General features: G+C 54.6%; 3 protein-coding genes across 4 annotated transcripts; all 3 read right to left on the bottom strand.

Moving 5' to 3' along the window:
- Window positions 1-192: 192 nt before the first annotated feature.
- Tbx1 (T-box transcription factor 1) lies at window positions 193-7,369 on the bottom strand. Its single transcript, XM_042666314.1, has 8 exons — window positions 7,186-7,369; window positions 5,589-5,958; window positions 3,650-3,751; window positions 2,652-2,823; window positions 1,967-2,122; window positions 1,262-1,329; window positions 1,081-1,181; window positions 193-680 (listed from the first exon to the last, which is right to left on the bottom strand). The coding sequence occupies exons 1-8, from the start codon at window positions 7,367-7,369 to the stop codon at window positions 193-195; spliced, it is 1,641 nt and encodes a 546-aa protein (XP_042522248.1).
- A 38,604-nt stretch (window positions 7,370-45,973) lies between these two features.
- Window positions 45,974-47,236, bottom strand: Gp1bb (glycoprotein Ib platelet subunit beta). The gene is made up of 2 exons (XM_042666339.1): window positions 47,083-47,236; window positions 45,974-46,847 (listed from the first exon to the last, which is right to left on the bottom strand). The coding sequence occupies exons 1-2, from the start codon at window positions 47,090-47,092 to the stop codon at window positions 46,210-46,212; spliced, it is 648 nt and encodes a 215-aa protein (XP_042522273.1). The 5' UTR covers window positions 47,093-47,236; the 3' UTR covers window positions 45,974-46,209.
- Window positions 47,237-47,337: 101 nt separating this feature from the next.
- Window positions 47,338-56,164, bottom strand: Septin5 (septin 5). 2 transcript variants are annotated; one of them, XM_042666338.1, is made up of 12 exons: window positions 56,022-56,164; window positions 55,856-55,866; window positions 51,075-51,171; window positions 50,881-50,967; window positions 50,288-50,411; window positions 50,046-50,180; window positions 49,826-49,943; window positions 49,629-49,730; window positions 48,813-48,909; window positions 48,594-48,729; window positions 48,351-48,453; window positions 47,338-48,258 (listed from the first exon to the last, which is right to left on the bottom strand). In XM_042666338.1, the coding sequence occupies exons 1-12, from the start codon at window positions 56,062-56,064 to the stop codon at window positions 48,202-48,204; spliced, it is 1,110 nt and encodes a 369-aa protein (XP_042522272.1). In that variant the 5' UTR covers window positions 56,065-56,164; the 3' UTR covers window positions 47,338-48,201. The 2 variants fall into 2 exon arrangements, with proteins under 2 accessions (XP_042522272.1, XP_042522271.1); XM_042666337.1 differs by lacking the exons at window positions 55,856-55,866; window positions 56,022-56,164 and adding an exon at window positions 52,171-52,272.
- Window positions 56,165-68,951: the final 12,787 nt, after the last annotated feature.

Raw genomic sequence — 68,951 nt, 5'->3', positions numbered from 1 at the left:
GTAGTCCTGGGGGGCTGGTGGGACCCCAATGGCTTCGAGGCTGGGGAAGGGGAGACCCGCGGTGGCCCCCGGGGTTGGGAGCAGGAGTCTTCTGATGGCCCTTGGGGCCGGGTGGACGGGGGCCCCGCCGGCCCTCGGGGCTGCGCGGGGCGCCGGGGGCCCGGGCGGCGAGCGCGGCGGCGGCGGCGCGCGTTATCTGGGGCAGTAGTCGTAGGAGCCGGGCGGCGCGGCCCCGGCCGACGAGTACATGTTGGCGGCGGCGGCGGCGGCGGCAGCGGCGGCGGCGGCGGCCGCAGCCGGGCTCACGGCGGGGTGGTGATGGTGCGGGTGCGCGTGCGCGTGGGGGTGGTAGCCGTGGCCCCGCAGGCCGGGCAACGGGTAGGGCGCCGGCCGGCTCTTGGCCCCGAGGTAGTGGTCGTAGGCGGCGGCGGCCGGGTACTTGTAGGGGTGATGATGCAGGGGCTCCGAGGCTCCGGGCGCCTCCAGGCGCAGCTCGGGGTGCGGGGGACTGGGCCGGCCTCCGGATGCGCTGGGCAGCGGAACGAGCCCACCGGCGCCGCCTGCCCCAGGCAGCGCGGGGCTCAGCACTCGCGCTAGCAGCTGCGGCGGATGCGCGGGGTCGCTCAGCATGGCCGGCCCTCCCGCCTCGCGTTCGAATTCTCGCCGGGCTTCCGCCGCGTCTGCGGGGGAGAGCCGGGGAGTGAGCGCGGTCCGCCTGCACCGCCGAGATCCCTCGAAGAAGGACTCTAGCTAGGAGGCGCGAGGCCGCGTTCAGGGGTCCCGCCGCCACTACTTGGCGAGCCTGCTGAGCCCCTCACCGCCGGAGCCCCGAGCCCGTCCCGGGGACCCGCGCCCCTCCGCCGGCGGCAGCGGCGGGCGGGGCGCACAGGCGGGGTGCAGCCGTCGGGCGGGCGAGTGCGCGCTTGCCCGCCGCCAGGTCGTTGTGCAACCGGCGCGAAGGCTGCGAGCGCCCCGGGGGTGCAGGCGAGGCCGGGCGCGGCCGTCGGCCCAGGACGGGAGCGTGCGCGCGCGCGCGCTCGCGCGGGGATACTGGTCTGGATCCCAGGACCAAGATCCTACCTTTCTCCCCGCCGTTGGGCTGCGTGGGAGAGGCCACGGGGTTCCGCGAGCGCGCAAAGGCACTCATTAGCGGCAGCGCGCCGGGCCGGTGGTTCCGGGGCCTACGGGAGGGGAGGTAGATTAGGACGATGTCCTCAACGGGCGCCCGGCTGGGCACTCGCGCTCTCCAGAGGTCACTCACCAGTCCTCAGGATCGCAGTCCCTGAAGCCTTTGGCGAAGGGGTTGCTGGCAATTTTGAGCTGCGTGATCTGCAGGGGAAGGAGCGTGAGAAAGAAGCTGGGACCCTGCAGCCCGCGGCCACCCGACCTGGCGGTGGCCAGCCGGGGAGTGTCAAGAGACACCCGGCCAGGGCGCACCTCTTTGCGCTGCCAAGACCAGAATCGGGCCCCAGCTGTTCCCTGCCCCACGGACACTGTGTTTCCTTCTTTCAGTAGGGGGTCAGGGAGCCTTCTCTCACTAGAAGAGCCTCTCTTTGCCACCCCAAATAAATGGGGGTAAGGACCTCGTGCCCCTGACTGGGATGGGAATGTGGTCCCTTCCGCCCCCCACAGCTCAGTGGGGGAAACTGTGCGGAGCCCTAGGAATCTGGGTAAACCTCAGATCAGGCCCCAGATGGGAAGTTTCCGGAATGGTTTGGAAAACAAACTTTCAGGCTGCAGTGACAGTCCCCGCACAGAGGTCAAACTGATAGGAGGCTGGGGCAGCCTGCTCAGAGGGAGGGGGGCAGCTTAAGGTCTGGAGGGGAGAGGAGGGAGGGCAGTTGGATTGTGCTCTACCAGGATCCACAGCCTGCCATCCCTGCTGTGGCGGCCAGTAAATGTTGCACCATTTCCCAAAATGTTGAATGTAACCAATCCTCCTGGAGACCTCCAGGCAGGCTCTCACCCGGTGGTTCTGGTAGGCAGTGACAGCGGTGAATCGTGTCTCCTCGAATACAAACGTTTTGAAGTTCTCTTCTGCATATTTCTCGCTATCTTTTCGAGGGTCCACATAGACGACATGGAAGCGGGGCTGGTATCTGTGCATGGAGTTGAGAATAATCTGGAAGACAGGGTGGGGATCAGCTCCAGTAGTGAGGCTGGATGGCAGATCCCAGGTGGAGAAGGGACACAGGCAGAGGAATTGGGGGGGGGGGGATGGATTTCCTCGGGTGATTGGGCAAAACCCTTGGTTACTTAAACTAGGCCGGGCTGTGTGACCCATTTGGGGTGTCCAGGAAAAAAAAATTCCAAGTGGCAAACAATCAATGTAGATTTTCTTAGATCCTGAACATTTGCCAAGGGGGCCTTCAAGGGGAAGAGGTCAGTCCAGCCAGAAGGCAGCCTCACTGGCCTCGATTCTATGAGCTTCCTTCCAGCCTCACACATAGTCCTCCATCTTTTCCAATTAAAAAAGTCTCCAACATAAACTTAGGAGTGGGGTGAGAGCTAAGTGTCCCTCCCTGGTCCCTGGTCTACAAGTCCCTTCCTGGAGGCCTGTCCCACTGCCAGTCTAGCTCTGGCTCTGGCTCGTGAGGACTCCAGAGGGCTTGCAGGAGGGACTTTCCTGAAGTTGAGAAGGGGTTGCTCACATGGCCATTGTCGTCCAACAGGTTGTTGGTCAGCTTGAGTTTGTCGAAGGACACGATTTGCTTCATCCACTGTGCACCCTTGGCTGGCGAGTCAGGATGGTAGTGCACGCGGCCAGGAGTGGCAGGGTCTGCCTTGCCTGCCACCAGCCAAGAGGAGCTGTGAAAGGCATACCTATGGGGTGGGGGGTGGGGTTATGCTACATTGAGGTAAACTAGAAGGGCGCTGCCTAATATGCACAGTGAACCCCAAAAGTGAATAAAGAGTTTCCTCACCAGGGAGCTCAAACCCTCCAAAGTCATAGGGACTGCAAGCTTTTAATAATATGATTGTGGAAAACAGGAAATCTACACCAGCCCCCTTACCCCAAACAAGCTGGGAACCAAGCTCTACTGGAACACCAAAAGAGGGGGCCTTGCTCCCCTCCTCTCCTCATTTCGATGCATACGGGTCTGCCCACCTCAATACAACATGGCTGACCAGATGGCGTCAGGCACGGGGCAGTGCTCATTCACTTTTATTAATTGCTGTTAATTGTCCTAGCAGCCAAGGCCCGCCCTGCATAATCTCTCCTGGCCACCCCACCTTTCCGGCCAAGCTCTGGGACTGAGGGTTCCCTGGAGATGGGGGAAGGGGACTAAGCACACAGGCTTGCCTCTTGGGAGAGGGAGACAGGAGGAAACCAAGGACCGTGTGCTTGGCCCACCCACTTCAGGCCACTCTGGGCCCCCCACCCACCTTAAGGGTGTCAGAGTTGCTTTGGGCCTAAAGCTGTGACTTCCCAAGGCAGGCTTTGGAGAAGGGATGTGGTGGAGTTCTGGGGTTCACTGGGAAGGGGAGGATGCAGATCGAGATAAAAGGGGCAAGTCAGCAAAGGCACCTGAGAACTTCATGCTATAGATGACACTTGGAGTCAGTCACCTGCAGATCTAGTGCTTCCTAGAGTACCTTCCCAGGTCCCAAGTACACATAATCCAAGTGGCTGAAAGGGGCTGCTCACCGGTAGCGCTTGTCATCCACCGGCACGAAGTCCATGAGCAGCATGTAGTCAGCCATGGGGTCCATGCCGAACAGCTTCACTTGGAACGTGGGGAACATTCGCCTGAGGGTATTGGGACCTCAGGTCACCTCAGTGGGGGAGGACAGGGCTGCCACGCCTTGACTTCCCCAGGGAACTGGCAGCCCTTCACTAGTAGACCCCTCTGGTCTCCCTCCCGGCTGCCTGCCGTTTTCTACCCAACCTTTTAGTCGCCATTCTGTCTCAGCGAACTACACAATCACCGGCAAGTGAGCGAGCGGCAGGCCAGGCCTCAGATCCAAGGCCTTGGAGCCCCAAGCTTCTTCTGCCACCTTTGCCCGTATATGCACAGCTTTTCCCTGTGTGTGGCTTCCTTAGCTTCCTGAACTTAGCCTTGGAATCAGGGTCCCTAAAACACAGGTTCCCCTAACACCAGCTTCTCCTCCCGCCACAGAACCTCCCTAGCTTGATCTAAGCAGCTCCCGGCTCCAACAAAGCGAAACTGAGTACGGGTACATTCGCAAGAATCTCCATTGCCCTTTCTGTGGGGTCTGCGGCTGTTCCCCACTGTCTGCCGCGAGGCATGGCTGACACTTCAGATCCCCAACTCTTCAGGCCTAGCCCAATGTTGGAGTGTCCCCCACCTTCTGCAGGACACAGGCAAATTCCTGCTTCCCTCAGGACGCAGAACCCCAAGATGCAGCCTCCCAGGCAGAACTTGGCTTATATCGAATCTCCTCCAGACCCCAACTCCGTAACCCACCAGGGATCTAGAAAGGACATTCTGACAATAGGCCAGCCCTCACTGGCAGTGCTACCGAAGCAGTCCCTGGGCCTGGGGAACAACACAAGCCTTGGCCTCCTTTTCCTCTCCCGCTGCCTCCCCTCAAAAGCAACTTGCTGCAGACAGTAGACAAAACACATACTAGGACTCTGACAGGCGTCCTGCCACCCCGACCCAGCCTCTGCGAGCTGCCGGGGTGTTGCCGAATACCGGCCCCTAGAGTAAAGCTGGCTGCAGACAGGATCCAGGTTGGGCTGGGTTGGACCCCACGGGTCCTGCCGCTGTTGAGGAGGTCCATGTACCCACGACCAGCAAAAGAAGCCTGGAGAAAACCCACACAGCAGGATCGCAGGACAGGCCTCAAGTTCCCCCAGGAAGACTGCGCAGCAGGGAAACAGAAACCACCAGAAGGTTTTGCAAACAGACTCTGAGATAGATCCCCTTGGCTGCGCGGACACCGAGCTGGTGTGTACATTAGACACAGCCCAGCACCCGCCTTTGTCTTCTGGTCAATCGGGAGCATCTGCAAAACTTGTTCCCCTTCTCTCTTAGCCCTTAAAACAAATACAGGCCGATTGGAAGGCAGACGCCCGGCTTGTGCAGAGCTGGGCCCACAACCACCTGAGGAAACGGGGGTGGCGAAATTTCCACCGAATTGAGCGCACTCTTTTTTAGAGGGTCTTCATTCTCTTAAAAATCATCCAGGCAAATTGCTTGCTTTCTACTCTTTATCTTGCCGTCATAGACTCAACTCAGGAACCCAAACTGAAATTTCCTTTGAGGTAGAACCCACTGGGAACCATCTGGCCGGCCAGGCCCCTCGGTGGAGGATCCCCCTCCTCCAGCCGCTGCTCCCCCCGCCCCGGAGCGTCCTGGGGGGGCTGCGAATGTCGAGACCTCTTTCCGCCTCCTGCCTCCTGCGCGCCCGTACGGGCGGCTGTCGCCGGAGCCGGGACCGCAGAGAGCGAAGAGTGAAGAAGGCGGCAAGGCCCGGAGGAGCCCGCAGGTGTTTGGGCCGCGCCCCCCACCCCCCCACCCGGCTTCTCGGCCCCCCTCGAGCGCATCGGTCCTCGGCGCGCAGCCAGAGCGTGGCAGCACGTGGGGAGGGTCGCGGCGCGCGGGGAGGGGCGCCCTGACCTGCCGGCCTTGGTGACGATCATCTCGGTGCCCAGCTGATTGAACTCGTCCCACAGCGCCTTCATCTCCAGCTGCACGCTCACGCTGGCCACCTTCGCGTTCTTCTTCACCGGCGCCTTGGCGGCGGCCGCACAGCTGACCCCGGGGCCCTCGGGCTCGGCGGCGGAGCTGGTGGCGGCCCCCGCGGCCGGCGCGAACGGATAGGCGTGCGGCGGCGGGCCCGGAGCGCCGGGGGTGGTGGCGGCGGCGGCGCACGGATCGTAGCGTGGCGGCTGGGGCTCGCGCGGGCCGAACGGGTCGGTGCCCGGCGACGCGGCGCCCGGGAAGCCCCCCGCGGCCCCCAGGCTGCTCAGGCTGCTGGCCGTGAAGGCTGCAACGTCGCAGAAGTGCGAAAGCTGCGTGAGCCACGGACTGGACACGGCGGAGATCATGACCCGAGGGCCCCCGCCGCTGCCGCCGCCCCCGCTGCCGCCGAGGTGAGCGCTGTCCCGCGCCGCGGGCCGAGTGGCGGGCGCTGCGCAGCACGCGCCCCGAGCCGCGCCGCCCCACACCGCGGGCCGGCCCCGAGGAGGCGCCCCGCCCCGCCCCGCCCCGCGCCCCCCCCTCCCGCGCCGAGACAATGGCTTCGCTCCCCTCCCCCGTCCCTCGCCCCTCCCCCTCCTTTCCCCCCCTTCCCGGCCCCCAGCCCGCCCGCCGCGGCTCGCTGGGCCCGGGCCCCCCGACCGCCCGGACCGGCTCCCCGGAGCGGCGGGCCCGTCCGCGGCCCCTGCTCTGCCGCCCTCCCGCGTTGGAGTTTTCTTTTCCCAATTTATTTCTTTACCTTTGTCTTCCCCACTTAAAAACTGTTCCTCCTATCCATCTTTGCCTTTCCCAATATCTCTAGCTTCTTATTTGTTTTACTTTCCATTTTTTTTTACAATGTCCTTCCACTTTAGGCTTTTCTTCACTCTTTGTCTTTTCCATCTACCTCCTCCCCCCATTTCTATATGTCCTGTTACTCATGTTTTCCTTTCTTTAAAAAAATAAAACCTGGAGTCTTTCTCTTGTTCTTTATTTTTAATGAGTTTATTGTCTGTGTTCACATGTTTTCTTCACGTTCTCTCTTCTTTTTCGTTCTTGCCTTTATTTCTTTTTTTTTCTCCTGTCTTTTCCTCTCCTACGTCCTTATCGTGCTTTCTCTCCTTTTCTCAATGCCTTTTCCTCTTGGCTGCCTTCATCGTTTCTGTTGTTTTGTTTGTGGTTTTTTTTCTCCTTTTTCTGTGTTCCCTGACCCTCTTGCAGTCTCTTTACCGTCTCTGCCTCGTCTCGCCTCTCCAAGCTTACAGTCCCTCTTCTTCCCGCTTCCAATCCCCTCCTACAGGCCTCCAACTAGCCTAGCTGCGTGCCAGTCCCCGAGGCTGGGGCCCCAGGCTACTGTGTGCATAGGCTTCGGGGAGGGGGGATGCCCACCCCTCCTCTTGGCGCCAGAGTCCCAGCCTTAACGCTAGAGCCTACTCCTCCAGGAGCACCCTCTACTTTTTAGGGGCAAGACCTCAGGGGACCCGAGCGAGGCAGGGGGCTGGCGGGCGGCCGCTGCAGACGCGGCCAAGAAGCTCACCTTCCATGTCCCTGGTGACTGTGCTGAAGTGCATCCCGGCCGGGGATCCTGGTTGCAGGCGAAGTTTCGCCCGATCGCTGGGGCCGGGGGCCCGGTGGGCGGCGCCCTCCGAGGCCTCGGCTGCAACGAGAGAGGCGATGCTGAACGCGCTGGCCCGGGGAGACAGCGGGCTCCGCGCGTCCATAGGCGCCCAGCGGCCTGGCCGGCGCCGCCTCCGACTGCGTGCGCCCAGCCGCACCGCGCCCAGCCCAGCCCGGGGGCGGGAGCCTATGGTGCCACTCACAGCCGCCGGCCCCAGGCCCAAGGGATTATGGCGTCATGGGCCCCCCATTTGGAGCCAATATCGGCCTAGGAGCCCGAACGGGTTCAGGGCCCTCTTGCTTTCCAAGCTCTTTGCCCCTCGCCTCTGGTCTCAGAGCCCTCGGTGACCAACGCCCCTTGGACATCCCGCTGCTCCAGCGGAGATCGAACTTCTCTCTGTTCAGCGAAGCCACGGTCAGCTTTTACTGCCCTAGAGGTCAGGCCGCCATGTGGAGAGCACCCAGCCCCAGCCAAAGGTGGCAGAACACTGATGAAGCACCCAGGGCTCCGAGACCAGCTCTGCGCCTGCCCTTGGTCCCTACTGCCTCCTTCTCCTCCCCGGCTGCCCCTGCACCTGGGTGAGAGAGCTCCCGCGCTGGCCTCGGACAAATGCCCCAGGGCTTCGGAGTCCTCCGTTCCTCGGAGCTTCGGGACAGGCCCTAGCCCAGTAAATAATCTCACAGACCCCCTCAGGACAGTTTGCTGTCCTGGCTGGAGACCTGAGGGGGAGGGGACGACGCCCAGGCCGCGCAGCCTGGGAGCCCCAGCGTCATGCGCACCCGCCGTACTGCCTGCCTTTGGCCAGGACGCTTTTACATCCGGAGGGTGGGCAGTGCCCGCTCCTCCGACCTCCCTGCGCACCGGGAGGGCCGGGGGCGGGGCCTGGCCGGCCGAGGGAGCTGAGGACACGTTGGAGAAATTCAGGCCGGATGGTCATGGTCGGGTGCTGCCCCTTGCCACCTTCCAGCCAGCCTGAGCAGCGGGGAAGGCCTTGCTACTGGGGTTCAGGACCAGCTCCTCAGCCTCTCGCCTCCAGGCTCAGGCATACATCTCCATGCCAATTCTTGATTTGGTCTGTGTCTCGTCTCCTATCTCTGGGTCCTCCTTTGGCTAGTTCAGTGTGTCCATGGCCTCTCTGTCCAGGGTCTCTCCAGTTAGGTATGAAGCCTGCAGCCTCCCAGCTTCCCAGAATCCTCCCTGATCCTGTTCTAAGACCCTGGCTGCCAGGTTTCCAAGGCCTTTCTGCCTATGACCTTGCAGGTTCATGCTCTGCTTGTTGGGGATGGGAGTGGGAGGCAGGCAGCCTCTCCCTGGGCTTTTACAATCTCAGGCCTCTTATTCTGGACTGTACAGAATACTAGCCGGAAGCTGGGAAGGCCCAGAAACTGGAGACCAAGGCAATGGACTCTAGTGTGAAGGGATTGGTTCTGGACTTTGGTCCAAGAAGGAGCATATAGCCAGGAGTATAGTGTGTATTGGGTCAGAACACAGATGGTGCTGGGTGCTGGGTGTGGTGTGTGTAACTGTGCCTAGGTGAGGAGGCCCTTGGCTTGTCCCCTGCCTGCAGCTGGATTCCTTATGGACCCTGTAAGGAAAGGGCAACTGTCACCAGGGCATTCCTTGGTCTCTGAGGGGCCATTTGGAGCTAACGATGACAGTGATCTGTGTCTTTCACTGAGGGGACCTGGGAAGACAATGTAAAGAATAAGGAATGCAGGGGGTGGGCAGCTGGGCTCCAGGTCCCTCTTCCCTCTTTCCTGAGCAGGGCCAGCCCACTGCCTTCAGGACCCCGGGAGGCCCACCCCTGATGGAAGGGAGCTGAGGTTTTCTACAGGTGGCAAGGATCACGGGTGGGGCAGGTCATGGTAGTGATGCCCAGCACCAGAGGAGCCATGGACAGTGCAGGCTGTGGGTAGATGGGAACATGGAAATCAGAGCTAATGTGGGTGCTCATCTAAGTTTTTCATAGTGCCCAACTATGTGGGGTGCCCGAGGTTTTACCTTATACACACCTATAGGTGTGTACAAGCCAGGTTTGAGACCGTACACAAGGGCAACCCCGAGAAGCAAGAAGTGAAAGTGAAAACCCCCCAGGCATCCTGAGGACACAGAGTCTGCCCCTTAGGGCCGGGTCCCAAGGTCCCCAGAGCTCCTGATTCAAGTAGTTAAGAGAGCATTTCTTTCAGCCCCCATTAACCCTTTCACGCCATTAAGAGCTGGGTAGGCAAACGCGCCACAGAAAAGCCAACGGGCTTTTCTAGGGTGGAAACCCTAGCAAACAGCGGAGCTCTGGGGAACGGTGAGGGACCCCACGCAGCCCCTCTGCCGGCAGCCAACCCTGGATACCCGCTGCGGGTACTCACCCGCTGGACCGCGAAAGCCCCAGCCCCGAAGTTCAACGCTGGGACCTTTTCGAAGTCATTGGCTACAGGGACCCAAAGGCTTCCCGAAGTCCTGGAAGCGCGAGGCGGAGGGAGGGAGCCTCCAGCCCCGCTTTCTTCATCGCCCCTTGGGCAGGGCTCCTGGGACTTTTCCTCTCCGTCTTCTGAACCCGAGCTTCGCCGGCCTCCGCAGCCTCCCGGCTACTCACCCGAGCTCCTCTCGGTCCGTCGCCGCCCCATAATCCGTGCCCTCCCGTAGGCCCCGAGGGAGCGCACTATCCGGGGGCCTTAATGGCCCGGCACTTGCCTGTTCCGCACCCGCACGAACGCAGCGCCTCGCCCGCGGGAAGTATTCCTCCCTCACCTGGACCGGCTGCGTCTCCCTTCCGCCTCGCTCCCCCTGCCGGCCGCGCCTCCATTGCCGGGAGGTAGGAGACCTGGCTGGGAGCCGGCCCGGTGCGCACTCGGAGAGCGCGTCCCGGTGCGGGGTCGCGAGCAGCCGCCCCGGACCGGACTCCTTAGGGCGCCCTGCGCAGTTGGGACCTGAGATGCGCGCTCTGCTCCTCCACGCGCCATGTGGTGAGGGGACCCGCATTTCGCCACGCGAGGGGACTGGGAAGGGGAGGGCGTTCTCGATTTTTAAAAATCGTTTTTACAGGCCTGCAACGCCAGGCTCGGCTTTGAAACTGGCGGTAAGATGTGGGGACCAGAAGCGTGGATGAGAATGGGAGGTTGGAGGGGTAGGGTGGGACTGAGCAAACCCAACAGGCTTGGCTCCCAGAAGCCCGCGCGTCGATGCTGGGCTGCACCCCAGCATTGCCCCCTGGAGTCCGATGTGCCCCAACTCACTCACCCTTTGGCCTGGCATCTTCAGAGCTGGACGTGGAACAAGCCAAATTTCTGAAGATTTCTCCCCAGTGTGCGGGAGGCGGCCTCTTGGCTGCTCAGTTATCTGCCCAGCTCCGCCTCCCCTGGGCACACGTGGCTCCCCCAGGGGAGCCTCCGACAGGCCCCCCACGCCCACCGGCCAGTTCCTAGCTTCCCGTCCATTGTAAAGACACTGCCTGCCGCCCGCCTGCCGCTGAGAATTCCGCTCAGCGCAGACAGCCGGGGTCCCAGCTCTGGAAGATCCGCACACCCTGGTGTGCCTCTCTGGTGTGTTCACAGCACACAGATCCCCAAAACAAGGTGTGCAGGACCAGCTGTCCCCCCTCCCCCGTCCCGTGCTGGTTCCTAGCCTCTTAGAGCAAGGGTGGGTGCTCTGAGACGACTCTCCTCCCTTCTCCAGAAACCAGAGCTCCAAGTGGCAGAGTCAGGCTGTGACCCATAGGGACTTTAATAGAAACATAGTGGGACCTGGCTTTACAGTGCTCTGGTTAATTCCTTTCAGGACTTATGGCAACAAATTGCCTCTAATACTGGCCTCAAGGTCTTCAAGAAAGCAGGTCCTTCCCCAAGCGCAGCCAGTGCCCAGCCTTTCCTAGCTGACTGTCAGCAGCTCCACCCAGGCCCCAGCCGCCTGGGATACTGAAGTCAACCAAAGGCTCAACGTTCGTCTGAGGCGGGAGAGGCAGATGAGCAGGAAGCCTCTGTCCTTCCCAGATTCCAACACACTGGCTGGTGCCTCTGAAGTGACCAGGGTCCCCTTTGGGAGTGTTTCCGCCTGCTAAGGTGCTTTGCCTGAGGCAATGGTGATGGATACATTACAGGAGACTTTGTGACAGTGGAGACTTTGTGACAGGAGGGAGAACCCAGCCAATAGGAGCTCTGCATCTGCACAATCACAGGGTCACTTGTTTGTGGCCTCTCACCCATCTTTGGTCCCACGATGCCCCAAGCCTGCCTGGCTCCAAAGAAGCTGGTACTAACAGCACCGGCTCTGCATCAAAGCCATGTCACACTTCCTGCCTGCATGCTGCACCCGTTGGTATAAGTGCCATAGACGAATGAATATGGGTTTGAGCTTTGTAGCTCCAGATGTGTCTGGGAGGTGGATCCAGAACCTGGGCGAGGCTGAGGGTGAGGAAGGGACAGTTTCCCTGTCAAGTCTCAGCAGAGGAGCGCTTGCCTCCTTTCACCTTGCTATCCTGTGCAGCTGCCTCCAGAAACTTTGCCTAGTGAGGTTGGAGAAGGGATGCAAATCCTCTTCACCAATCACCACACCCCTCAAGGCCGCTTGGCCCTGCCCACCACCAGCAGCTTCTGTCCTCTCTGAGCAGGGGGCATCCCTCTACTGAAAGGCAGTCCTTGCCAAAGAGTGTGCTGAGCAATGTAGGCTGTGACAAAATACAGCAAGCAGGACCCTCACCCAGATAGGTGATAGCACCCCCAGTTCCACAGTGCTCATGTGGGGGGGGGGCAATGGTCTAAGGAGGGGACTGAGTGGCTCAAACATGTAGATCTGATTAAATTTTTGGCAAAGTCCAGGAAATTAGGAACAGCTTAGAGGGTCAGTTTGGTGGCATGGTGAGGATGCTGGCTGGGGTGAGCAGATGTGTGGCATTACCTAAGCCCCACTCCCTCCGTGCCAGGACAGTGCTTACCCCAGTTCTTGGGTCCCAGGGACCTGGTGACTACAAGATGAATAAAAAGAACAGTTGAGAGAAGCTAACAGAAAGAAAAATGGAGAGAGACCAAAAGAAGCTGACATAAGAAAGGTGGCAAAGCTGGGTATAAAAGAAGACAAGCTGGACACTGGTGGCTCACACCTGTAATCCTAGCTACTCAGGAGTCTGAGCTCTGAGGATAGCAGTTTGAAGCCAAAGGGGAAGGACAGTCTAGAAACTCTTATCTCCAATTAATCACCAAAACATCAGAAATGGAACTAGGGCTCAAGTGGTAGAGCATTATCTTTAAGCAAAGCAGCTCAGGGACAGTGTCCAGGTCTTGAGTTTTAGCCCTAGGACTAACACACACACACACACACACACACACACACACACACCACACCACACCACACACACACAGAGATAAGACAGATTGGAGATATGTTTCAAATGGTAAGAGTGCCAGACTAGCAAGTCCCAGGATTGCAAAAATAAAATTTCCTATGGGTTTTGTGTTGGTGGTGCCGGTAGCTTATGTCTGTAATCCTAGCCACTCAGGAGGCTGAGATCTGGAGTGTTTGGGTTTCAGGCCATGTCCAAAATAACCAGCAATAAAACAAGGTTGAGGGCATAGCTCAGGGATACTGCATCAGCCATGTCAGTACAAGGACCTGCATTCAAACCCCAGTAATTCTAAAAGAAAGAAAGGAAAGAAAGAAAACAAGACAGAAATTCTCATTGCTGTGACTCTAGCCTGAGAGCTGAGAGGCAGTAGGCCAGTGTCACATAGCTGGGGACAGTTGAGTCCTGCTACCATTGGTCCCCTTCCCCACTATGGGGCCAAGTGCCCAGAAAGGCAGATGGGGGAGATCTGGGGAGAAGGATGGGTCTGCCCAGATGGGTGACAGCACCTCCTGCTTCCCCCGACCTCTCAGGGCACCAGGCCCCCCTATAGGCTGGAAGTTCCCACAACCCCAGAACAAACAAACAAACAGACAGACTGATGGACAGCCAGAGCCTGAGACCCTCTCCAATTTCTGAGCCTGTTGATTTAGCTGCCCACTTGGCGGGAGAATCCAGCCACATGGGGAGGCAGCTGTCCATCTTCTGGCCACAAGAGCCCCTCCACCCCAGGTGCTGTCAGGCAGAGGTGAGGTGCTGTAGAGGGAGTGGCTGGGGAAAACAGCCCCTTCCCTTCCTCCATGGGCCAAGCAGAAAATGCTACACTGTCAGGGGAAGAGCTAGGTCTCCAAAGCCCCTCTTCAGGGACTTTGCTGGCTGAGGGTAAGTGGTCTGAAGATAGATCCATACTCATCGTTTCTCCAGCTTCTTCTGGTCTACACCCTAACTGGATAGGATTTCCCATGTGCCCACATTTGGGGACCCTACCACCATGTTCACATGTGTCACATAATGTCACACATAACACTGAATGGACCTGAGTCCACACACCATGGACTTCTTGAATGTATAATCATAACATACTATAATATGGTAATGGCAGGCATGCCTGGACTCAGGGGAGTATGCTGTCAGGCACACAGACATGAGCACAGACATAAGGGTGACACTGCACAAACCCAGTCATCCACCCAAGAGGGTGCACACACAGCAACATGTACCACACATGGGCACAGATCTGCACATGTGTGCAAGCTTGTCACTCACAGAGGCTGCTGTCACTCACCTTCACTCCTGATGTCATGGATTTCAGTCATAGTGGGGCCTTTGACTCTTTTTCAACAAGGCTCCTGGGGAACATGATGCTTGCTGCATGGAGTAGGAAGAAGAAAATATTTCCATCAGTTCGTACATTTGTGCTGGGTGTTTCCTGAAGGTGACATTCTCTGGTGATGGCCCTTTGGAGAAGCTCTGACTGGCCAATGTCTTAGATACTGGAAGATTCTACCATAGTCAATGGACAAGCTTCTGGGCAAAGTCACTGGGAGTCACGCTCCATGCTCAGCCACTGGGTCTAGCTTGGTGATAATAGGAACCAGAAAAGCTTGGCAGGCCTGACACCCCCTGTAGTCACTCTACTACTCCATCTTTCCCCTTAAGGCATTTTATTTTATTTCATTTCCTTTTCAGGGCTGGTGATTGAGTTTAGGGCCTTGCACATACCAGACCAGTGCCCTAACACTGAGCTGCATCCTTAGCCCTTCCCCTTTTTCTTTTTATGAGCATGCATGCCGGTACTGGAGCTTGTACTCAGGGCCTAGGTGTTGTACCTTAGCTTTTTTGTTCAAGTCTGACACTCTACCATTTAAGCCAGACAGCCCACTTCTGGCATTTTGGTGGATATAATTAGAGATAAAAGTCTCATGAGATTTCCTGCCCAGACTGCCTTGATCCAAGATCTCAGCCTTCTGAGTAGCTAGGAGGCTGAGATTACAGATGTGAGTTGAAGGAATTTTAGGTTTGTTGTCATTTTTTTTTTCTCTGTGTGTGCCAGTCCTGGGGCTTGAACTCAGGGACTAGACGTCCCTGAGATTTCTTTGCTCAAGGTTAGTGCTCTACTCTTGAGCCACAGCCCCACTTCTGCGTTTTCTTTTCTTTTCTTTTCTTTTGGGGGGGGGTACTTAATTGGAGATAAGAGTCTCATGAACATTTTTACTCAGGCTGGCTTTGAACCTCGATCCTCAGATCTCAGCCTGATGGAGCAGCTAGGATTATAGGTGTTAGCCACCAGCACCTGGCACTTAAAGTATTTTAAATGACAAAACCTATCAGACTGAGAACTTTTGTCCAATGCTCAATTAATTCTAGTGTGCACATTCACTTTGACAGCAAAGTATGGTTATTTGGAGAAACTGAAACTAGAAATCCAGCCAAAATGCACTGCAGACTTGGCTCCTACCGCCCAGCCCCCCCCCCCCCCCCCCCCCCCCGCCACCATGCTTCACGCTCCTCCCTGTCCATTCTGCTCCCTGCCAGAGCTCCCAGAGTTGCTGGATCATCCCCATTGGCCTTAAACCATGTCCAGATGCCTAGCCTGGTACCCAGAGGCTATGTGCTCACTGTGTACAGCAGGCCCACCTTGGCTGTCTCCCCTTTGTCTTTGGGGGCTAACTGTAGGCAGGTGAGCTGTTTTAGCTGGGAGCAGATGGCAGAGACATTGTTGTCACAACAGATTGGCACAAGGATAGAGCAGCCTGAGAGATGAAGGCCTTCTAGTCCCTTTGCTGCGGACCTGAGCACGCCAGCACCACTGTGTTCTGCTGGGGACAGAAGCTGGAAGGGAGATTCCAGATCCCCTTGCCTGCAGGGCTTGCATGCCAGCCTCCCCTGGGGAGGATGGTGGAAAGCACAAGGGCTCACAGAGACAGGGCCCTTGGCCCCTGCTTCAGAGCAGTGGTATAACCCACTTGTCATGAGATGGTATCAGAAGTGAGCCTTGCCCTGTGTGTCTTTGGGTCTAGAATGTACCTAGACATACTGTTTCCATCTGAGAAATAGAATTATGCTTGAGACTCCTTAAGGTGCACAGAGGGATCTTGTGTTGGTTCTCAATCATAGCTCCTCAGCTGATGCCACCATCACTGCTGTCACCCCTCCATCCCTGCTGGTCCCCAACACTGTGAGTCTGGCAACCCTAGACTCTGCCATTCATACACAGTCTTCAAGCCTGTCTGGGGTTTCAGATGTGGCATGTCAGCTATGCCCTCCCAGTTAGAATCTCACTTTGCCTGGCTTTCCCATTGGCTTATGTGCCTCCACATAGCCTTGGTTTCCCCAGGTCCAAGAGTGTGGCCCCAGCCCCACCCCAGCTCTGACAAATCCCTTCCCTCCTCTGAGGATTTGCTGAACCAGGTTGGAATTTCTCAAAAGCAAACAAACAGGCGAGCTCAGAGTTGCGGTTTGCAGAGCTCAGATTCCTCTCAGGTCTGTCTGGACCAGCCTCAGGCCCTGCTGGCCAACCCCATGTGGTCAGTGGGGCCCCCACTCCCTGCCCCCCCCCTCCCGCCTGCTGGTGGCTGGACCAGAGCAAGGGCTCAGGCTGGGAGCTCACAATCCTGGACAGCACTTGCTGGCCAGGTCTCTTCCCAGCACCTGGCAAGGACAGCAGGAGACCCGGGCAGGAGGTGAATGGGACCAAGCGCAGGGAAGGTGGAGTGGAGAGGGTTGGGGGCTCTCAGAGGAGGGAGGAAGGGCTTTGGGGGAGATATGTGGAGCAAGCCATCAGAGGAGCACAGAGACTCTGGCAGGGCAGGGTGTGGGGCTTCGTGGGAACATGGGGTTGGGAGAAGCAGGAGGGGCAGGAGGGCACCTCCAGGGGCTAGAGACTAGGAGGGAGGGTGGAGGCTCTTGCCAGGTGGTCTTAATCTCCTCAGTGAAATAAGAGTCCTGGGGGCGGGCGGGGGAGATGGGAGCAGAGACAGCTGCGGGACTGGATGGGGATGGGCCTGACGGAGGAGTAGAGGCTGGGGGCCAGAGCCCCTGTCTGTGGGCCTTCTCCCTAGGCAGTCCTCTAAACAGGTTCTCTGGACTGAGATGGGCTGGCTTTGCCCAGGCAGAAGCCCCCCCTCCCCTCCACCTTTGGGTCCTTACTAAGCTGTTGAAGCCTCTGAGGTAATGTGGGGGTGGAATGGGGAGGAACTATTGGAGAAGGGGGAGAGAAGATGAAGGACTCCTCAACATTGGGGTTAGGAGAGGGAGGGTCTGCCCCACGGAGGGGTTTTCTACAAATGGAGAAACTGAGGCTGAGAGCAACTGGGTGAAACTAGCCTCAGAGACAAAGAAAGGGTTGTGGGGTGGCATGGAAGAGCTGGTTGCCCATTAATGCTAAGTAGGTGCTTGGCACAGCTGTGCCGGGCAGACAGACATCCGGATGTGAGTTTTCACTGGTTCCCTGAAACCACTCCTGCCCCTCCCTCCAGGCTTCCTGCCAGGACCCAAGGACCAGTGGCCATTCCACACTGTGTGGGGGCGGGCGCCAGGCCGTCTCAGGTGTCTCTGAAGACAGCCAGGCCCTGGGGCAGATGTGAGCAGCTGGAGGTTAAACCCAGCCTGGAGAAACTGAGGCAGTGACCCTGACAAAGTGGGTATGCAGCAGGTAAGGTGACAGCACCTGAGCTGGACCTGGATCTTTGGTAGAATTCCTGTGTAGTCCATTTACTTAGGTTCTGGCTCTTGTGTGGATATACTTTCTCCCTTGCCCCCACCCCCGCCCCCAACCTATGTCCCCTCCTTCCGAACTGATAAACCACTGCCAGATAAACCCACCTCAGAGCGGCATCCCTCAACACCATGAGGGCCCCAGGCTCTGCTTTGCTGCCTCTGCCTGCTTCCTGAGGGGGTGGCTCTCACCCCAGAACCCCTTCTGAAGTTCTTCTGCCTAGCTAGGCTAAGTCTGTGCTTTCCTAAATCTGCTACAATCACTAATTTTTAAATTTAAAAAAATATTTTTAGAATGTTCAAAAAGTGTGTGTGGGGGGATGTACAAGAGGCTTGAACTCAGGACCTTGAACTCTCACTTGCCTTTTTCTCTTAAGGCTGGTGCTCTACCATTTGAGCCACACTTCCACTTATGGCTAATTTTCTTTGGGGGGGGGGAGTTAATTAGAGATAAGAGTCTCAGATTTGTCTGTCTGAGTAGGCTTCAAATTGTGATCCTCAGATCTCAGCTTCCTTAGTAGCTAGGATTACAGTCATGAGCCAGTGGCTCTTGGCTCAAAAAAGAAAAAGATTGTGTGTATCATGCAAAACACAATGAATTAGAGCATGTATATACACTCTGTGGAATGGTTAGATGTAGCTAACAAATAACCTCACACTCTGGTCTCTTGGCACTTTTCAGGAATACAAAGTATTTGACGAACTGTTTAACAAAATGAATACCAGGAAGCTGAAACATGTTTGTGGGGGTAGAGGGGGTGGGAGGGGAGACAAGGGGGCCATGAGAGAGGAAGGGTGAGCTAATGCAGTCATTATAATCAACGTACATTATGTTAAAGTTGAACTATGTAACTTGAGAGAAGGGGTGGGAGGGGAAAGATAGGGGAGAATGATAGAAAGGGTGATAGTGACCAAGAAGTGTTGTACTTATAATCTAACTTATTGAGTTGAAATCACTTTGTAGAACTATTTAATAAAAAAATAAAGAACACATGGTATTGTCACTAACTATAGACATCAAGCTGTACAACAGATCTCTTGAAGTTATTCCTATCAGATTGTAATTACGTATTTTTTGGCCAACATTGCCCATTCCTTCTAATTTCTCTGGTTCCTGATAACCACCATTCTAATTCCTTAAAAAAAAAAACCAAACCCTTGTATTTTATTGTATTATATTGCATTTGCTGGTTTTAGGTTTTTTGGTTTTTGTTTTGTCAGTCATGGAGCTTGAACTCAGGGCCTGGGCATTGTCCCTGAGCTTTTTTGCTCAAGGCTAGGGTTCTACCACTTAGAGCTACAGTGCCATTTCCAGTTTTCTGGTGGTTAATTGGACATAAGAGTCTCACAGACTTTCCTGCCTGGGTTAGCTTTGAACCTCAATCCTCAGATCTCAGCTTTCTGAGTAGCCAAGATTACAGGCAGGAGCCACTAGCACTAGGCTGGTTTTAGGGTTTAAACTCCGGGCCTGTGCTCTTGCTTGGCTTGCTTGCTTACAATTAATGCTGTACCACTTGAGCCATGCCTTCAGCCTGGTTTTTTACTGGTTGCTTTGAAGATAGACTCTCATGGACTTTCAATCTTCAATCCTCTGGATAGGTAGGATTACAGGTGTGAGCCATCAGTACCAGGCAAAGTTTTTAGATTCTGTATTTGAGACCATATGGCATTTGTCTTCCTATGCTGGCTTGATTCACTTAGCATAACATTCTCCAGGTTCATTCATGTGTGGCAAATGACAGGATTCCACCCTTTTTATGGTTGAATAATACTCCATTTGAATGGATATACCATGCTTTCTTTATTCAATTGACATTTGATAGACATATACATTGTTGCCATTTCTTGGCTACTGTAACCAGTGTTAAAATGAACATGGGAGTCAAAGGTCTCTCTGACATCTCATTTCCTTTGGATGTAGACCCCATAGCTGGATTACTGGATTATATGGTAATTAAAATTTTAATTTTGAGGAATTTTATGCTGTTTTTCAATATAATTGTTTTAATCTATACTCGCACAGTTTATGTGCACAGGTTCCCTCTCCTTTTCTCCATATCCTAAACCACACTTGTTAGCCTTTTCCTTTCCTTTTCTTTTTTTTTGATGATGATGGGGGTGGAACCCAGGGCCTTAGACAAGTGCTCTACTCCTGAGTTACATTCCCATTCCTTCCTTCCTTCCTTCCTTTCCTCCTTCCCTTTCTCCCTCCCTTCTTTCTTCCTTTCCTCCTTCCATTCTTCCCTCTCTCCCTCCTTTACTTCCTCCTTCCCTCCTTCTTTTCCTTCTTTCTTTCCTTTTTGTCTTTCTTTCTCTGTGTTGCTGTACTAGGGCCCGAATTTAGGACCTTGCATTTAGGCACTCTATCACTTGAGCCATGCTTTCAGCCCTTTTTTCTTTTAATTATATTTCAGAGAAGGAGAGAGAGGGAGAGAGAGAGTCCTGAGCCTTGAATTCAGTCCTGGGTGCTGTCCCTGAGTTACTTTTGCTCAAAGCTAGCATTCTACCACTTGAGCCATAGCTCCGCTTCCAGCTTTTCTGGGGGTAGTTAATTGGAGAAAAGAATCTCTCCTTCTTTCCGGCCTGGACTGGCTCTGTGATACTCAGATCTCAGCCTCCTAAGTAGCTTGGATTACAGGCATGAGCCACTGGTGACAGACTATTTAGAATTTTTTTTTTTCTACTGTTGAATTCTCCGAGTTTCCTCTATATTTTGCTTATCAACTCCTCGTCGGAGATGGACTTGGCAGAGTTTTTCTCCCATCCTGGGGATTGTTTGTATACTGTATCGATTATTTTCTTTGCAGAGCTTGAGCTTTTTAGTTTGATGTAATCCTATTTGCCTGATTTTGCTTTGTTGCCTGTGTTTTTGACAAAGTCTTCATTTAAGGCACAGTAGCTTTTAATTTCCAGAGATTTAATAGGGCGAACGATACCCCGCAGATATCCAGTGAAGCCGCAGAGGCAGAGAAAGCAGCTCAAGATTAAGGGAAGAGATTTCTAGGAGGAGAATTGCTCTCAAATGAAGATTTGCTGTGTGATCAGCAGAGCTTCCTGGGAGGGATGTGAACGGGATTCCCGTGGGGAAGGTAGGAGACCTTTCCTCCCTGAGGGCAGTGGGATGCAGTCTCAAGGGCTGGATAGGCAGACATGTTCCTCACTGCAGCCCAAGGCTTCTGGTTGACCTCCTACAATGGAAGCCTCTTGGGAAACTGCTCCTAAAGTCCAGTCTGTGCTTCATCCACTCTAAGATCAGGGGCCTCATGCCCTCTTCCTAGACAGTATGGACTTAAGACTCTTGCTTTCCTTGTCCACAGATCTTTTATGGTAGCCTAGGAGTGAGGGTGTGAGGAGTGACCATAAGATGGATCAGATAATAAAGACAGAGGTCTGAGGCTTCAGCAGAAGGCAGCCCCAGGCTGGGCACAGTAGCTGATATCTGTAGTTTCAATTACTTTGGAGGTGAAGGCAGGAGGATCACTTGAGCCCAGTAGTTCAAGGGCAGCCTGGGTAACATGGCAAGATACATCTCAAAAACAAACAAAACAAACAAAGCTAGGTGCTGGTGGCTCATATCTGTAGTCCTAACTATTCAGGAGGCTGGGATCTAAGGAGCATGGTTCAGAGCAAGCCTGGGCAGGAAAGTCAGTGAGACTATTATCTCCAGTGGAAGTGGAGCTGTGGTTCAAAAGTAGTAGAACACTAGCCCTGTGTGCAAAAGCTAAGGGACAGTGCCCAGGCCCTGAGTGCAAGCCCCACAACCAACCAAAAAACAACAACAACAAAACCCACCACCACCAACAAAAACCCAAGCAGCTGGTGGCTCATGGCTATAATCCTACTCAGGTGGCTGAGATCTAAGGATCAAAGTTTGAGGCCAGCCTGGGTAGGAAAGTCTTTGAGACTCTTATTTCTAATTAACCACCACCACCAAAAACAAAATGAAACAGCAACAAAAATACCCTAGAGGTGGAGGTGTGGCTCAAGTGGAAGAATACTAGCCTTGAGTGAAAATGCTAAGGGATAGCCACTGGCCCTGAGTTCAAGCCCTAGTACCAGTACACACACACACACACACACACACACACACACACACACACACACACACAAATATAATTTGCATTAAATGGAGGTCTAGCCGGGCGCTGGTGGCTCACGCCTGTCATCCTAGCTACTCAGGAGGCTGAGATCTGAGGATCGCGGTTCAAAGCCAGCCAGGGCAGGAGAGACCGTGAGACTCCCATCTCCAATAAACCACCAGAAAACCGGAAGTGGCGCTGTAGCTCAAGTGGTAGAGCGCTCGCCTTGAGCTGAAGAGCTGAGGGATGGCGCCCAGGCCCAGAGTTCAAGCCCCACGACTGACAAAAAAAATAAAAAATAAAAATAAATAAATAAATGAACGTCTAATTCATACATATGCAATATATAAAAATATAGATATATATCTGTGAAAAAGGTGTATACAACAAGCATAACACAGTAGTAGGTATTCAAGAATCATTTTATTATTGTTCCTTGAGGAGGTAACACTGGAATGTTTTTTTTTTTGTCTTTTGTGTTTTTTTTCTGCTAGTTTGGGACGCTAGGTTGTCTTTTAGTTTATTCACTCAAAGCTGATGCCCTACCACTTAAGCCACACCTCCACTTCCAGGTTTTGTTGTTGTTGTTTGGTTTTGGTGGGTAATTGGAGATAAGAGTCTCACAGACATTCCTGCCAGTGCTGGCTTTGAACTAGGATCTTCATATCTCAGCCTTCTGAATAGTTAGGATTACAGGTGTGAGCCACTAGCATCCAGCATAAATTATACTTTCATGAACAACAAGCACTTGCTCAGGATACTGCCCCATGGCTACTGCCCACTCCTGATGCAGGATCTCTCCTGTTCTTCATGTGTTACCTCTTTTACTGTACCCACAGGTCCCTAGCTCTGATATCAAGATGGGATGTCTCCAAGATGGCACCCAGACCCTTCTAGATCTTCTGGTAGCTCCCACCTTCAAACAACCATTAATTCTAAAGCCTAGCCCTGGAGTTGTTCCCCATGGCCAGCATGGACAGCTAGCATCAAGCATCTTGGATTTCAGATTGGAGACCCCCCACCTGGTGGCAGCTGACACCTGAGCCCACCCTTTCACAGCACCAGGGGCAGGGGTGAGTGACCTGGTTGGAGACAGCCTCTGTGAGAATGATTGGAAGATACTAATGTCACTTGTCTTGGTGCCAATGGGGACACAGAGGCACAGAATAGGGTAAGGCTATGGACTTCTCAAGGGTGTGAACCAGCCAAGGGGTTCATGACAACCCAGCCTGGCCCTGCCTCTGATGCCCTGCCCACTCCTGCTGTCCACCCTCCCACCAGGCAGAAAATGGCATTTCCTCCACCCCCCACCCCAGGGAGTGACACAGAGCTGGCAAAACAAACAGGCTGTTCCTCCCGTGGCCCTCGGCTGGTGATGGATGGCCAGAGGGGCTGGCTGTGCTGATGGACAACGGCTCATCATGTGTGGGCCCAGGACAGGCCAGCCAGGCTCAGAAACACAACAGAGCTGAGGTGCTGGCCTCTACCTACCCTGAGACTCTTCTGGGCCAGGGACCTAGGAAGGAAGAAACCCAGGGACACCAATATCCATACCCTCCTTATTGGTGCTTTTGGGATCATAACCCAGATCCCTAAGATGGGGTCTTTCGTGTCCCCACACTTGCTCTGCCCTGTGGACCTCTCTAGTCCAGGGCTTTACCTGCATGTCCCTGCATGTCCAGGAGCCTCCATGGCTCCATCCCCCAGCAGAGCTGAGCAGGCTACACATTGCTGTGTCTGTTGGGCTCATGGGGAGCCAAACTTGGGGACTTGGCACCAGTGGGAGAAAAGGCCCTGGAGGGGGCTGGGTCTCCAACTTAGGATAACATCAGATGGGCCCATGAATAGGGCCTGTGTAGTAAATATAGCAATATAGAGCAGAGTTCTAGCTACTGAGGAGGCCGAGATCCAGAAGATTGAGGTTCAAAGCCAGCTCAAGCAGAAAAGTTTGCTATACTCCATCTCTAAACCAGCAAAATTTTGAGTTAGAGACATGACTCAAGTGATAGAGCACCTGTCAAGCAAGCAGAATACAAAGTCCCCAAGTTCAAACACCAATACTGGTAAATAATAATAGCAATAACAGTCATGACAATGGTAACAGCAACACAGGGTCATAGAGGTTGGCAGATCCTGCCCACCTACCCCACTCCTCCTGTTCCTATGCTAGCTTCTCTGTCTGGTGGGGCCAGTGGCTAATGCTTCTCCATAGAGATGGGTAGATTGAGGTTTGAGGGAATACAAGCCCAAGCCTAGGCAGACCCTGCCATGTGCTCCTGAGCCCTAGCACCCCATTTCAACCATGGTAGCTATCTCACACTGGGCTGGACTCAGACCCTTCTGGCCCTGTCTGCCAGCCACCTGTGGGGGCCCAAGGGACACCCAGCTATCCAGCCTGAGGCCTGCTGTAGTTGGGGTCATTCAACTGGTGACTGGTCAGAAAGGAAGGGGCAGCTGTGACCAGGCCTCTGACCCTCCAGCTGTTCAGCCCCACTGAGGACACGTCTGGCCCAGAGGAAGCTTCCGAGACCCCCACTTCCTGAAGCTCAGAGGAGACTGGGCGGCTGCTTCCGTCCAGAGCCCCCAGCCTTGTCCTTAGCTCCTGCTGTCCCAGTCTACAGCTCCCCCCACCCGCCAGCCCCTCAGTGATGTTTCCTGCTGCTAGAGAGTAGGGGATCCAGGAGGGTGACCCAGAGACTTACCCAGATCTGGGGTCAAAGGGGGAGGCAGGAAACTTGGTGGACCTGAGCTGGGCTGAAGAGTGACCTCCCCTGGAGACCAGGCTGCCCATGACCTCTCCCCTAAGAACCATTAGGTCCAGGACAGCTACTGGTTCAAGGCCAGTGCCGTGGGGATGTAGACAAGGGGATGCTGATGTAGCCATACGCTTCTAGGATGAACTGGGGATGTCTGAGTCCCACACCCCCTCCCCCCTAAGATGGGCCTGGAGGTATCAGGTGATCCCAGAGCAGGGTGAGTCTGGAGGAGGCTGTTTGTGTCATTGAGGAACTTTGGGGATAGGGCAAGTTGTGTCTCCTCTGCTCAGGGTCATGGCACAGCATGGAAGGAAGGCACTAGGGGAGGCCCTGGAGTCTAGTACCTAACAGTCTGTGTGAGAACACAACACCCATGCCCCCCCCATACTATGGGGGCAGGAAGTGTGGGGTCCAGCCCAGGCTGGCAGAATGAGGGGAAGAACACTAAGGCCCAAGCAAGGCAGGAAGTGGCCCTGGGTTCCAGCAATGCTGGTGTGGCTGGGAGCAGCCATTTCCTCCCTGGAAACATCCTGTGGGGGTGGTGGGAGGGATGAGGGTGGGCGGGAGAAGAGCTCCATCTCTGACTGGGCAGGAAGGGCCTGGGCCTCAGTGTCCCTCGGGAAAGGTTCTGGGAACCCCTGGAGAGTGTGATGTCATGGTGGGGCTGAGTCTCTGAGCTGAAAGGCTCTCTTGGGCTCCCCACATCATGACCTTGACTCCTCGCCTACTCCTTGGGCTATGCTCCCTGGACAATCAAGGGCCATCGGCTTCATCTTCTATACCACCAGCCTCAGTTTCCCCTTATGTATATCATGGCCACAGAGTCTCCCAACCTGCATGTAGTCGATAGATAGAAGGATGAGGATCTGAGAGATCTGCTAGGCTGTGCAGCCCTAGAGCTGAGCCCCAATTACCAGGCTGGGCCGAGGCAAATGGCCCAGTCCCAGCTGCCCCTGCTTCAGGCCCCAAGAAGGGTCAGCATCTCAGTGCCACCCTCCCCCCATCCCCCGGGGCCTAAATATAACCCAAGCAGGCGCCCAGCCGGGAATAGAGACCTCTGTCAGCCCCTAGCAGGTGCTCGTGGGAAGAAGGTCAGCATGATTGGCAGGGGGACTGGCAGGCAGGCAGCCAGGCATGGGTCATGTGAGTGTCCGGTGGCAAAGCCTAAGGGTGGAGCAGTGTCCTCATAGGACAGCTGAGTGCCCAGCCTGCCAGCACACATGGGCAGCTGTCCTTGTACAAACTGGACACCTCTGGCCTCCAAAGCCCAAGCCTGCAGCCTTCCCAAGGCCAGATGTAAGAAGCCATCTCCCCCTCTATTCCCCAGGCTTCCTTTATCCCCTCTACCCTCAAACCTTCCCCTGCCTTCCCCTCAGACTTTCTCAAACCAGCCAGGCAACCACCTGCAGACCATTATTACTGTCATCTAGATTAGACTTCCAGCTCTCAACCAGTCAGGTGAGGTCACCTTGGACCCAGGTCACCAACGCTGGGGCCCGGGCTATGAGAGTAACAGGCAGGGCTTGGCCTGAGGAGGAGTCCCTGCCCCTGTCCACTCTTGGGCAAGCCCCAACCCTTTAGGCAGTGTCTTAGGACCCAGGTACCACTCGGGACTATGTCCCAAGCCTAGTGTCACATCCTCCCTGCTGGCTTGACCTTGCCCTCTCCAGTGTCATTTTAGGTTCCCTACAACACAATTCTCTGCTTCCTTTCCCTCCTTCTCTCCCTTTTTCTTTCCTTCTTTCCTCCCTTCCTTCCTTCTCTTCTTCTTTCCTCCCTCCCCCTTTCTCTACTTTCCTTCCTTCCTTCTTTCTTTCTTTTTCTTTCTTCTTTCTCTTTCTTTCCCAGTACTGGGACTTAACCTCAGGACCTAGGTGCTGTCCCTTAGCTTTTTCTGCTCAAGGCTGGGACTCTACCACTTGAATCACATCTTTTCTTCCAGCTTATTGGTGATTATTTGGTAATAAGAGTCTCTCAGATCTGTCTTCCCAGACTTGGCTTTGCGCCCTGATATTCAGATCTCAGCCTCCTGTGTGTGTAGGATTATAGGCATGAGCTGGCACCTGGCTTCTTCTATCTTTCCTATAGAGAGGACTCTGCTAAGCTAGGAATCGGCAAAAATAATGAAAACCAGCAAGCAGACCTAAAGAGATGGATCCATTCTGGTTTCTAGCTATTCCAGAGCCCTAGGGAGGCAGAAGTAGAGGTGGAGGCCTGTCTGAGGCTCTGTTGGAATGCTTAGGGAGGAAGTGGGGATGTCAGAAACAGGTTGAGGGAAGGACAAAGGTCAATGAATTTGAGACATTCAATGGCCCCTGGATGCCAGTGAGGTATTTGTTAATGGAGTAAGCATTTGCCCAGTACCTGTGAGGTACCTAGCACTGTGCTCACTACTTAACAGAATCCTAGAACTTGAGCATTGGAAGGAAGACTTAGGTCTAAAGATTTTGGATATGAGGGCTGGGAAGGTGGCTCAGTGGTAGAGCGCTTGCCTTGCATGCATGAGGCCCTGGGTTCGGTTCCTCAGCACCACATAAGCAGAAAAAAAAAGCCGGAAGTGGCGCTATGGCTCAAGTGGTAGAGTGCTAGCCTTGAGCTGAATTGCTGAGGGACAGCGCCCAGGCCCAGAGTTCAGGCCCCACGACCGGACCCCACCTCCAAAAAAAAAAGACTTTAGGTATGAAAAGAGCCTTAGAGATGGGCATTCGTGGCTCAAGCCTATAATCCTAGCTATTCAGGAGGCTGAGATATGAGGATTACAGTTCAAAGCCAGCCCAGGCAGGAAAGTCCATGAGACTCTTCTCTTCAATAAACTATCAGAAAACCAGAAGTGGAACTGTGGTTCAAAGTGACAGAGTGCTAGGCTTTAGCAAAAGAGCTCTGAGACAGCTCTCGGGCCCTGAGTTCAAGCCCCATGACCGACAAAAAACAAAACAAAACTTGAGCAGTTCGGCCAGCCTACTGTGGCCACCAGTGGTGAGCAGTTTCTTCCCTAGAGGTATCCCATAGCATCTGGGCCATCTGACTTACACAATTTGCTTTGAGCCAGAGCCAGTGGCTCACACCTATAATCCTAGCAACTCAGGAGGCTGAGGTCATGGATCTAAGCCAACCTGGGCAAGAAAGTCTTGAGACACCAAACAGCTGGAAGTGAAGCTATGGCTCAAGTGGTAGAGAGCCAGCCTTGAGCAAAAAAAGCTAAAGGAGAGCTCAAGGCCCTGAGTTCAAACCCCAGTGCTGGCAGAAAAACCAAATCAAAACAGCACTTGCATGGTACGCTGGAAAGAACCTTTGGGTGATGGGGGTGATGGGTGGGGTGACTGATATGTCAGGATAGCGCTGCTAGAGCAGGACAGAGTGCATTGTGGGGTACTGAGTGCCCCTTGGGCTGCTCCTCCACCCCGGGTCCTTAGGACCCCTAGACAGGCGGAACCTTGACACCACAGTCCTTGCTCACACAGGACTTGGAGCATGGGCTTGTTTGTTTTTCGTCCCGTTTTTCTGGTTTTCAGCCTGGGTACCCTGGCGGGGCTAGGGGCCTGGAAAGAGGGGTGCAAGGAGTGAGGAGAGAGAGGGGCTATGGCTGTCAGGTGTCTTCCTTGAAGACACCTAAGGAATGGACTGGACCCAGGGAGCTCAGCCTATGGAAACCTCCAGACTCTTAAGACACAAAGCTGCCCTCAGTCCAAATCCTCTGCCTGCCGCTTGAAGGGATCTGATCTCCGAATCTTTTTTATTTTTTATTTTTTTTGGTCAATCTTGGGGCTTGAACTCAGGGCCTGGGCACTGTCACTGAGCTCTTTTGCTCAAGTCTAACATTCTACCACTTTGAGCCACAGCACCATTTCCAGTTTTCTGGTGGTTCATTGGAGATAAGAGTCGTACAGACTTTCCTGCCTGGACTGGCTTTGAACTGCAATCCTCAGATCTCAGACCCCTGAGTAGCTAGGATTACAGCCACTAGCACCCAGCTGACCTCTGAATCTTTGAGGAAATCTATGGGAATCTTCCTAACTTCCTGCCTTTGCCTGGCTCCCAAGTCCCACCGCCCACCCCCTCCTACCCTACTCCCAGCCACCCTGAGTTCTTGGGCTCCCTGTCCTTCCTTCCTTCCAGTCACACTCTGTTGTAAAGGTCCAAAGGATAGAAAAAATGCTAAGTTGAAGCAGCTATGGGAGGTCTTGGCCAGACTGCTGAGACTGGTGGAGAGCCAAGTGCCCGCCACAGCCACTAGGGGCGCACTAGCTCTGGGCAGTCTGGCTCCCACGGTGGCATCAGCCCCCAGTGGACATTTTCTTGTTTCCAGCCTGGCAGGGCCATAGTCAGGGGTTGGCCCACAGACAGAGGGGCTTGGAAGCCAGGCCTGGCTTCTAGGCCTGGTGAGGATGTTGGGCCCTGGAGAGGTCTGTGGGTGGTGTCCAGGCCTCAACAGTGGAGAAATGTGCCATGGAGGTTCATGTGGTATTGTCCCCTAGTTTTCCCACCAGCTCCCCTCCCTCTAGTTGGCTCAGAACACCCACATAATACTCTTCTGGAATTCCACCATCTGTTTCATAGTTGGGGAAACTGAGGCCCAGAGATACAACATAGTGTGTCTGTTCAGGCCTGCCAAGAAGGTAGCCTGTTCAGTGACATGGGGAAGGGCCAGTCCTGGGCCCATCTGAGGTGGGGCAGGTGGGCTCCTAGTGGGAGACTGAGGCAAAGAATTCTGCTTGGCAGAGGAGGGCCAATTAGCAGTAGTTTCTTGAGCTAGATGCCAGTGGCATATACCTATAATTCTAACTACTTGGGAGGCTGAGATATAAGGATCATGGTTCAAAGCCAGCCCAGGCATGAAAGCCTGTGAAACTTTTATCTCCAGTTAACTACCAAATAACCCCCTGGAAGTGGAGCTGTGGCTTAAGTGATGGAGTACCAGCCTTAAATGAGAAAGATAAGAGATAGTACCCAGGCCTGAGGTCAAGTCCTAGTACTGGTATGGAGGAAGGAAGGAAGGGAGGAAGGAAGGAAGGAAAAAAAGGAGGGAAGAAGGAAGGGAGAAAGAAAAAGAATTTGCTGGGAAGCCAGTAGGGAACAGATAGATCAAGGTCAGGGGGGTGACACGGAAAATTGGGGCTCAAGATGAGTGGGCTGTACCAGATAGGGTGGGGTCCTGGATACTGTTAGATTTGTTCAAACCCCAGCCCAGAGCTCCATCCCTCCTACATGCTTCCACATGTGGAGGAGTGTTGGGGGAGGAATCCACATAGCTAAGCTGGCTGGAGGCTCTCTGTGCCTCTCTGGACCTCAGTTTCCCCATCTGTAAAATGGCCTTCAAGGAGGTTCTTGGTTTTGATGGGTTTAGTCCTACAGTTGAGACCCAGTGCAGGGAGCTTTAGAGGGCTGTGGGGCCTGATTGGTTGAGCTGGTTGGGCTGGGCCACCCTGGAAGAATCCCAGAGCATCTCTCCCCCACCATCCCTACATTCCCAGCTGGGCCTGCTGGAAACATATTTTGGAGATTAGGCCTTAATCCCTGACCTCCCCAGTGCAGCCCTAGCCTCCTTGTTCTGCGCTCTCTGCCCACCCACCCAGCCTCTGACCCAAGGTGCTCCAGCCTTCAAAACCTCCCAGAAGGAAGATGATACCAGGGAGTCCTGTGGGTGAGGATGGGACGCTAGAACCTGGGCCTCACCCTGGTGGAGCCCTTGCCAACTTCACTCAACTAGGGATGTGTTTCTGTCTCCTCGGTTAACCCTGTTGTGCTAGCATTCTGTCTCAGTGTCTCTATGTTTCAACACACAGACTCCCTACTCTCACTCCTGCACCTCAGGCAGACATCACCAGTCAATCCTAGATCTCCCACTCTGTCAGGAAGCTCTCAGCTCAGAACTCCAGATGCTACTGGCTCAAAAATAGCACCTGGACATAAACAGGCCTGCACTGATGGTGGTTGTGTAGAGCAGTCAATTCTTGTAATCTGGATGGGGCAAGGCCAGCCCTAGAGGTGTTCAGAGCTTCTGATGACCCTCACCTGGGTCTGGAGACCAGAGAGGGGTGGGCAGGAGGGTAGGATCTGACATTAGGGCCCCCATTCTCAGTGCTTGAAGGGGTTTCCAGTGACATCAGAAATTGTGGCTCAGGGAGGGGCGGGTTAGTTTGTGGGAGGGGGTATGGAAGGATCCTTTTCTCTGTGCTAGCCCAGCCCCCACGAGGCCTGGGCGGGCGCCTCGGCGCAGCGCAGGGCCCCAGAAACATTTGCTTTAAGTCTTAAAATATCAGGTTCCCGCATCACGGGGCTTCCCTGGGGGCTAGTGGGCAGGCGGGAGGGATTTTAGCAGTAAGCAGATTCCCCCTCTGGCCCCTGCCCCACAGCCACACTCTGCTTGTGCCTCAGTCTTAGCTGAAGTCAGCTAAATATTGTGGGGTACCAGCTGGACCCCCACTCTCCTTGCTCTGAGGGAGTCCCCAAGACACTTGGCATACTAGCATCTTCAAAATCCCCCCACCATCCTCAAAACACTTGGGAGGGGGTAAACCAATTTCCCAAGTTCAAAATTGCTGCCATAGTACCCATGAGTGTCTTCAGCCAAAGGTGGTTCAGATGGTAAACTGAGGCCAGGGGGAACAAGGCCTCATGAAGAGGCTCTCTCTCATGGCAGAGGAGCTCTGCACCCCAACCTAGTGTGTAGCCTTACATCAGATTAGAGACATTTGGAAGGGATCTTGAACAGACAGACACCAGGTAAGTGCAGGGCTAAGTATTTGGGGATGGATTTGGCTAAGTATTTGGGGACAGAGACACCAGGTGCTAGAGGTTCATGCCTATAATTGTAGCTACTCAAGGGGCTGAGATCTCAGGATCACAGTTCAAAGCCAACTCCGGCAGAAAAGTCTGTGAGACTCCTATCTTCAAGAACTGGAGGAGGTGCTGTGGCTCAAAGCAAAAGAATTCAGGGACAGTATCCAGGCCCTCAGTTCAAGCCCCACAACTGACAAAAAAGAAAAGAAAAAGAAAAAAAAAATAGGAACAGCCAATTGTGTAGGGTCTTGAAGGTTGAGTAGGAGTTTTAGGATGGTCCTTGATTACCCTTAGCAAAAGTCTGAAGGATTCTAGCTGATGCCAGGCTCACAGTGTAGAAGACAAACCTTAGAAGACAGATAAGGGACAGAGAAGCAGCTGTGTCTCCTTCCTTTGACATAGACCCAAGCCTGGGTGCCAGGTGAGAGGATGATTGGGCTGTGTCTTGGAGATTCAGGTATTCAGAGCAGGCCGGAAGGCTTGATGCACACAGAGTTTGGGACACAGAGAGCTCTCCCTGCTGGCCAGTTCTGTCTCTTGGCACAAAGGTGGTTCCCTCCAGCTCCAGCAGCCCCAGGGACCCCTGCTTGGAGGGAGGCCCAGCCCCCACAGTCCCTCCCTCTCAGACAGACCACCAGCCTTGGCCCCTGGGACCAGCCTTAGTGCAGAGCAGGAATTGGAGCCAGGCCGCAACAGCTGGGCCCACTCGAGCGTACCCTGGGGGCTACCACTTTCATTCCCAGGCCCCCACTCAAGCCCATTCCCAGGCCCCTCCCCAAAACACACTGGTTGGGATGTGGTGTGTTGAGGCAGTGAGAGGCCTCCCCAGTGGGGAGACGTCACCTGCCCCTGGCTCCTGGGATGCAGGGCCGGCTGCCTGCAGGTTGGTGGGAGGCCCTCCCAGACCCTGGTTTCTTTGCACTCAAGTTTATAGGCACAGTCTCCTTGAAGAGTGAAGACCCCAAGGGCTCTCAGCCCCCTGAACTAGAGGAAGACAGAATGGATACAAGACCTGTAGTTCTTTTTTTTTTTTTTTTTTTTGTGTCTGTCTTGGGGCCTGAACTCTGGGCCTGGGCACTGTCCCTCAGCTCTTCAGCTCAAGGCTAGCACTCTACCACTTGAGTGTTAGCCCCACTTCCGGCTTTTTCTGCTTATGTGGTGCTGAGGAATCGAACCCAGGGCCTGATGCATGTAAGGCAAGTACTCTACCACTGAGCCACCTTCCCAGTCCCAAGACCTGCAGTTCTTGAAGCAGTTGCCTGTGAGTCTGCGTGGATCCAAGTCATCAGCCCTAGTTCCCAAATTCACTGGTTCCACCAACTGCTGATTGAAAAAAAATTGTTTTGGGTTTCTATACTGCCAGGCACTAGAGGCTCATGCCTATAATTCTGGCTACTCAGGAGGCTGAGATCTGAGGATCTCCATTCAAAGCCAGCCCGAAAAGGAAACTGAAACTTTCCTTTTTCTTTTTGGGCTGATCTTGGGGCTTGAACTCTGGGCCTGAGCACTGTTCCTGAGCTCCTTTTGCTCAAGGCTAGCACTCTACCACTTGAGCCACAGTGCCACTTCCCGCTTTTTCTGTGATTAATTGCAGGTAAGAGTCTCACAGCCCTGAATCCCAGGCTGGCTTTGAACCATGCTCCTCAGCTCTCAGCCCCCTGAGTAGCTAGGATTACAGGTGTGAGCCATTGGTGCCTGGCGTTTGAGACTCTGATCTCTAGATGATCACCAATAAGCCAGAAATGGAGCTGTGGCTCAAGTGGTAGAGTTCTAATCTTGAGGGAAAAAGCTCAAGGAAAACACCCAGGCCCTGAGTTCAAGCCCCAGAACCATCTCCCCCCCCACCTCCCCCACCCCTGCCCTCCGCCCCGCGCATCCCCTCATGTACATACTCACACAAAAGTGCCCATATTCTACATATGGACTTTCTTCTTGTCAGCACATCCTAAACATTACACAGCAACTATTTATTTATCCTGTAAGAGGTGTTCTAAGTACTCTAGAGGTGATTGAAGGTATATGGGCTGTTGCATGCTGATCATAGGCAAACACCACACACTTTCATTTTGTTTGGTTTGGTATAGATATTTACATATATTTTACTGTTTATAATAAAAAAATTTCCTCAATCACAAGCCTTTCATATGAAAGGGTCTCTACCATGAGTTGTTTTGATATTATGACGTGAAAGAAAGTTGGAGAACTTTACAGTGGAAAAAATCCAACACTGACAAACTCTAGTGATCAACACCACCACACCATTTTATACCAAGAACCTGAACATTCTTGGAGTGTGATATTCTATGTGTATATTTGGGGGGGGGGGTCTTAGACCCAATACTAATACTATTAAATACTGTAGTTGGAGGCTGTTTTTGTTGTTGTTGGTGGTGGTGGTGGTTGTGGATTTTGAACTCAGGGCCTAGGCGCTGTCCCCAGGCTCTTTTTGCTCAAGGCTAGCACTCTACCGCTTTGAGCCATAGATCCACTTCTGGTTTTCTGGTAGTTTATTGGAGATAAGAGTCTCACAGACTTTCCTGCCCCGGCTAGCTTCAAAGTTCAATCTTCAGATCTCAGCCCTCTGAGTAGCTAGGATTACAGGCATGAGCCACCAGTGCCCAACGTGGCTGTTCTTTTTGACAGCATGGATAGGATCAAGTCTTTACTTGTTTCATGGGGAGCTGGTTTGGGGAACCTTCAGGGTAGTACCTACTATTGCCCTCCCTGCAAGCTGACTGCCAGGGATGCTGATTTCTGGTTGTAGTAACAAGTATGTGCTCAGATAAAGGTCTGTGTGCCTGTGTGAGCTTCCTTTTTTTTTTTTTTTGTCAGTCATGGGTCTTGAACTCAGGGCCTGGGCACTATCCATGAGCGTTTTTTTGCTCAAGACCAGTGCTCTACCACTTTGGGCCAAAGCTCCACTTCCAGTTTTCTGGTGGTTAGCTGGAGATAAGAGTCTTCATGGACTTTCCTGTCCATGCTGGCTTTGAACAGTGATCCTCAAATCTCAGTCTCCTGAATACATTTTTTTTGGAGGGTCTGGTCGTGGGGCCTGAACTCTGGGCCTGGCGCTGTCCCTCAGCTCTTCAGCTCAAGGCTAGTGCTCTACCACTTGAGCCACAGTGCCACCTCTGGCTTTTTTCTTTTTGCTTATGTGGTGCTGAGGAATCTAACCCAGGGCCTCAGGCATGCAAGGCAAACACTCTACCACTGAGCCATCTTCCCAGCCCCCTGAATACATATTACAGTTGTGAGCCACCAGCATCTGGCTCAAGCCTTCCTTTTTGGTGTGTGCCAGTACTGGTACTTGAACTTAGGACCTTGATCTCTCACCCGGCTTTTTTTTTTTTTTTTGGTCGATGGTGAGACTTGAACTCTGGGCCTGGGCACTATCCCTGAATGACTTTGAACCTTGAGCCTCAGATCTCAGCTTCCTGAGTAATTAAGATTATAAGTGTGAGCCACCAGTACCTGGCAAGTTCCCCCCTCCCCCCCGCCTTTTTTGTTGTTGTTGGTTATGGATCTTGAACTCAGGGCCTGGGTGCTGTCCCTGAACCTCTTTGTGCTCAAGGTTAATGTTCTATCACTTGTGCCACAAAGCCACTTCTATTTTTTTTAAATGGTTAATAATTGGAGATGAGTCTCACGGGGACTTTTCTTCCAGGGCTAGCTTTGAACTCAGATCCTCATATCTCAGCCTCCAGAATAGCTAGGATTACAGGCATCAGCTATTGGTGCCCAGCTAAGTCCCCCATTTTATAGCTATGGAAACTGAGGCCCAGGGAGGTTGTGAGGCTGAGGATGGAGCAGAGCCCTGGCTGTGGATGAGAGAGGTCTTCTATGCTTTCCCAGATACAAATGACACAGAGAAACAGGGGACAAGGCAAGGGGGCAAGAAAGGGTAGGGGACAGGATGGACTCTCAGGGTCACCACTGTGCATGGCTGGGGCTGGAGGAAACAGGGGTCGGCGCAGCTTTCTCAGCTCAGGCAATCAGGAGCTGCATCCCAGTGGGAAAAGGTGAAACTAGGCAGAGGATTAGAAGGTCGCTGGCACCCCTGAAACCTGAGCCAGCAGCCGACTCTGGGAATGGGCGTCTGACCCCCCTGTGGCCTCCTGGATCCCGAAGAAAATCCTGGAGGCCGAGTTAATACCAAGACCAATTTTTATTTCAACAAAGCTAATTCTTAACCATGTGATACCAAGGCAGAGGGATTTTCCTACTATAGGGAGCCAGAGGGTGGGGGTGGGGAGGGGGTCCTGGCACTGTGCTGCCCCTCCCTTCCCTCTACAGCTGTCCCCACCACAAAGGACAAGGAGCAGTTGAGGCAAGCCCCACGAGCCACGGTGTTCTGCTTTCTCAAGTGTCCAGGCCTAGCTGGGCCTGGGGCCCTCAGATACCAATCCAATACTTGCCTGTAAGCCTGAGTAGGCTCAGGAAACTTGGCTGAGAAATGCCTGTCCCTGGGTCATACCACCCTGGCCAATGTCTACCCTTCCCCAGGGGGCCCAGCCAAATACCTTCCTATTTGTTGGGGCCCAGTGGCTAGCCTGGGCTCGGACCCTGGTTAGGGTGCTATCTGTGGCTTTGTGGGCAGGAACAGGGATGTGGTATGGCATGTCTAGAGATGTCCCCAAGATCCCTCTAGCCATCGTGAGGAGCCCCAAAAGGAGAGGAAGGGAGGTTAGTGGGACTCACCTCCCTCCTTACCCCCAGATAAGCATGAGGCTGGACCGGAAGCTGACATTCCTGCAGATAATCGATGATCTGGGGGCAGCAGAGGCTCCGGGAGAGTCCGGAGCCCTGTCAGAAATTCCTCCTGACGATGACCACATGGGCTTGCCATGCAGGGCGCCCAGCCACCTTGCCTTCCCTCTGCTTCCTCTTCACCATGATGTCTCAGGCCCGAGGTGAGTGCTCATGGCTCCCCATTCAGCCTGTCCCTCAACTCTGCTGGGCTCATGCCCTTTCATTGCTCTGCAAACGTGGCCAGTGCCACGTGTGGATCCTGTGGGAGACCTGGCTGGGCACCGACGAGGGAGGCCCATGGTAATGTTGGGCCAGAGTTCCAGGCTTCCTGGAGCTGCCCACACTGCTCCCCACCTCACTCTAGGGGTACTGTTGGAGGGCAGGGGTGGGGGCCCAAGGGCACCCGCAGACAGGCCAAAGTCAAACCAGATGGGCCAAGGGGCCCATGGGGCAGACTGGCCATTCGTCACCGTTATCTGCCCCGCCGCCGAAATCACAAACACATTTTTAAGTGAAGGACTGGCTGCCACCGGCCTTCGGGTCCTGATGCCGCCCAGCTGTGGTCATACTAGGCGGGGAGGCTGAGGGAGGAGTGCCCGGGGCCTGAGACCTGCAACCCTGTGTCTAGGACTTCTGAGGTACTGGGGGTCGGAGGGTGGCTTCTGGGGAGAAGATGGGCCTTCTGCCCAGGGACTGGGACGCAGTATTGTTGTTGATGTTTTTGGTGCTAGTATTGGGGCTTAAACTTATCAAGTGGGCTCAAAGCTCCATTTAAAGCTAAGAGTCCCATGAACTTCCTACTTGGACTGGTTTGGAATCACAATCCTCAGATCTCAGACTCTTGAGTGGCTAGGATTACAGGCGTGAGCCATGGATGCCTGGCTCCAGTGGTCATTCTAGAGGTTGGAAATGGCAGCAGAAACCTCGAATGTCAAAGACAGCACTAGAGGTCATGATGAAAAGAGAGGTAGAAACTGGGAGTCTAGGGCCTGGTGCCTGTTACTGGAGCCCCTCCCTCTGTGCACCCCGCTCCAGCATTTGTGTTGATCACCAGACCAGTGAGCTGGAGAGCCACAGCCACTCAGCCCAGGCTTACTTCTTCTGTGGCCTGGTGTGTGACATAGGTAGAACCGGGAACACCTATGGACCACTCTCTCAGGGCTACATCGGGCCATAGCTGTGGGAGTCAAATGTAGAACCAGCCCTATGCTGGCATCTACCCTGGCCCAGCACCCTGGACCCCTGGGCAGGCCCTTGGGGCTATAGGGGGCGCCAGGAGAAATGGCCTGTGACGGGGGTGGGCGTCCCCTGCGGGAAAGCAAACACTGTCAGCCGCTAATGAGCAGGAACCAGGCCGAGGCCGAGGGCCTGGGGAGGGGCCCGGCCATCGCTCATCCTGACAGCAGGCAGTGCGGGGGGGCCAGGGACCAGAGATGGGGGAGCCTGAGAGCTGACACAGAGTACCCTGGAGACCCGACCCCTGCACACAGACAGACAGAGGGACAGAGGGGGAAGTAGCCAGCCCTCCCCCCAGCTGTGGCCTGGACAGGACCCGACTTGCTCCATCATCCCCTTGCCCAACCTTCCAAGCCTTGGCAGGCGCCCCACTTCCAAATTTTGCAGGACAAAAGAGGTTATTTGGAGGGAGCAAGCCTAAGACCCCAACATTCCGTTCTGGGAGCAAGAATGCTTGGTCGCCAGGCTGTTTGGCCTTGGGCCTCTGTCCCTTCATGGGACTTAGTTTCTCCATATTTACCAGGCACAGGAGGGCAGGCATACCAGGGTCCCTCGGCCTTGACTCATTCCTCCTCCTCCTCCTTGAGCACAGTTCCAGTTGCCCCCAAAGTTCAGGCACAGTCCACTCCAAACCTCCACGTTCCCAGCAGCAGTGGGTAGGTTGATTCCATGTCTGAGGATGGTGGGCTGCTACACCTACACTTCCTAGGGCATGGATGCTGCTCCCCCATTTCATAGATTGGAAGACTGAGAAATGAGAGGGGGAAGGGCAGATGGACCCCTTGACATCAGGCTGCACCCTTGGCTTCCTTGCTATAGGCAGATTGGCAGCTCCTATGCACACAGCCCTCAATCCTCACCCAGGCAGGGCTGGCCTGGCCTCCTGGCCTCTATCATTGCTGAGACAATGGGGACTCTGACATACACCAAAGCCCTACCTTGATCAGAAACTGCAATTTCAGTTCTCAGTTCTCTACCAAAGCTCAGTGATGTGGCTCGAAGGTGTCTGCCTGCGAGGTGTCCCAGCTCCTGCCTTGCCTCAGCCGGGAAGGAGGTACAACCATAAATTCACACCGCCAGCCGCCCGTGGGATAAATGTGTCATCGGCTGCACGATTTACGAGCACACCCCTGGCCCACAAGGCAGAGAAAACAAGAGTCTGTGTACACATGGTGTGGCAGGCAGGGACGGGCTGCTGCTGGAGGGGTGCATGGTGGGGAAGGATTAGGGAGGAGGAAGCAAGGCAGTAGGACAGGAGCATGCAAGAGCTGTGGGGACAGGGTGATGGTAACACAGGCACACACTCATGAGGTGATGTTGGGAACGGTGCATATACATGGGGGTGTGGGGAATATCACACTCACATGGTTGTCTAGGTCTCTGATACCCCCACCCACTGATAACACACATACATGCACACACACATATACACACACACATACACACTTAAGTGATAAGGACACTCAAGGAGTCAGCCATTCTGAGCAAGTGTGGCTAGCTCTGTGGCTATTCCTGAGCTTTTTTGCTCAAGTCTAGCACTTTACCACTTGAGCCACAGCTCCTCTGGCAGCTTTTTGCTGGTTAGTTGGAGAAAAGAGTCTCACAGACTTTCCTTCCTGGGTTAGCTTTGAACCACGATCCTCAGATCTCAGCCTCCTGAGTAGCTAAGATTATAGACATGAGCCATGGATGTCTGACATGCCCATCTCTCTTGCCTCAGGACAAAGGTGACTCCAGACGGACAGTTCTCCATCCCCAGGCACAGGCTGGGACCACTCCAGGTGTAAAGGACCAGGCTTGAAAACTTTGGCAAGTGAGGAGGACAGGGAATACCTGGAGGACTGTGGGAGGATTGAATGGGGAGTCAACTTCAGGGATGGGTCACTCCTTAAGCCAAAGAACAAGCACCTGTTAAAGGATTTTTTTTTCTCAAGCTGGAATTTTGAGACCAGACACCAACACCAGGGACTCACAGACCAGGAGGCCCCAACCCAGGAACTGTAGAGGAGAGACCCACAAAATAGTGACCCTCACTGGTGAACCCAGCACAAGAGATGCCCAGGTGCAGGGTGCTGGTGGCTCACATCTGTAATCCTAGCTACTCAGGAGGCTGACATCTGAGGATTGTGGTTCAAAGCCAGCCTGGGCAAAAAAGTCCATGAGACTCTTATCTCAAACGAACCACCAGAAAACTAGAAGTGGCACTGTGGCTCAAAGTGGTAGAACACTAGCCTTGAGTGAAAGAGCCCAGGGACAGTGCCCTGAGTTCAAATCCCATAACTGACCAAAAAAAAAAAAAAAAAAGAGGTGCTCAGGTGAGACATTTAGTACCTGGAGACTTTGGTCTCCCCAGAGTCCATGGTGACCATGGTGTCCTGGGATGGCCTCTCTCTGTCTCTGTCTCTGTCTCTGTCTCTGTCTCTCTCTCTCATCTCTTTCAGTGACTAATGGCTTTCCCAGCTCTGGTGTGTGTGGCTGCCCACCCCAGGCTGCTTCTGTAGGCCCTGCTGACCCTCTGAGTTGAGTGGGCAACAGGGGCACAGGCAGGCATGCTGGGACAAGCAGCTGTTCAGGGCTCCCACCTTCCAGCCCTGCTCAGACAGAGACTTCTTCCTCAGCATCTGCAAAGACTGGTTGGAATTCTTCAAGAGCATCTTTAAATAAACAAAGCACAGAGAAAAGCAAGCAACCCCCGCCCCACCTTACAAATCACCTCAAAATAGATTTGAACACAGACACCAGGGCAGGGCTTAGGCCCACCTCCCCCCCTTAAGCTCCTTCTTCTCCATCTGGGAGTTCCCTCCACACCCCCCACCCCGCACCCCAGATCTAGGGACACAGATGCCCTCGTACAGCCCTGGATGAGACCTTAGGCTGCACCAGAGGCCAGGGCTGCCCAGGGATTCCTATTTCCATCTCACTGAACCTCTCCTCCAGCACCTAGTCAAGAGTGGCTGCTGCCATGGGAAGCCTGTTTCCATTTAATCTGTGCCTACATGTCACAGAATGTTACCAGGCAAAGCTGGCAGGGTCCCCTTCCAGCCCCTCTGAGGATTCCTTTACCACTAGGGATGCCATGTCCTTGTGGGGCCAATCCCAGGGTTTTGTGTGTCCTAGATGGGGGACAGGGTTATACCTGGGAGGGGAGCAGGCTGGCTCCTGGTGAAGGTGCATTCCTCTCCTACCCTATCACATTTGCCTGGCCCGCCTCCTCCATTTGTCTGGCATGCTCAAACAAACACAGCTAGGTGAGTCCCCCCAGGGACATGGGACGTTATAATGAGGACAGTTGCAGTGGAGTGGGAGGGAACTTGCCCCATCAGGAGGAAGGGAGGAGCAGGGGCCTCTACTTGGTAGAAGTTTGGGAAACCCCAGCCTTAAACCCTCCAGCCTCAGCCTTCACTACACTCTTCCCTGAGATGCCAAGTTTTGGGTTTCTTTTTTGTTTGTTGTTTTGTTTTTGTTTTTGATGCTGGTACTGGGGCTGGAGCTCAGGGTCTGGGTGCTTTCTCTGAGCTTTTTCCACTCAATACTAGTGTTCTACCACTTGAGCTCTACTTCTGGCTATTTGGTGATTAATTGGAGATAAGAGTCTCATGGACTTTTCTTCCCTGAGCTGGCTTTGAACTGAGCTCCTCATATCTCAGCTTCCTGAGAGGCCAGGATTACAGGCAGGAGACACCAGTGGCCAGCTCAGATTGAGGATTTATTCTGAGGTGTAAGGAGATCAGTCATGCCAGCCCATAAGTCACTCTGTGCCTCTCTGAAGTATAAGATCTCAAGAATTCCAATGTTTCTACACAAGGACCTCCTCTTCTCCTCCAATCCCAACTGTCTATTTGTTTGTTTATTTCTATGTAAGCTAGAATTTAGGGCTCTTACTTGCTAGGCAGGTGTGCTCTACCACTTGTTTCAAGGGCTGACTTTCATACCAAGAGCCTCCCACATAAACCTTCCATTCTAGCTAAGATGACAAGCATGAAGTACCATGTTCAACTTTATTGATTAAGATGGGGTCTTGCAGCCCGTGGCTCATACCTTTAACACTAGCTACTCAGGAGGCTGAGATCAGAGGATTGCGGTTCAAAGCCAGCCCTGGCAGGAAAGTCTGTGGGACTCTTATCTCCAATTAACCACCAGAAAACTGGAAGTGGTGTTGTGACTCAAGTTGTAGGTCCCAGAGTTCAAGCCTCATGAATGGCTGGGGGGGGGGGGGGGGGGGGGCGGTACGTGTGGAGTGAATATGAGGTCTTGATTTTTTGGCCAGGCCTGGATTTGCCACTGTGATGCTCCTGGTCTCTGAGCACATTTTCCACAGCAGAGTTATGTTTCTTGAGGCCAAATGGACTTCACCATGTAGGCCCAGGACAGGGCAGATCTCAGGAAAGAGATGGCTGGAGGGGCACCCTGCTGGGATGGAGTCTGAGATGAGGGTGAGGGGGGGGGCTGAGCACCCCCACAGGCCCCAGGAGCACTCTCTGAGCTCACTCTGAGTGCTGACCTCACTTCTGTCCTATGTGTGGAGTGGGCCGCTCACACCTGAGGCCACCTGGCTCATCTCTCTGCACCCTTTGTCCAGCCGGTCCTCAGCACCCTGGAGGAGAGGGGGGAGGTGACAGGAAGGCAAGGTGGAAGGAAGCATAGATGGCATTTCTGCTAAGGCCCCAGGAAGGTTTCACTGGGGGGGGCAGGGGGGGAGAGAACCTGCTGACTGTCAAGTCCTGAGGGACCATGGACAGGCCCGCCCCCGAAGGGTCTCCAAATTGGGACCTGGCACTCCTTGCAAAGCACTTCCTGTCTGTGGAGAGAGGACAGTGAGCGTGGATATCTAGTGTAGTCAGCTTTGCTGTGAGCCACTTCCCTTCCCCAGACTGTTTGTGAAACAGAGGCTAGGGGATGCCACCCCCTCCCACCCCAAGGGTTGTTGAAGGAGGGAGGGACACAGCCAAGGTCAGGCCTAGTCATCAGGATCAGTGACCCTGAAGACCCTCTCTGTCTGGGGGGAATGCTTTCCGAGTGCCCCCCACTGATTTATGGTCCTCCCAGGGGAATTGAAGTTTGGGCTGTGAACACTCGCTCCTCTCCTCTTCCCCCTCCCTGTTGGGGTCAGCCTTGGTGGGGAGGGGTGGCTTTCAGCTGGCTTCCAGATGGGCTTTGTGGATGGAGCACCTGGGGGTTGTGTGTGTGTGTGTGTGTGTGTGGGGAAGCAGCAAGTACCTGGCCAGTGTCAGCTGACCTGGGTGTCTTGTGATCTCTCCCTCTCTGGGCCTGTCTCTTGTTTCAGGCTCTGTCTCTGTGATGCACCCCACCCCACCCCAGCCCCTCGTCCCTGCTTGGCCTGGGTGGGTGGGGGCAGGAGCTGGTGATTTATCACTAGCCGCCTGTCTTCCATCGGAAACTCTGGGGGTGGGCGCAGACGGTGAGGTGAGCTATGAGCCCCCAGGGTTCCACCACCCACCCCAATGTTGTTGCTCTGTCTGGGCAGCGGGTGCGATGCCCCTCCCCCTCCACATACACCACGGCTGGGGCTTGGGCCCCCCACACCCTCTCTGGGCCTCCTCTACGCAGGGCCTCAGGCAGGTCAGCCTAGTTCCAAGACCTCCCCATGAAGGACCCCCAACTGCAAACTGGGTCAGGTCCCCCGTGTGGTCAGAAGGTGGAAGAACCTCTCTCCTCACATTCTTTGACGCCACTCTTCATGACGCCCCCCCCCCCCACTTTGCATCCCGGGCAGAAACTAGTCCAGCCCTCCTAGTCTGTCCTCTGCCCCGCCCCCACTGCAGTGAACACTGCAGGGGCTCAATAAGTGTTTATGGAGCAAATACCAGCAAGAGGGTGGGAGGGCGCACCTGGGCTGACCCCCTCCTCTCACACGGGCGGAAGAGCTCCCTTATCTTTGCAGTTGATGGGCTGTCAGTGGGCTGGGGATGGAAGGCAATGGGACTCACCATCTCCCATCTGTCAGCAGCAGGTCCTGTGGGACCATGGACAGACCATGCCTTCAGAGGGTGTTCCCCAGAGATGGAGTGCTCCTCTTCGCCTCCCTCACAAGGTGGCAATCTGACAGCCCCTCTAGATGCTGTCCCCACCCTGCCGTCTGGACATACACCCCACTCTCCCAGCCTCTGTTTCTCCATTAATAGCCAGGACTCTTCTTGGCCCCTAACACCAACTTTTTAAAAAAATTATATATATATATATATATATATATGCATATATATATACACACACACATACATACATATATATATATTTGTGAAAAACTGTACAGAGGGGTTACAATTACATGAGCAAGGTACATTTCTTATCAAGCATTGTAGCCTCCTCCTTTGTTTCCCCTTCCCATACCTTCCCATCTCCCACCCCCCTCCCACCCTGCCCCCTGCACTGACTTGCCTGCACAGAAAACGCCTTCGTGGGCATGTTCTGTGGGCCATGAGCGCCCTCTGGTGCCCCCTCAGGAGTCACTGCGTCTCCAGGGGACCCAGAGAGAGGCAGAGCAGGTCACACAGTCCAGACTGCACCCACTCCTTGCACAAGTGAGGAAATGGAGGCTCTGTGGGCATAGAGCCTGGCCTTGTTGGGACTCCCTCTTCCAACTCCTTGGGAATCCATTTGACTATGGTGGGCAAATATGTGCGGAGTTCAGAGGGTGGACAGGTGGACAGGGTGCCTTAAGGGCTGGACCTCATCTCAGGATGAGGTCTTGGTAGTCTGGATGGGTAGTGTGATATAATCAATGCTGATTGCTTGGGATGTAGGGCAGAGGGTCTTGAATCAGCCAGCTTGAAGTCTGGAAGGGTCTAGGGTCTTATGTGGGGTCCCCTGACCTACTGGTTTGAAAGGAGTCTGGGGTCACAAAGAGGACCAGCTGTGAGTGGGGAAGAGGCCCTGGGGCAGGTGTGCTGACTGAGGGAGGGGAAGGACAATGTGGGGACAGGGCACTAGGTGGGGGATGTGCATCCTGCTCCCCTTTGAGAGGCCATTCAGGAGCATTGAGCTGGGACCATTCATTTCCCCATACTCATTGGAGGCTAAGGCCCCAGGCTCAACACGTGGAGGGTCAGCTCAGGGTCAGGAGTTAGGACTGGGGGCTCCCAGGCCACTGAAGTAAGTTAGCCATGGAGGCCAGGCCAGTACTTTGGCCTGGCACCAGCCAGTCTAGACCACAGAGTACAGGCAAGATGAGGGTTCTTGGAGGACCATGGGTATTCAGCTGCCCTACTGACCAGCAAGCAGGAAGTTCATTCTTATATCTAACCACACTGTCATTTCAGCCTTGTTCTACCATCAGAAGAGCACCTGCTGGGCAGCTCCTCTCTTTTAGCAAGACATTGGCCCTAGAACCTGCAGGCCTTGTAAGCAGGGCACACTGGGTGGCCTGAGCTTGTGTTGGGGCTTGGTTTACAGTTCAGGGGGAGTTTCATAGTTGGGCTTCCTGGCCACCTAAAAGTGTGGGACCTCAGTGTCCTGATTCAGTTTCCTGCAACCTCAGGGAGGCTCTGAAGTCCAGTAGGAACCCCATCTCTGGGGAACCCCCCCTGCCTGCACCCACTGAGTTTAAGGACTGGCCTATGTACCTTGACTCTTACCTCTGACCTCCTTTAGGAGTGCTCAGGGATGACAGGCCACCAAGGGGGAGGGGAGGGAAAAGTGAGCAGTTCATTTGTCCAAAGAGGGCCACCATCCACGATGTGGTGATAAGGTTTGGATGAACAACTGGACAGTCGTCTGCAGCCCACAATAGGCCGGATGCCCGGCACCTGCCCACAAAGGTAAGGGGGAGGCTGCTGCCTTGCGTTTGGCCGGCAGCCTCAAGATAGCATCAGCCCTACCGGAGGGTCATTTGTCTTGTCCCACAAAGACCAGGACAAAAGCTGTGTCAGCCACAGCCTCCCCGACCTGGTCAGTGGCAGCGGGGATGGGGGGGGGGAGGGGGAATGGAGCCTTCCTGTGCCCAGACCTGAGGCTCTTCATTGGGTCCTGTTTGGAGTCCTCAGAGAATAACAGCGTTTATTGTTCATGAGGTCAGCTGCTTGGACACAATACTAAGATCAAGAGAAGGGCCTGTGTCGGCTTCTCCAGGCTGGTTCCAATAGTGAGGAAGATGCCACCCCTATTTGAGCATCCTATGTCTTTTTCATCCTGGGGTCCTGGGAAGGAATCAAAGGATCCAATTGCTCAGCTGCAGGAGTGGGAGCTGGGCAGTGAGAGACCAGGTCATGAAGGCCTCTTGCCAAGGGGATGGCAGTGAGGTGGGGGGCTTGCTGGAGAAAGAGGGGAGGCAGGGAGCCCAGGGATGAAGGGCACCAGGTGGCAGGCAGGAGGAATAACACTTGCAAAGACCTAGCAAGAGGCAGGGTTGGGATGGTGTGGAGCATCCTGGGAGGCTAGAAGGCAGAAGCCATGAGGTGGAGGGCACAGACAGAGCTTAGAGACATGGGCTTTTAGTTCCAGTAGAAGGAGTCAGGGTCAAGGCTACTGGGTGGGGTGGGCTGTGGGATAGAAAGATGTGGAGGCACTCGTGCGTGGGTGTGGCAGGAAGCGTGGTATCCACTCACACTGCAGGGTCCTTCCGTGGGCCTGGTCCACCCCACCCCCCTGCCCATGATCCTATCTCCTGGCCCTGCATACCCTCTGGAGGCCACTGTGCTCCAATGGCTCAGGGAATCTCAGGAGGGTCACAGACCCCCACCCAACAGTCCCCACTATAGATAGTGGTTCTAACGTCAGTCTACCTGTGACTTCTCTAACAGCTGGCCTTGTAGCAGGGCCACGGGACACCCCCCCCCCCAAAAGCTATCCTTCAGAATGTCCTTTGGCTCCTCACTGTCCCCCTAGAACCACTCTCCAAGAAACCCCAGTCTGTGTATTCCACTGAGTGTTCTCATTACCCACAGTGACCTTGGTGGCAGTGTGGGGGAAGGGGCACTTCCTGATTTCTGTTTGCCCCAGGCTAATCGGGCAGTATTAACTGCCTCCCGAGGCTATTCTGGGGCGCGGTGGAAGGGAATTCTGGGTCACACAGTGCAGAGAGAGATTGGCCAGCAGAGGAGGAGAATGGTTTATTCAGCCTGGAGTTTGGGTCTGGGAAACTCAGCAGAGGGCAGCCGCACTTCGGCTCCTCCACTTCCCTAAGGGTGGAGGGCACAGGCTGGGCTCCAGTCCCGTGCAGCAGATCTGAGCCTGCGGGGCCTGGAGGGTCTGGGGGAATGGGCAGGGACAGAGGGAAAAGTGGATCCAGGTTTGGGCGAGGATCCTAGGGTAGGATCCTGTCGAGTTTGCAGGCCTCGATGGCTCAGTGCCCGTCTGTGTTCTCATCGGACGTGCCAGTTCCAGCGGGCTCGGCCGCCAGCGGGGTGGTCAGCAATAACCGGGACGTCTCCCAGGCGCGGGCGTGGGCATGCTGGCGCAGCCTCCGCAGGCGACACAGCAGCAGCGCCAGCAGCAACGCGTGCAACAGCCCGAGGCCCAGCAGCACCAGCTGCACCGCCAGCGCCCCCCAGCATATCGGGCCAGGCCCGCAGGCGGCACGCAGCTCCTCCTCGGTCAAGTAGGGCAGCACTCGGCCTCTGAGACTTGAGGGTGCCGCACAGCGCAGGTCGCGGTAGGGCGCGCGCTCGGGGCGCCCCGCCAGCCAGGCGCGCAGCGGCAGCAGGCGGCAATCGCAGCGCCAGGGGTTGGCGCCCAGGTGCGCCTTGCGCAGAGCGGGTAGTGCATCCAGCAACCCCGGCGGCAGCGCCGTCAGGTTGTTGCCGGTCAGCACCAGTTCGGTGGTGTCTGGCGGGAAGACGACGGGCATCGAGGCCCGTGTCAGCCCGCGGCGCCCGCAGTCCACGAGCGTCCCCGCGCAGCTGCATGGCGCGGGGCAGCCCGCGGCGGGACGGCCGGGCGGCGCCAGCAGCAGGAGCAGCAGGCTCAGCGCCCCGCACGGCCCTGGAAGAGAAGCGCTGCTATGAGCAAGGCGCCTGGGGAGGGGTCCCCCAGCATCGGGAGCTTGTAAGGCCCGTGGCCGATTCAGCGTGCAGGCCTCTCCACCCCGCCACCCGGCTCGCCGGCTGCAATACCCCCTCTTTAAGTCAGACCCAATCTTCCTAATTACTGTCCAAACCAAAACGCCCTCCCCACCAAGATCCGCCCGAGAAGCAGCAGACAGGACCCCCAGACTCACAGGAGCCCATGATGAAAGGACGGTGGCCTGGCTTGGTCTAGAGCGGGAGGTGTTGGCCAGAGAGCCCGTCACCGCGACCCGCTGCCCGCCTGCCGCAGACCACAACGCAGCCTCCGGCCAGAAATAACCCCAAGGGGGCGCGGAGCTGCGCTGCTGGCTCCGATAGCGCCTATCACCAGCGCCCGCCGCCCGCCCCACCTTCCGCCTTCACCCTGGTCCCAGGGGCGCACGGAACACTCGGACACTCGCTGCTGCGACGTTCACCAACATTGTTCCCCTGTCACCAGGACAGGACGCGGCATTCACAACGGAACAAAACGGAGCAGGGGTGTGTGTGGGAGGGATCATGCGGGTGGAATGGCCAAGGGCTAGGGATCCCAGCGCAATGGTGTGGCTGGGGAGAGGGGGTCTCCAGCGACGGGACCGGCAGACGGAAAGGGCTGGTGGGAGCTGCCAAGTATGGCCCACAGACCCAGAGCACTCCGGGTCGGCCCAGGCTGCCCTTCTCACCAGCAGCCTTCTGATCCCGAAGCTTCCCAATTGCTGCAGCCGCCCAATTTTGCCTGCTCTGATCCCCAGCCTGGGGGAGGGGATAAAGGAGGACAGGGCCGTCTTGATCAAAAGTAGGGTGTTAGCATATGCTGGTGGCCCACAGAAACCAGCAGAGGAGAGCTCCCAAGTCCGCTCTGCGGCACTGGGGCTCCCTTCCCCTCCTCTGCCTTGGTTTACCTGCCTGCTTGCGCAGTGCTTAGAATCTGTGAGCTTCAAGGGGATGGAGGGACTCGGAAATTGTGCCTGATTTAGCTTTTAGACTTTGCTCCCCTAAGGCCAGAGAAAGCCACCTGGGGAGGAGCCATTGTCCAGACTCCTGGGAGACAGATACAAATGACCTGGAAGGGGTTGATGCTGAGAATAAATTAGGGTCATCTGGGGTAGTGGTGGCTCTGTGGCTTCCGGGTCAGGAATAGTCAGGGCCACGCTGGGTATAGGTCAGATCCAGGTCCATCCAAGAACCAGGTGAATTCAGGGTAGAGTCCAGGCCAGTCTGGGGCCCAAGGGTAGGAGGGGCCAGTCCAGAAATGGATGGTCTATCCGTGGCAAAGGGGCTGGGGCAGTGTGTCACTGGTCCTGCATTTGCTGCTTCATCTTCTGCAGCATCTCCTGCATGCGCCTCAGCTGGTGGAGAGGGACAGCAGAGGGTGAGGTGAGAAATTGCTTTTGACAGACCCCCCTCCCCACAGTCACCTCTTCTCCAACCTCCTACCAACCTCCTCATCCTTCATCCTGATGAGCTTCTCTGTCTCTGCATCAGGGGTAGGCAGTGGTAAGATGGGGATGGGACTCTCCATGCGGCTGTCCTGGGTCAGTTTGCTGCAGGAGGTAAGGGTATGAGACGACCATTTCAAGAAAGTTCAGTTCTAGGTAGATGGGGTGGGAGGGCTTGCCCTGGTGTGGCTGGAGCCAGCAGGGGTGAGGCTGGGTTCCCATGTGTTGGGGGAGGGGCAGCCTACCTGGTCATCTGCTGGATGCAATGCGCGCGGTAGTTCTCATAGTGCACGTCGCAAGTCACGTCCTTGAGGTCGTGCATGTGAGTGCGGATGAGCATGTTACGCAACTTTACGAAATCGCAGTGTGCCTGATTCTCCACTGTGGGGCAGGAGTGAGCTGTGGGTGGGCACCAGCCCAGGGGAGCTTCCCACCCAGTACTGATGCCCCAAGCTTCAACTCACCCTCCACAATCCCCCAGGGGTACAGTCGCCCCCGGACACGCTGTCCCTTGGCTTCTACCACGGTGTTGCTGCCAATTACAGCAAAGGGTGCGCTCTCCTGTGGGGAGGGACCAAAGGCTCAGCCTAGCAGCTGAAAGTACAGGCTTGGAGGTTCAGGGGGGCGTGGCCACTTTTCCAACATCACCACCACTGAAGGAGGGCAAGGCATCACCCCTCTTTTGGACACTCTGCTGCCCATTGAAGCTACTGTGCCTCCTCTGCAGCTCACACCCCACGGGTTCCTCCTGCCGGGCTATGACCAACCAGGCAGGCTTCCCCCCAGATCTCCTCCCATTTAGAACCACCCCTGCAGCTTCAACTTCCGTGCCTCAGCCCAGCCCACACCCCCTGGTGGATGTTTCCTATCACACACTGCTCCTGATCCAGCAGTCCCCTGGCCCTGGCTTGGGTCTTGGATATCATCACTCTAGTTGCTGGGGCACACCACTTTCTGCAGCTCAGAATCTAGGAAGCAGGGGCATTTTATAGCCCTTGGCCAGTGGACTGAGCCTTAAGCTGGTGACCCCTGTAAAGCAGGTCAGGTTGACCTGGACAGGTGCTTCATGACCCCCCCTCCAAAAAAAAGGAACCATTATAGTCCAGGAAGTGCTATGACTGTCTAGCCTAGGTAAAGGGTGTCTGGATCTCTATTCTCAAGCCCCATCACTGCCCTCATCAGGCTAGACCTGGGTGCTCAGCCCGCCACTAGGACTGTGTGGCTCCAGTTTTTCTGCTCTGGCCCCCTCATGCCCTCACCCCACAGGGCTGCATGCTCACCTTCAGCTCCCGGTCCTGCTGCTTAAAGTCCTCATCCTCATCGGAGTCACACTCCGGAAACTGGTACACATGGATGCCGAACTTGTCAATCTCCTCCCGGATCTGCAGAGGTGGGGCAAAGATTCAGATCTGAGGCTGGCCCAGACCCCTGGAGCTCTAGGACTCAAAGTCTTTGGCAAGGTCCCTCCATGTCTCACCCGCTCCTTCAGCTTCCGGATCTCACTGGGGACCAGACAGTCAGCTTTGGCTATGAGGGGCACAATGTTCACCTTCTCATGCAGAGCCTTCATGAAACCCACGTCCACTGGCCGCAGCCTGCAGAGAGCAGCAAGAGGTGGGGATGGGCATGGTCAGGGAGGCAGGGAGGCAGGGACCTGCGTAGCTATGGAGTATACTGCCTGCAGGAAATCCACGCACCCATGCCCGAAGGGGGAGATGAAGTACAGGCAGCAGTGCACACGGTTGTCTTGGATGTTCTTGCGGTTGAGGCCGCTCTCATCCCGGAAGTACTGCTCAAACTGCTGGTCCACGTAGTCAGTGATGGGCTTCCAGCTAGGGGTAGAGGGAGTATGAGGCCACTGCAAGAGCTGTCTACTGGACAGGTAGAGGCTGGGATTGGTTGGGGACAGAGGACTGTTCCCCAGCCGGGCCTTCCTTACCACTCGGAATTGTTGACAGCATCCCCGAAACCAGGTGTGTCCACGATGGTGAGCTTCAACTTGACCCCCTTCTCCTCGATGTCCACTGTGTGCTTCAGAATCTCTACTGTCTGGTTGATTCGTTCTGTAATGGAGGCGGGGTGGAGGGGGAGGCATTGTTTTTTGTTTTTTTCCTTGAGCTCCTTTTGCTCAAGGCTAGTACTATGCCAATTGAGCCACAGTGCCACTTCTGGCTTTCTCAGAAGTTTATTGGAGATAAGAGTCTCACAGACTTTCCTGCCCTGGCTGGCTTCAAACCTCTATCTTCAGATCTCAGCCTCCTAAGTAGCTAGGACTACAGGCATTAGCCACTAGAGCCTGACAATTGCTTGAAGGGGCATTTCCAATCTTCATCTCTAACCTAGGGCCTAACTTCTCTATCTTGTCTCCATCCATCCATCCATCCCATCCATCTGCCCGCCACCTTGCTCTCAGCCACATAACCTGTTGTCTAGGCCACTCTTCTTGGACCCTAAACAGGAGCTCATTCCTCAAGGAGGATGCCCTTGAGGCCCCATAGGGCATTGTTGTTAGGACTGTGTAAGACCACTCACCCTCAGCACTGAGCAACTTCCGGTCTTTATAGAGGTCGGTCAGGAAAAGACTGTGGACCAGAGTGGACTTTCCTAGGCCAGACTCACCTGGGCAAAGGTACAGTGAAGAAGCTGAATTAGGTCTGGGGACCCTAGGGACTGAGCCTGGCTGGCAATTGTTCCAGCCACTCCTTCCCACAGCCTGGTCCACTTACCAGCCACCATGAGCGTGAAGTCGAAGCCTTTCTTCACTGACTTGCGGTGTACTTGGTTGGGCAGTGTGGCGAAGCCGACGTACTGCTTGTCAATATCCTGGGGACAGAAGGAAGTGGGTCAGGAGCATGTCACTGCCTCAGCCCCTACCCAGTTCAGGAAGAGGAGAGAGCAGATGGCACAGTTTCCTGGTAAAAATGGGGCGAGGGCTTGTGAAGCAAGGCTTAGGGGAGGGTGGCGGCGGCAGGAAAGGTAACCAGCCTTAGCAAGGGGCTCTGCAGAGACATTAGGGAAGCTCTGCTCACACCTGTAATCAGAAGGCCGAGATCTGAAGATCATGGCTTGAAGCCAGCCTGGGCAGAAAAGTCCATGAGACTCATCTCCAATTAATCACAGAAAAAAGCTGGAAGTGGTCTGTGGCTCAAGTGGTAGAGCACAAGGCCTTGAGCAAAAGCAGCTCAGGAATAGTGCATAGGTCCTGAGTTTAATCCCCAGGCCTGGCCCCTGCCCCCCCCCCCAAAAGACATTAGGGAGTAGGGGATTCTGGATATAAGGCACCAACAGACAGTGTCCTCCTTCCATGGGTGAGAGGGACAGTGGGGAGACCCCACAGACACATTCCAGGCCCTCCACAGGCAGAAGTCCAGGCCTCAACACCCCTCACCCCTCTCCAGCACACCCAGGGTGGGAGGCTCATCTGGCCTCCATCCAGCCTGGGGGTGGGAGGCAGCAGCTGAGGCTATTTATAGACAGAGGCGCCCAGCCTCCTCCACCACAGGGTCTCAATGCCCATTCGGAACGGACCCCTGGCCCTGTGGGCCTTCACATGCCCAGTAGTGACAGGCGATGGCCAGGCAAGCAGCACACACTGACCCACATTCCATCCCCTTTATACACACACACACACACACACACACAACACACAAACAACACACACACGCACCTTGATCTGCCTCTGGGCCTGAGTCCACAGGGACAGTGCTGGCCGGACAAGCAGCACACAGACCCACATTCCATCCCTTCTTCACACTCACAGACACAGATAGACACACAGACACAGACAGACACACAGACAGACACACACACACACACACACACCTTGAGCCGCCTCTGGGCCTGAGTCCGTGGCGACAGCAGCTGCTCCACCAGGCGGTCCTGGGGTGCTGCTAGGGAGTCCATCGCGGTGACCCTTGCCACCCCGCTGGCGCGGTACCACCCCGGATTGCGCGCGGGTGGGGGGAGGGGCGCTGGGTCTGGCGTTCACGCGGGACTTTGGCTCTTAAGCCCTCTCCTCGCAGGGGTGTTGCAGTCCCGGGAACTGAGGCCGGGAGAGGGGACGTGGCCCACCCGGGGGGTCGCCTGTTCCAGAGGCCATCAGGGCCATCGCCAGCTTCCGAGGGCCTTGCCGGGAGCGGCGGATCGTCGCAGCCGCGCCAGGCCCGGCTCCCGCACCCGACCCCGAGGCGGGGCTTCGCGGGCGCTCACGGCAGGGGGCGGCGGAGACGGCTCCGCCCGCCGCCGTCGCCGGGAAACCATCGCCTGGAAATTGGGCCGCGGGCGGAGCCTCGGGAAAAGTGCGGCGGTGGCGGCGACAGCCGGCGGGGCTCAGTCGAGGCGCGGGGCGGGGAGCGGCCACGCGGCGCCCCGGGGACCAGGAGCCTGGCCGTGGCGCCCGCGGGCTGAGGCGGGCGGGGCGGGACCGGGTCCACACGTGGGCGGCGGGGGTTGGCGTCTGTGATCCCCGCGTCCCCCCCCCCCCCCCCCGTCCCCAGACGCGGGGCGGCTTCTGCCCGCCAGAGGGCGCCGGCGGGGAGGGGATCGCGCCGACCCACGCGCGGGCACTGGCCCCTCTCCACCCTCTCACCCCCCACGTGCGCCACCGGTGCATGGGCGTGTCGAGGATTCTGGCCCCGCGTGGAGCCCGCAGACCAGGGAAGTTCAGTCGGGACTTGCCCCCCACGTTCACGGAGGCTTAAGTGGGCGAAGGGCGCGAGGGGGAGTAGGGCAGACAGAGTTTGCCATGGATCCTTTCCTCCAAATTTGGAAGCTGCGGCCAGCCTGCCATTCAAAGCCCCCCAGATAGCTCTGCCCTCGACCGCAGGGTGGGTGGGAGAATAGAGTGGGGACCCTTTCTCACAGTCCCGCGTGTGCATACACTTCCCCTCCAAGTTTGTCCGCTTGCTCTGACCCTACAGGGACTGGGATTGAAGAGTTCTGATCAGCTAGGCCCCCAATCCCCTGTGGCCACCCCAGGAACAGCAGGGACTGCCCGGCCCAGAACCACCCTCTGTGAGCCACCAAACCCTTTATTCTTCACCTTGGGGACCCCTCCGGAATCAGAAAAAGCCTGTCCCAGAGAGGCAGGAAAGTGATCCTGGGCAGGCCCTCGGCCAGTGTGCAGCTGGACTAGGAGGGTTCCCTATCCCCAGGCAACACCCCTCCCTCTGCCAGCCCCTCCCATCTTGGCTAGTGGAGGGGCCCCCACCTTCTATCCAAGCCCTGATCCTGCTGTGGGGCCTGGCACCTGGGTAGGAGGGTGGGCCTGCAGTTGGGAACAGGAGGGCCATTCATCCTAAGGCAATGGGCAGCCTCAGGGCTCCCAGCTCTCCAGGTCACCTCCCCAGTCGCGGCTCCCAGAAAGCCTTCTCCCTGGTTGCAGCCACAGTAATCCTGACCTTCCCACAGGAAGCCCCTGGGCTGAGTTCCATCCAGCCTCCATCACTGGTCCACTTTAGCTCAGGCTAGCATAGTACAGAGAGTTTTGGCCTGGGCCTCAGACTAAAAAGCCTCACCTCTCCTCATCCTGGTGCTAAGCAGACCTTGTTGGGCCCAGAAGTCCTCAGTTTCCCTAGTGGGAAGATTCTGAGGAAGGTTCAGGTTAGGAGAGCAGAATCCCAATCCCAGTTCTTACTCTGTTTGCCTCATCATCCAACTAGGCCCAATCAGGACCTGTATATTCCTGGGGGTGGGAGGAGTAGGGAGGTGGGAGGTAGGGACTCTTAAAGGAAAGGCCCTGCCACCCCCCTTCCTCTGGTCCCTTAGGCACAACAAATATTCCTCAGGGCTTCCTGAGCCGGCTGACACAGCTGCGCCCACCTCCTCCTGAGTAAGACTCTCCAGGCATTTCCATTCTTAGAATCACCAGTCATCTCTGAAAGTAGCAGCCCAGAGTTAACAGAGCCAACAGAGCCCTAGTCACTGCCTGAGAGGAGGTAGGGGACACAGAAGGCCAACACAGCCCCCAACCCCCTGCAATAAAGAGGCCTGAATAAGTTTTGGGTCAATAATAGCATAGGGTCTAGTGAAGCTATTGTGTGCTTCTGGCTCCTCTCAAACCCTTTGGGGTTTACCTCAAACACCTGGACCCCTTACCTTTGTTCCTGAGGCTCCCTCCCTTGGCCTTAACTGGTGCCCTCTTCCTCTGAGCCAGGGCAGAAGGCTGACTCTTAGCTGATCTCAAAGGATGGAGACTCAGATCTATAGGTGCTCACACTTCAGCAAAAGAATCTGGTTGGTGCTGAGTAGCAGGTGCCCTAGCCAGGTGACTCAGTGCCCTTAGGCCAGGCCTGGAGCTCCCAAATTGCATAGCAGAAGCAAAGGGGGCTGGTCCTGCTACCTCTATCTCTTTCTCTCTCCCTCAAACAATAGCCTTGCTGGTGAACGAGGCTGCATCTCAGGCTTTGTCTGACCAGAGATGATGGGAAGGCAGCTCTCTACCCAGGCTCCCAGGGGAGCCCCTCCCAGCAAGCCTCACCAGTACTGGGTGGGGCTCAGCCCTGCCAGAAGATAGCGCCAGGCAGCCAGTGACTCTCCAACTCACCCCACCTCCCAACTGCTTCTTGCCCTGCCCACTGCAACCTGGATTAGGACTCTTAAGGGTCCCACCCTGCATCCAGGCCATGTGTGAATGAACCCCATTCTTAATGGGCACTACCAAAGCCATGGATGGTGCCAGAATTTAGATTCCTTTTTCCTACTCCAAATGTGGCTGAGCTCAAGGCACAGAGGCCACCGGCAGGGCAACCCATCAGTCCCCAGTCTGTCTGGGTACCCACCCTTGTCTCCTTCTTAAGTCTCACAGCTAGCTTTGACCCCAAGTCACTGGGTTTTGCCTAGGCCAGCCTCCCACTAGCTTCGGTATTCCCAGAAGGCAGGGACCAGGACAACACCCTTTAAGCCCCAAGTCTATGTGTACCGATGGGGTCCAAAGATGGGTTCTGGGGCCTGTGATGACTCAGAATAGGTAGGCCCGGGAAGAGGCTGTTCACAGACTACAGTATATGAATTTTTGAGTGTGGAGAGGGGGTATAAAGGTGCAAGGGCATAAAATGGGGGTGACCAGATGCTCCCCAGAATTGTTCAGGAACTATGTACCGGAACTATGTATGAGGGCCCCCTCCTCAGCTCATGGTCTGCGGTGACCATACCGTACCCAAGACCCCCCCAGCACATGGCCTACAGGCCAAGTGGTCAGCAAAGAGATGCTGACGCTGGACCAGCAGGAGAGGGGCTCTCAATCCATCCTCCCATCCTCCCATCCCAGGGAGCGGCACAGGCCCCTCCACTCCCGCTGTGAGGGTCAAGGGGTCAGGCGTGGCTCCCACTCTCCCTTCCGCAGCCCTGTGCGCGGCGGCACTGCCCTAACAGACAATCGATTATTGGGACGAGGTTGGAAGACGGCCGGCGGGGGCGGGGTCGCGTCTGGGCGCCCGCGGCAACGGTGCCACAATGGGTGACAGGCAGTCAAGGTACCCAGACGCTGGGAGTGGCGGAGCGCACCTACCTGCTTGTCCTCTGCGGAGTCGGGGTCGTGATCGGGGCCAGGTCCGTGTCCGGGCGGGTCCGCGTCCGGGCGGGCGGGTGGGGGAGAGACGGAGAGACACGGTGAGGGATGGGCGGGCGGCAGGGACAAAGGCGCGCGCGGGCACGCGGGCGGGCGCCGGGCTCACCTGGGGTCGCCAGCTTGCTCTTGTACCGCAGTCCTGTGCTCATGGTGGCCGCCGGCGGGGGGGGGACGTGCGGCGGCGGGCGCGCGGGCGGGGCGCGGCAACGAGCGGCGGGCGGCGGAGGCCGAGGCCCGGCTGCGGGGTGACCCGCCCCTCCGCGCCGCCACCGCCCGCCCCGCCCGCGCGCCCGCCAGCCAATCGGCGCCCGCCGCGCCCACGCGCGACCAGGCGCGGGCGGTGGGGGCGGGGACTAAGCGCGCCCCCCCCCCACAGTGGCCCCTATGCCGGTGGGTTGTGCAGGGTTAAGCTGGGGAGACTGCCCCCCTGCCTTGCTCGGCCCATCCCAGAGCTCTGTCGCCCTTGTCATCCAGCCCAGGCCTGGGCTCTGGGCTCCGGCTGCTCTTGCAGAGATCCCAGGCCATTCTTGGGACTCTGGTCATCTATCCATGTGGCCATCCTGTTAAGCCTGACCCTGGGCTTGGCATCACCCCCGCTGGGGTTAATGAACACCCTCCCTCCAGTCTCCTGCACACAGCCCCTCATCCCAGCTACAAAGCGCATGTCAGTGGGCAGTTGTCCAGCCTCTCTTTTCTTGGACATTTGGGGCATGCCTGAAGCCTGCCTTGCCCACTCCACCCCAGCTCTGCATACTCACAAGCTGTGGGGTGTGCTCCAGTCTGACCTGCTGCCAGCCCTGGGGAGAAAGGTTTTCAGGGCAAGGCAAGGGCCAGGACTTGCATGTGCCCTATTTATAGATGGGGGGAAGGTGAGGCCCCAGACCTTCACTGAGTTAGTGGCACTTGACACAAGTAACTATAATCTCCTTCCTGTGTAATCATTATTGCCAGCAACCTTTGGCCTTGCCCAGAGGGTCCCAGAAGTCAGAGAGCCTTCTTCCTTCATGAAAGGACTATGGGAGCCAGTTAGGCAGGGCTCATGCCTGTCATTCTAGCTACTCAGGAAGCTAATATGTGAGGATCATAGTTCCAAGCCAGCTCAGGTAGGAGAGTCCATATGATTCTTATCTCTAATTAACCTCCCCCCCTCCGCACGCCCCCCCCCCTTGCAGTGCCCCCCCCCAATAGACCTATGGCTCAAGTGGTAGAGAGCTAGCCTTGAACAGAAAAATCTAAGGAATAGGGCCCAGAATATGAGTTCAAGTCCCAGTACTGGCACAAAATGAGAAAGAAAGAGAGGGGGTGGGGAGGAAGGAGGGGAAGAAGGGAAGGAAGGAAGGAAGGAAGGAAGGAAGGAAGGAAGGAAGGAAGGAAGGAAGGAAGGAAGGAAGGAAGGAAGTAGACTGGCTAGGGTACTGCCTCTCTCCAGGCTTAGAAGGATATGGCCTTGGGCTGGGAAGGTGGCTCAGTGGTAGAGCGCTTGCCTTGCATGCCAGAGGCCCTGGGTTCGATTCCTCAGCACCACATAAGCAAAAACGAAAAAAAAGCTGGAAGTGGCTCTGTGGCTCAAATGGTAGAGCGCTAGCCTTGAGCTGAAGAGCTGAGGGACAGCGCCCAGGCCAAGAGTTCAGGCTCCACAACCGGACCCCCAAAAAAGGAGGATATGGCCTTCTTTGCCCAGTCCAGGCAGTACTCTCCACAGCCAGAAAGCCCACCTCTGCCCTTAGGTACCCCTTGGTCCCCACACTGACCTGTGGGTTCCCTGAGCAAAGTCAGTGACAGTCCTTTACACAGAGTTGTCTGCTTGGTAAACCAAGAGGTCACATAAGCAGCTTCTCTTCTCCACAGTTCTTTGCCTACCTCCCCCTCTCCACTACAAACCTCCTCCAGGTCCAGGACTGTGACCAGCATGGGGACATCCTACTGTCCCAGCCCCTTCCCCAAAGCCACAGGGCCAGATAAGCTTGGAATGGAGACTTTTTGGTATATGTGCTATATGGTACGATACCTCTTTGGAACCTGGGTTTGTACACCATAATCACTCACATTTAATATTCTTATAGTGAAACATAAAACTATTTACACAATCCAGAATAATGAAAGCCCAGAATAAACAGTTGCACATCTGTTTATGCCTGGCTTTGTGACTGACTTTTGCTGATGAGTTTTGGGGTCATTTGAAATTCTGATAAAGGAATGTGGGCCATTAAGACAGGGACTGGCAGGGAAGTGCCAGGCTGGTGATCTGAGCAACTTAGCAGGCCAGAGTGGACTGGAGAAAAATTCCATATCAGAAGGCCTGGAGCTCTGCAAAATGGCTCATAGGGTCAGTGCATGGTCACACAGGGACACCTAGCTGGGCTACATATGACTTCTAGTACTGACCCTGTGATGAGACAAAGCCGGAAAGAAAGGACTCCTGACACTCAGGAAAGCAGAAACACACAGCCCTGAGTCAAGGAAGTTGAACTTGGCCTTGAGGGAGCATGTAAAGGGCATAGCTTGTGTACACAGTATGAGGGGGCACATGTACAAGAGTACCGGTGTGTGTGTGTGTGTGTGTGTGTGTGTGTGTGTGTGTGTGTGTGTGTGTGTATACCAGGGCTTGAACTCAAGGCCTTGCACTATCTCTCAGCTTTTTTGTTCATGGCTGGTGCTCTGCCTCTTGAGTCATGCCTCCAGTCTGCTATTTTGCATTAATTGGAGATGGAGTCTTGAAGACTTTCCTACTTGAGCGGATCCTCCAGTTTGTGTTTATTCCAGTACTGGGGCTTAAATTCAGGACTTCTTGCTTTTGCTTGGCTTTTTCACTTAAGGTAATACTCTACCACTGAAGCCATACCTCTACTTCTGGCTTTGTGCTGGTTAGTTGGAGATGAGAGTCTCACTGACATTTCTGCTTGGGGTTGGCTTTGAACCATGACCCTCAGATCTCAGCCTTCTGAAAAGTAGATAAGATTACAAGCATGAGCCACCAAGGCTCAACATTTTTTTTCCTACATAAAGGTAAATGTATCTCAAATATGACAGAAATGTAGTTGAGCTAAGGCATTTAATGGAGTGGGAGATGCTGTTTAGAGGAGCACAATCAGCACACATCCCAAATGCCAGACACTGTTTGCAGCCTGGAGTCTGCTCTGCTCTCTTGGTGTGGTTCTCAATCCCTCATCCCCACTCCCCCTCTCCTCCTCCCCCCCCACCCGGCCAATGAGGAGAAGCCTTGAATCCCTCCACTGGCGCATGGAGGCGCCATGGCCTGGCAGTACCCATGGCTCAACAGGTAAAGTATTCACAGGTGACATTTCTGTAAGTAGGGTCATAGGATACATTTCCAGTTCAGCCAGCAGAGCAGGGTCAGTGTTACAAATTCTTAGCTCTGGTCATAGCAGCCAGGGACTAAAAGCCCCAGGGAAACCCTTAGAAGGCTCAGGGCCATTGAAAAACACAACACCGCAGGCAGGCCCCGGTCTGATGATGGGGCTAAAGGAGCCTCAAGGCAGTCACCTGGGTATGCCACACCACCTTTACCTCTTCAGGATGTTGTGGCTTGAAGGAAAAACAGCTTCCCAAATTGAGGTGTTTACTTTGCTTTACGTAACATCACAAAAAGCAAGTGCTGATTGTAGTAGAAAGAACTGTAAATAAACTACTACTCCTGTGTGTGTGTGTGTGTGTGTGTTGGGGGGGGGGATGCTGTTTTTTTTTTTAATTCATAAGGAAAAAAGACTTAATGAGTGAAAAAAAATAAACTATACCAGAGAAAATCTGTTCAACCAGTTGGGCTACAAATAGCTTGGCACTTTTCAGAAGAAAAAAAAAATCTTTTTTTGTTAAGAAATTCTCAAGAGGCTGCATTTAAACCATGCGTCAGCCCCTCAGCACAGCTTGCGGAGAGTGGGTTTTCTCTGGTGCCACAAGGCCAGTTGGAGAGAGGTAGGAGCCTTGTGCGGAAGGTCTCCTGATGAAAATCACAGTGACAAAGTTGGGCTCTGGTGGCTCATGCTTGTAATTCTAGCTGCTCAGGAGGCTGAGATCTGAGGATTGCAATTAGAAGCCAGCTGGAGCAGGAAAGTCTGTGGGACTCTTATCTCCAATTAATTCACTATCATTGTGAGGTAGTTTTTATTGCTTTGTTTTGTTTGGTCAGTCGTGAGGCTTGAACTCAGGGCCTGGGTGCTGTCGCTGAGCTTTTCACTCAAGGCTAGCACTCTACCACTTAGTGCCACAGTGACACTTGCAGTTTTCTGGTGGTTAATTGGAGATAAGAGTCTTGCAAACTGCCCCACTTGCCATCTGCACTTGGTAGGCAGGTGACAAAAGTGTCCAGGTTCAGAGGTGGAGCAGTTTGTGCCTGAAGTCACACGGGTCATAGATGGCACATGGGCATAGATAGCCACAGTGACAAAACTCCACAGTGTTCTTCAGCTGAGGCTGAGGGCAAAGGTAAAGCTAGGCACAGCAGGTTAGACCCCTGGAGACTTCCTCACCCCTTCTATAGAATATATCAGAGCAGCCTTGTGCTAGGGGTAGGTGTCTTAATATCCTCAGGGCAGAGCAGAAAGTACAAAGCTTGCATATTCTGGAGATATGCTGGAGAATAAGCAGCTGGCCTCCAGAGTTCAGACCTCACGCCTCCAACAATGTGTGACTAGATTCTAGCACAGCCAGAGCATGAATTCAGGTCCCTTCTGTCACCCTCATCTTCCATCACTGCTGTCATTCCTCACCCTGGCCCAGCCAGCAATAGGAGATTTGAACTGAACTTCTAGCATGGAGGTGGAGGAGGATGGAAGGGAGGGAGAGGTTCCAAATCAGGAGATGCAGAGACTACGAATGTGGTTTAGTGGTAGAGGGCTTTTTCTTAGCATGCATGAAGCCCTGGGTTCTATTCCTCAGTACCACATAAACAGAAAAAGCCAGAAGTGGTGCTGTGGCTCAAGTGGTAGAGTGCTAGCTTTGAGCAAAAGAAGCTCAGAGACAGTGCCCAGGCCCTAAGTTCAAGCCCCAGGACTTGGGGGAAAAAAAAAAAGAAGGAAGGAAGGAAGGAAGGAAGGAAGGAAGGAAGGAAGGAAGGAAGGAAGAAAGGAAGGAAGGAAGAAAGGAAGGAAGGAAGGAAGGAAGGAAGGAAGGAAGGAAGGAAAATGAGGTACGTTCTGTGGTTTCCTGTCTCCATGCTTGGTGCTGGTGTGCACCCCTGCCTGGGCTGCCCTTATCCAGCCCTGCAGAGCCACAGTGCTGTCTCCAGCCCCTCCTGGCTTACCTCAGCCTTTACCTTCATCCTCAGCAAGTCTTTTCCTCTAAGGTGCAGCTAGGTAACTCTTTAACTCCAATCCAGCTACCTGGCCAGCTGACTCCTTGTCACTCCTGTCCCATATCCAAGGAATCTCAATGGTATCAGTTCACTCTGGGTAGCAAGGGAGGATAGAGGCACCCCAGGGTCAGGGTTACAGGGTAGACAGAACAAGGAAGCCAGGGTCAGCCAGGCACCTGTGTCTTATACCTGTAATTCTAACCTGTAATCTTAGCTACTCAGAAGGCTGAGATATGAAGATCATGGTTTGAAAGCGAGCCTGAGCAGGAAAATCTGTGAGATTCTTGTCTCCAATTAACCACCCCAAACTGGAAATGGATCTGGGGCTCAAGAGGTAGATTGCCAGCCTTGAGTGAAAAAGTTAAGGGGCAATGCCCAGGCCTCGAGTTTTAAACCCTAGCGTGCGCGCACACACACACACACACACACACACACACACACACACACACACACACACACACAAAGGCCAGGGTCTGGGGGGGGTGGGCAGCGGGGTGTGCTCTCAATCTAAAACCTCTTTCATCCTTTAGAAAGCAGTTCTGTGGGCTCAATCCAGCAAGAGAGAAATTGTGGGCACCCAGGAGTCTGGGGTACCCTCTTTGCTCCCAAAGGCAGCGACTGTCTCCATGCATAAGGGAACATGTGTGTAGGGTGAGGGGCTATGGGATTTTTTTTTATTTTCTTGTTAGAAAAATGTAAAGGGATCACTACACAAACCAAGCCTCATCACCAATCAAAGGCTGATTAAAGGCGCAAAGAATCCCTTGGCAGCTGCCTCTCCAAGGGGGTTCTACCCTGGCTCTACCCTCATTTAAAGCCGCCTGTGTACTGTGGGGTTGGCCAGAGCAGGGTTCCATGGGGATTTGAGCCCTGGTCAATACCAAGTCCCCGATTCACTGGACATCTGGAGCAATGGCCACAAAGGGCGCCTGTGCACTGGGGCAGGGAGCCAGCTTGGGGACCCTGAGTGGCTAGGGTCTCTCTGCTGGGGAGTAGAGTGCCCTTTCCCCACATCTGACTTGCTGCAGAGGCATCTGTGGGGCCCTGGGGCAGGGCCTGGAAGAGGAGACAGAAAGCTGTCCAGGGCAGAGACCACAAGTGCTGGTGACTCTGTAAGGAATTTGTGCTTAACAGACGCTGAGCCTCTGGGAGGATTTCCTCTATCAAGATGCCGCTAGTGGGACGCATGGGCAGAGCTGGACGGACCCCTGCCCATCTCCACCCCCACCTCTTGCCCCATAGAGGATGCCTTGGGACCTTCAAGGCTGTTTGTCCTTGCTGCACTACTGTGGTTTATGAACAGATGAATTAGTGATAGGAAATGGCGCCAACATCTTGATTGTCCTGGAGGCATTGAGCCATTAAAAAAAAAAATCCCACAGGAACTTGCAAAAGACTGAGTGCTGGGGCCAGAGCACCCGTGACCTAGATCTTGATGCAGTCAGCAGGAGAGCAATGTAGCAGAGCTCACCCCACCCTCCATCCACCCGCCTCTCTCCGCTCTGGCATTCCTATGATCTGAACTGGCTTCCCACTGCATTGGGCCTCCCTGACCTGTCCCATGAATGCCAGGCCAGATCTGAAAAATCCCTCTGGAATAAACAGGACACCAGGATGGCTCTGCTCCTCTCCTGTCACAAAAGTCAAATCCTGTAATGGCCTCAGCACCCTTACCAGCAGGTGCATGCCCCAGCCCGTCCTGGCACCCCACCCTATACATGCTGGCAGCAGGGCCCGGGCACCACCCAGAGAGGGTGGGTCAGGTCAGCAACCAGGCATGCATATGTTCCCATGGGAAGGCGGTCACCAAAGCCCTCCGTGTGGTGTCTATCATCCAAGGTCTCAGGTGACTGGCATGGAATTAGGGGGTCTTATCTTGCTTCCCACCATGGCCCAGCTTTGGTTGAATGGGGTCAGGGACACTGACAACTGGAAGGTTTGGGCTGGGAGCAAGGAGCAGCCATCTTCACCCATCATGGTATGGGCCAGTGGCAGTGGGGCTAGCCCATCAGCAGCTGGGTTTGTGCTTTTCTCCCAACTTGCTCCTGGTTGAACCTCATTTCTCATCAAGCATTGCTTCATGGCTACTAGGATCTAGAGTCATGTACTAGTGGAATGGAGAAACAGACACTTTCACTGTATGGCAGGTGTTTCAAAACTCCTTCCTCTTTGCATGATGAGACCACATGGGTTGGTGGTCATGCAGGGCCACCCTTCATAGACCTGGGGTCTCCAGCTCTCACATCTTGGGCTGAAGTTACTATGTGTCCCCTCCTTGTTCCATAGACTCTGTGTATATGTGTGCATGTGTGCACTCATGGATCCTGAGACTTGAACTCAGGGCCTAGACACTGACCCTGAGCTTTTTTTCTCAAGGCTAGTGCTCTACCACTTGAATCATAGCTCCACTTCTGACTTTCTTTTGGACTTTCCTGTACAGGCTGGCTTCAAAGCTTGATCCTCAGATCTCAGCCTTCTGAGTAGCTAGGATTACAGGCATGAGCAGGCATGAGCCACTGTCTTCTTGGTCCATAGGCTGTCTTTTTATTTTGCCAGTTGTGGAGCTTGAACTCAGGAGCTGGGCTGGGTGCTGTCCCTGAGCTTTTTTTTTTTTTTTTGCTCAAAGCTGGTGCTAAACCACTTGGAGCCACATATCCACTTCTGGTTTTCTGATGGTTCATTAGCGATAAGAGTCTCACAGACTTTCCTGCCTGGACTGGTTTTGAACCATGATCCTCAGATCTCAAACTCCTCAGATATAGACTGTCTTTTAAAGGTCTTCTAGAAAGCTGGGCACCAGTGGCTCAAGCCTGTAATCCCAGCTACTCAGGAGGGTGGGATCAGAGATCAGCTCAAAGCCAGCCCAGGCAGGAAAGTCTGTGAGATTATTATTATTTTTTTTTCTTTTTGGGTTCGGTCGTGGGGCCTGAACTCTGGGCCTGGGCGCTGTCCCTCAGCTCTTCAGCTCAAGACTAGCGCTCTACCACTTGAGCCACAGTGCCACTTCCGGCTTTTTTCGTTTTGCTTATGTGGTGCTGAGGAATCGAACCCAGGGCCTTGAGCATGCAAGGCAAGCGCTCTACCATTGAGCCACCTTCCCAGCCCAGTCTGTGAGATTATTATCGCCAGTTAACTACAAAAAGTTGAGCTGTGGCTCAAGTGGTAGAACACTAGCATTGAGCAAAAAAAGCTGAGAGCATCTGTGGCCCGAGTTCAACTCCCAGTACTAGCACGCCCATGCACATATGCATGTGCGCGAGTGCGCATGCGCACACACACACACACACACACACACACACACACACACACACACACACACACACACACACACACACATCCTCCTTCCTTAGGGTTCCACACTGAGGCATACCACAGGTCCTCATAGCCATGAGAGAGGAGCTGCGCCATGAGAAGTGGCACCAAGACCCGTGGGCTGACCTTTTGTGGCCCTGGGCAGTCGCCAGCCACGCTGAATGGATCTCCGAAGAGCAGGAAGTTTGCAGAGCTCATGGCTTACAGCATCATTAGGGCCAGAGTGTGGGTTTTCCAGTTTCTGGGCCATCAGGAACAGAGCCAGCATGCCATCAGCCGGGTCTGGGCTTCATTGCCAAGACAACCGGGAAGGTTCTGCCAGACCTCCTGCCCATGGTTTTTTGACTACAACTGTCACATATACATAATGACAGATACAATCAAGCCAGGGTCCAACCAGACAACCCCTAAGTCCTCAGAGGCACCCCCTCAGTGTGAGGCAGAAGTCCAGCTTAGTCGCCCCACTTGTGTCCCAGAGGAGCGTCTTGGCTGTGCCTGCTCCTGTTTTTTGTTTGTTTGGTTTGTTTTGAGACAGGGTTTCTCTATGTTTTCCAGGCTGGCCCAGATTCTATAATCCTGCTCAGTCTCCTGAGTGCTGAGATTAAAGGCTTGTGTCATGATATTTGTCTGTGTACTTGTTACTTAGAGTTGGGGAGGGGGGGTGGGGAGAGAAGGGAGGTAGGGAGAGAGAGGGAGAGATCTCTAGAATCTATGGTGTTCCATCTGTGGCGGCCCCAGCACAATAACTAAACAGCCTACATTTCCTGTGTGAAGTCAGTACCAGGAGAGGACCAGTCTGAATAAAGCTGCATTGCAAAATTGAAAGAGAGAGAAGGGATAGAAGGTGGCTCAGTGGTAGAGCGCTTGCCTTGCACACCTGAGGCCCTGGGTTCGATTCCTCAGCACCACATAAGCAAAAAGAAAAAAGAAGCCAGAAGTGGTGGCGCTGTGGCTCAAGTGGTTGAGCGCTAGCCTTGAGCTGAAGAGCTGAGGGACAGCGCCCAGGCTCAGAGTTCAGGTCCCACGACTGGACCCCCCCAAAAAAAATAGAAGATGGGGGGAGGGAGAGAGGAAGAGAGGGAGAGAGGGGAGAAATGGGGGGAAGAAAGAAAGAGAGAGAGAGAGAGAAAGAGGAGAGAGAGAGAGGAGAAAATCATTTTAAACTGAGAAACAAGCCAAGTACCAGTAGCTCATGCCTGTAATCCTAGCTACTCAGGAGACAGATCTGAGGACCAAGGTTTGAAGCCAACTCTGGGCAGGAAAGTTTATGAGACACTTATCTCCAATTAACCAGCACAAAGCCAGAAGTGGAGCTGTGGCTCAGTGGTAGAGCACTATCTTTGAGCAGAAAAATCTCAGGGACAGTGCCCAACCCCTGAGTTTAAGCCCCAGGACTGGTGTGCGTGAGCGCGCGTGCACACACACACGCATGCACTCACACACACACACACACACACACACACACGAAAAATAATATGGGGGGGGGGCTGGAAATGTAGCTTAGTGGTAGAGTGCTTGCCTTGCATGCATGAAGCCCTGGGTTTGATTCCTCAGTACCACATAAACACAAAAAAAGCTGAAGTGGTGCTGTGGCTCAAGTGGTAGAGAGCTAGCCTTGAGCACAGAGAGGCTCAGGGACAGAGCCCAGGCCCTGAGTTCAAGTCCCAGGACCAGCAATATGGGGACATAAAAATGTGAACAAATGCAGCAGTGGTACTGGCGAGACACTATGTTAAAAGTGAACTATACAACTTGTGGGTGGAGATGGGAGAGAAAAACTGGGAGAAGGCAAAGGAAAGGGTGACATTGTCCAAAAAGAAATGTACTCTTTACCCAACTTCTGTAACTGTGGCCCTCTGTACATCACCTTTATGATACCAGTAAAAAAAAATTTTTTTTTTTGGTCAGTCGTGGGGCCTGAACTCTGGGCCTGGGCGCTGTCCCTCAGCTCTTCAGCTCAAGGCTAGCGCTCTACCACTTGAGCCACAGTGCCACTGCTGGCTTTTTTCTCTTTGCTTATGTGGTGCTGAGGAATCGAACCCAGGGCCTCAGGCATGCAAGGCAAGCGCTCTACCACTGAGCCACCTTCCCAGCCCCACCAGTAAAAAAATTTTTAAAAGAAAAGGAACACAAAGAGACGTGAGATATGATACCGGAAAAAACTGCAACATCCTGATTGGCTCATTTACTCTTCTGGCCTCCAAGAATGAACCCATGGACGCAGAGAGGGAAGTAAGCTGGTGAAGGTCTATTGAAGAAGGTAAGTAGAGCGCCTGCTAACCAGGAGGTATCCCAAGGGAAGGCACCATCTGGAGTGTGTTGTACAGGGGTGAATTAGGTGTCTCTAGGAGAACGTTCTGTGACACTCAAAATCATTGGCTGGCCTGAGAGCCATATCAGTCCCCAGGACCAATCAGAGGCCCCACACATTTGCATAGAGCTCTCCAAGGATGCTTTAGCCCCTCTCACTATGAGTCTCTTCCAGCCACACCTCTGGGGTCCAGTCTTCCCTTTGTGCAAGCAAGTCTTGCAGGGCCAATGGGCCATGAGGTGACCCCCAAAGGCCCAAAGGTGGGCCTGCTCAAGATAATAGTGATGTGATGGCTCAGGACATGTGCACAGAACTGCTCAAGGCCATGGCACGGAGTGCAGAACCTCTACAGGAAGAGGCCTTTGCCCTGATTGCCTAGTCAAGTTCTTTTTCTACTCTCAGATACTTGGTGTGAGGCATTGGGGAAGGAATATAAAGTCTCAGTTTCTCTCTATGTAACTGTTCTCCAGGTACCTCCATGAGTTTAGCTATCAGGATGCTCTCAGAGCCCCCTCCTTGGAGTGATTGATTGATTTGGTGGTGCCCTACCACTTAAGTAAGGTCTCCAGCCCTGTTTCAGGCTGATTATTTTGGGACAGACATTCACTTCTACTAAGACATGTACCTGGGCTGGGAAGGTGGCTCAGTGGTAGAGTGCTTGCCTTGCATGCATGAGGCCCTGGGTTCGATTCCTCAGCACCACATAAGCAGAAAAGGCCAGAAGTGGCACTGTGGCTCAAGTGGTAGAGTGCTAGCCTTGAGCTTAAGAGCTGAGGGACAGCGCCCAGGCCCAGAGTTCAAGCCCCATGACTGGCAAAAAAAAAAAAAAAAGACATGTACCTGTGTCTACTTTAGGCTTGCCACCACCACTGGGAGGACATGCATGTGCCACCAGATCCAACTTCTCTTCATTGGAGATGGAGTGTCAAGGACTTTTCTGCTTGTGTTGGCCTCAAATCATGATTCTCCCAACCTCAGCCTCCCAAGTAGTTAATATTTACAGGCACAAGCCACCGCTCTTACTTTCTTATGGAGACCCTTCATTGCATGAAATAGTAAGTGGGGAAACCCACTGGGACTTGTCACAGCAGCATCCTTTTGGACTTTTTGAGCAGTGTGTCTCTCTTAGCATGTGGGAGTGAGGAGAGTTCTTCCTTGAGGAGAGAAATTCTAACTCCCCTGGAGTAGTTTAGGGGTGGGTTACCAGGGAGGAAATGGAAATATCACAGACATTGATTTCATTCCAGGAGACCCCCATCTCCTGACCTAATCACCTCTTACCACGCTTTTCCTTCCTTCCTTCCTTCCTTCCTTCCTTCCTCCCTCCCCCTTCTCCTCCTCCTTCTCCTCCTCCTCCTCCCCCCCTCCTCCTCCTCTTCCTCCTCCTCTTCCTTCTTCTTCTTCTTCTTCTTCTTCTTCTTCTTCTTCTTCTTCTTCTTCTTCTTCTTCTTCTTCTTCTTCTTCTTCTTCTTCTTCTTCTTCTTCTTCTTCTTCTTCTTCTTCTTCTTCCCATTCTTGAAGCTTAAACTCTGAGCCTGGGTGCTGTCCCTGAGCTCCTTTGCTCAGGGCCACAGCTCCATTTCCAGCTTTTTCTGTGATGAATTGGAGATTAAAAGTCTCACAGATTTTTTTCCTGTCCAGGCTGGCTTTGAACTGCGATCCTCAGACCTCAGCCTCCTGAATAGCTAGGATTAAAGGCATAAGCCACCAGTGCCTGGGCATAATTCAATTTTTAGTAAATTTTTATAGCAGATGTCAGATTTAGGTTGAGTTCTTCGCCTATGAATGTGTGCTTCAGCACCATTTGTTATGTCTTTCTATAAGTTGCGTATTCATTCATTTCCATTACTGTAACAAAATACCCAAAGCAAGGTTCTTTATAAAGAAAAGAAGGTTATTTAGCTCACAGTATAAGAGGCTGAGAAACCCAGATCAGGTAGCTCCGTGGATTTATGGACCTCTGGGCAGATTGTATCACCATGGGAGTGTATGTAACACCAAGAAATTGTGTGGTAGGGCTGGGAAGGTGGCTCAGTGGTAGAGCACTTGCCTTGCATGCTCGAGGCCCTGGGTTCGATTCCTCAGCACCACATAGGAAAAAA

This window comes from Dipodomys spectabilis, unplaced genomic scaffold (assembly GCF_019054845.1).
Source record: "Dipodomys spectabilis isolate Male_0828 unplaced genomic scaffold, ASM1905484v1 ptg000363l, whole genome shotgun sequence".
In the NCBI taxonomy this organism is placed as follows: Eukaryota; Metazoa; Chordata; class Mammalia; order Rodentia; family Heteromyidae; genus Dipodomys; species Dipodomys spectabilis.
Note: the sequence above shows the minus strand (reverse complement) of the source record. Positions and strands in the feature narration are given on the sequence as shown.

Bases quoted from the DNA above. Each gene is read 5' to 3' on its own strand.
- Tbx1 (XM_042666314.1), bottom strand. From the start codon at position 7,369: ATGGACGCGCGGAGCCCGCTGTCTCCCCGGGCCAGCGCGTTCAGCATC. The intron at 2,824-3,649 runs GTGAGCAGCCCC...CCCACCCCATAG, and splicing joins GTGGATGACAAGCGCTACCG to GTATGCCTTTCACAGCTCCT. The intron at 1,182-1,261 runs GTGAGTGACCTC...CCCCTCCCGTAG, and splicing joins GACTGCGATCCTGAGGACTG to GCCCCGGAACCACCGGCCCG.
- Septin5 (XM_042666337.1), bottom strand. From the start codon at position 52,251: ATGGACTCCCTAGCAGCACCCCAGGACCGCCTGGTGGAGCAGCTGCTG. The intron at 50,412-50,880 runs GTGAGTGGTCTT...CCTCCATTACAG, and splicing joins GAAGTTGCTCAGTGCTGAGG to AACGAATCAACCAGACAGTA. The intron at 48,454-48,593 runs GTAGGCTGCCCC...TACCTCCTGCAG, and splicing joins TGCATCCAGCAGATGACCAG to CAAACTGACCCAGGACAGCC.